The sequence below is a fragment of the Corvus cornix genome, chromosome 11 (genome assembly GCF_000738735.6).
Source record: "Corvus cornix cornix isolate S_Up_H32 chromosome 11, ASM73873v5, whole genome shotgun sequence".
In the NCBI taxonomy this organism is placed as follows: domain Eukaryota; kingdom Metazoa; phylum Chordata; class Aves; order Passeriformes; family Corvidae; genus Corvus; species Corvus cornix.
In genome coordinates this window covers 14,209,097-14,281,185 of record NC_046341.1, presented here as the reverse complement: position 1 = coordinate 14,281,185, position 72,089 = coordinate 14,209,097, and the positions used below count along the sequence as shown (strand labels likewise).

At 38.9% G+C, this 72,089-nt stretch overlaps 1 long non-coding RNA gene across 1 annotated transcript; it reads right to left on the bottom strand.

Moving 5' to 3' along the window:
• Nucleotides 1-51,707: 51,707 nt before the first annotated feature.
• On the bottom strand, nt 51,708-56,124 carry LOC109144254. Its single transcript, XR_002044900.2, has 3 exons — nt 55,982-56,124; nt 54,147-54,323; nt 51,708-51,827 (listed from the first exon to the last, which is right to left on the bottom strand). It is a non-coding gene; the product is annotated as an uncharacterized LOC109144254 (long non-coding RNA).
• Nucleotides 56,125-72,089: the final 15,965 nt, after the last annotated feature.

Below are 72,089 nucleotides of genomic sequence, written 5' to 3'. Positions count from 1 at the left end.
TAGTTCAAAGAACTAAACTTACTCCAAATTCAAGGGGGGAACTTAAGTGCATTCAACATGCAGGAGTTTTAAATGCTGTCAAGAATGATTTAGGTGTTCAGGAACCTCATTTCAGAAACCTATTTGTCTCCTGACACCTAAGCAAGCTAAGCTGCTTTTGGAAATAGAACTGTGTCAGCCTGACAGTTTTGACAATGCTACTTCTCTGACTTCCTCCAGCATCTCATTCCTCCTTGTCCTTTCAGAAACTTCACATCATTAAAACCCAAAGACAACAGAGACTCCAGGAATTTTGTGATAATATATTCACAAAATGGTACAACAGTGTGTGAAACCAACTAACTACCGCAGAATTGTCAGGCAAGTAGCCTATAAATCATGCAGACAATTTGCTGCAGCTGTTCAACAGACATGAAAAGGAATTCATTGCTTAAAGAATAGTTAGCAGAGTCTTACAGGACTGTTAAGAGTAAAGGCATTACTTTTCCTGCCAGATTCTGTTTCATGTTTTTTTTAGAATAAAAGTTAAATTATTTTAGACTGAAATAATTAATCTCAGTTCTTATCAAAATACTCAGAAAATGAAAAGGTTTGTTGGCAGGATCATAGACACATCTGAATATTCCTGCCACCTTCAGCAACCAAACACCCTCAGAACATGGAGTGTTCCTCCAAAGGAAGCTCCTCATTCTTTTCACTGCTAAATATTATTTGTAAATCACTTCTGAAGTAGCCTCCTTGTGTAAATTTACACCACACAAAGCTCTTACGTACGGGATACTGTTTGCTTCCTAAAGACAACAGGTCAAACTTTAAAATTCCACTTTTTCTGGGTAATTCCTGGAAACTTTCTCAGCCAAAACCATCCAGGAATTCCAAATAATGAGCTCAAATAAGATTCATGGGCATGAGAAGGGTGCACAGGAAAGCCTGGTTGTCCCTGCCATTGTACATCACTCTTCTGAGGATGGAGCAGGAAGGCAGTGCACACCCAAAATCCAAACAGCCATCAGGAAACATCCCTTTGCTGACAACCCAATAAACAAACTTTCACTTCTCACATTTCATTGAAATACTAAGATCAAGTTTACTCCCCAAAAACTTAATGAAAAGAAACATTTTTGTTGCTCTAAATGATAAAACTTGGTTGCTTTTCCCCCTCAAAAGATTCTTGCATTATCATCTACCATATAAAAACACTCACTGATGGAAATATAATGAACTAACTGCTGTCAGGATCCAGTTTTAGTGAAGAAAGCAAGATGGGATAGGTATAATTAAACAAAAAAACACACTACAATAGAAGTGTGTAGAAGGGACTGCATTTGGTGACCTCTAGCTTCTTTATAAGAAAACCCAGTAAGGTACTACATGAGTTAATTAAAAGTACACTGTCCAGAGCGAACAAAACCCAAGAACAATGCTACAGGCTATTAAATTAAATGATCATTCTGAACTGTAATTGCTTTATAGACCACTGAATTCCTCAGTGGGGAGAAAAGATTTACTAATGATATCAAACAGCTCCTATGATAAAAGTTTAATTTTTAAAAGATTCTATCTCTGAAGGCAAAGTCTGTTTATGTGTTTATGTTGCTTCTATTTTTTCCCTAAATTATTAAGAGCAGCCATCACCAACCCTACCCTCACTTTAACCCCCTTGAAATATTTTATGCACTCTTAAACACCTTAATGTGATGTAGCTCTCTGTGGTCTCAATTTAGGAAAGCAGGTAGCTGTATCTTAAGTGCCACAGGGACAAATCCTCAGCTGATATATATCACATTTATGGAGCTTCAGCATCCACCTCAATAGAACTTAAATGCTTTCTCAGTACATTGCTGAACCAGGTTATTAAAAAGAAATAACAAAAAAAACCCCTGTTCCTGAAACTGTCACAAAGTATTGACAACACAGAAATTAATACTTGTATGTGGAATTTCATTATCATGATTCTTATGCAATATGAACATTCTGTAGTGTATGTAAGTGTTACGGTACAGCAGCAAAATTTTTCAGTCAAGGTAATGCCGAGCTTCCTAAAAGATCATTAAAGGTCCTTGTGGTTAGGCAGTCATTTAGTCAGTGATCTCATTTTGTAGACAAAGCCATTAGGACAACATAAAACTGGTTTCAGGAAAGCACATTAGTTAATTATAAAGCAATCTAAAACAAACCAAAAGGAGAATATTTGATTTATTCTAAACGTTTATAGATGTTATAATACTGTGGTTCTATAACTTGGTATCTCATCTGGGGGAAATGACAAGATTTTATAGGAATAGTAATAGGGGGGTTTAGACTTCTTTCTTTCAAGCAATTTTCTAATAATTCACTTCCAGCTTCTCCTGACAAGAACTGGTCCGAGTTTTATGCCTGATTTTGCACATGCCGATATCAACAACCTTCATTAGGTGCAATAGGAAGGTCACAACAATTTGTGAAAAACAAGAAATAACAGTTTTACAGCAGCTTTCACCAGCTGGTCTGCACAAAGTGCTCACACGAGTCAAGGGTGCAAAGCCCAGTTCAAACCTTTCTTGAAAACACACCAACACTACCACCTTCCCAGCTGCCTGCACTGTTTCTTTCTGCTGTTTATCCACCTTGTTTGCTTTTCTTGCATTCTCACCACACCTTTTAGACAGCATTAGCACTCATTCTGTGTTTTTCAGCTGCATGTAAAAGTGGGGCTCAACCTGTTTGCAATCAGTGTAAATGTTAAATAAATCTTAAATCTGTTCATACTGCAACACAAACTGGATCTGTCTCATTCACAACACGAACATAAGGACCTTTTCAGAAGAAAATCTCTTTAGATTTTGCATTTAAATTGAACCTACCACAGTGGGGTCCCGGGATAAAATTGGGGCTCCCATGCTCAGGTTTAAAAATGGATAATCAATTCCACTGGCTTCTGTCACTGTTCTGGAATTGCTCCTTGGATCCTGCTTTAATGTGTGCAGATACCAGCTCCAGTGACACACAATTGCTGATTGCATCTTAAGCTGTTAAATCTCACCAGACTGCAATAGCTATTTATTTCTTGTCGCTGCATTTCCTGTGCAACTTGAGGCCTTCCCTTATTCACAGGCATTCATTATACTCATCAAAAAGTTTATTCCTATCTCAGACAAGACCAAGCATATCTAAAGAGATATCGTAGGCTCCACAGTAGATTCATTACAAGTGAGGTTTGACATATTCATTCCTAGTGCTTCATGTATTGCTAGTGGATAGCTTATAGCTTCTTTCTCTAATGTGCCGTTTCTGCAGGCAAACAAATTTCTGCCTGAGGCACTTGAGTAAACTAGAAGCAGCTCCAGCATGCCCCCACTCTGCAACTGCCATGAAATCTTTCATAACATCTTTCTCAAAGTCTTTTTTGTAGCAAGAATTATCAATTCTTCCTTGGCTTTATCCATTGCTTCCCAAAAATAAGTGCCCCAGATCTAGGATATATTATGCAGATTCTGCCAAAGACATCCAAGGTCAACAGAGATTTTTGTTGGTTGGTTTGGGCTTTTTTGGTTTCAGTTTTTTGGGGGGGTTGTTGGTTTTTGTCACTGTTTGGGGTTGGGGGGGTGTTTGGAGGTTTTTTTGTGGTAGTGGTGTTTTGCTGGGGGCTTTTTTAATGCTTTAAATTTTATAACTAATTGGGGAACATGGGAAACTTGAGGCTTTGAACTAAACTAAGTAATTGTGACTGTAGCTGCTCCTATTACTTGAGGCTCCCAATAGCACAGCTCTTCACTGTTGTCTACTGCAGCAATCTCAGTGGTTTTAGCGTACAGGAAACAATCTACAAACCTATTTAGCTGTGTGCTTGGTGGTCCTGCTTTTATCACAGGAAGATAATTTTCCCAAATTAATTATAGCAGAGAAGATTCCCACAGCTTGTTACTGTAGCAATGGCTGCAGAGGAGCTGATACTCTGTGGGAGCAGCGCTAACCCTCCCATGGCAGGGCTTGGCTCCCAGTTCAGGTTCTTCGTGTGGAGGTCTCTGCTCCAAGCAGCCCAATATTCCTGAGCAGTGACATCTTTCCACACTCCCTTTCTGCATTCCCCCCAGGGCTGGAAATAGTCCTTTGGCACAGAGGTCTGAGGCAAGGGGAAGCTGCATTATCTTGCTTCATCCCACAGTGCAATTCTTGGGAAACCTGCAATTAGCAGCTACCTTAGGAAACTAAGTTTGGGTCTGGGTTGGTTTTTCTTCCCTTTCTGCCCTCCACAGACGGGCACACTTGGCTTTTATTTAGACAGAAACCAAAGCAACGTGTCACAGGGAAGGTGGGCAACTGCAAAAATAGGCTGAATGAAAGGTACAGATATAAGGAAAAAAAGAGAGAGGAAGGAAGGGAAACTAAGGGCAAAGTTTTCTCCTCACTTACTAGATCAGAACATACTTATCCAAACAAAGTCTTTTCATCCAAATTACTTACAAATACATTCTGAATCCCTGTCAGTGTTCTCATATTTTGGCTCAATATTTTTATGCTGTGGATGAATAAATGTACTTAATGCCACTAGACCTGTCAAGAGGAAATGCACTCCTTGATTTCAAACAGCAGAAAAGGTGCAAAATGTGAAGCCAGTACTGTACAGCCTGGAATAGCTTGGCCACTGGAAAGTATCTTTTTAAACCCATCAGCTTTTTGTACCTGATATGCTATGGACACATTCGTACCACTGCACAATGAAGATTCTGACTTCTTCCAAGGCTTTCCACAGTCTTTACAACATTTCAGTTTAGCTTTTTGATCAAGTTTCAGAAAACAGTGACAACAAATCTAAGTTCCACATGTCCCCCACTCCTCCTGGCTCAGGAAGAGTTCCTGATTGCATGGTGTAAGCATTTTGGGCTCAGAACTAGCTTTATTGGCCACTCTGTATTTGTATGAGCAATACATACCAGCACTTCCCTACTTTTCCACAGCAGAGAACGTTCACATTCCTTCCCAGATGCTCAAAGCATATTTGAACTGACTTTCCTTCCTCTGGAATTTCTAAGAGGTGCAAATATATTATTGTGGCCAGCCACTGCCTGTCATTGATCAGCCCTGATTTTGCAGGTGTGAAGCAAACTTGGCACAAGTTAGTAACTCTGCAAGGGGCAAAAGGTCACACTTTCAATTATAATCCTCATTATTTACTACGATTAAGTGAATTTGTTAACACCAAAGCTCAAGTTGTTTAACATAACTAATTAAGCAAGTAACAGACTGTTCCATCCATTAGCATTGCACTGCTTCTGGAGGCTTCCGGAGTTTTAATTTTTTGTTAACTGTTTCTGTAGGAGACTGTCAGCAATTAAAAGCAAAGCAGGGGAACTAAAGTCTGGCACCATCCAAAACATCTGTCATAGGTGAAAACTCAGTACAGGATGTGAATGTCTAGCCCAAATCAAGGCAGTATTTTTCTTTTCCACAAACAACAAAACACAAATCAATCATGATATGATGACAGAACATAAATCATTGCTTGGACATGGTCACTATGTTCTTCTAAGAGACAGGAAGGAGAACAAAATGTTTTGTACAGAGGAAGTAAAATGCAATCCCTGCTGTCCTCTCCTGTTGTTCTTGTGGCATGTGAATACCTTGGTTCACAGCCCCAAAAGATGTTTGATTCCCTATGACTTCAAATAGACATACAGTATTGCACAAAGGAGAAAAGACCCTTTCTGTTTTGAAATTATGGATTAGTTAGAATAGGAAAGCTCAAATACCCTCAAGCTGAATGACTGTAAGGTCCAGAGAAACTGATTCCTGCTGAAACCAGGCATTGAGGTCAACCCCTGCCTTCCTCCCCACTGTGGCCTGAGGCACTCAAGGGACACGAGGCATCCCCAGGTGCTGGGAGTGCTGCTGCGGAGGGAAGCACAGCTGAGAGCAGGAGCTGGGGGCAGCTGCTCCTCGTGGCACAGCTCCAGCCGGGCAGGCAGGCACAGGCAGGCTGAGCAAGCCCACCACAGCTGCCTGCCCCCTGGACAGGAACACGGAGCTGCTGGCAGGACACGCTGCTGCCCAACACTGAGACCAAGGATTTCTTTTAAGTGTTCTGGGAATACTAGTGCAGGCTCAGAAACAGACTGTAAGCTCTTCAGGGCAGGCACCATCTGTCTCTATTTCAGATGGAGGGGTTCTACTTTTTCACTGCGTTGTTAAGGCCCTGCTGCAGTAAAGCAGGGTAAGTGCACAAACATCATCCTTTCAGGACTTGAAAACTGCAGAATAAAATAGATGACTCAACTGCAGAGTGACAGGCAGGCAAAGACTAGTTCCCAGCAAAGCAGGGCATTGCTCTACCCAGCACATTATGTTCCCCAAATACAGCAGACACTGACAAGTGTCCTTCAGGACTGCACCTCACTGTCAGGTTTAGCACATTTTTTGGTTTATATATGGAAAAGGAAAATACAAACCCAGTAAGATCCCTCCCCCCAAGAATGAAAAAGGCATTAAAAAACCCCATAAACTCTTTGCCAGAAAGTGACTCCTGTTCAGAGTATCTTCTTGAAGCTGTTTGTTTCCCAGGCGGTTTAGTTCATTTTATACAGCCACACTAAGTATTCAAATTCTACAAAAACTATTACAGTCCATGAAGATGATGCTGCAGAGGAAAATTCTAAACCTAAATGCCACAAAACACAATCACGAAAATGAGAAATTTAGTAACTCTTGAATCAAAACCTGATGATGCTTGAGATAAGCACCTTTCCTACCCTGTCTTACACCTTTTACTCTTTGGCTCAGAATTTCATTTGAGCTTCTACAGTCTCTAGTTTGGCAGTGATTTGATGATAAAACTTCTGCTGACACACAAAGGAAACTAACTGCATTCACAACATATTCATCTTCTTGTACATAGGCAGCTACACATTTATGTAGCAAACCCACCACTAGGTTGGGGGGCTTTCAGTTCTGCCTTAGACCTTGCCTATAATAAATGGTTGGACTATATAAGGAGATCAAGGAGGTTAGAAACAAGTCATTCAAATGAGAAAAATCATTAAGTCCTAATTACACCAGGGTTTTGTAGAGTACATGTTGGAGCTGGTAGTTTTTCACTAATGTGGCAATGAATGGTCCATGTACCGTAGCTATATCTTTCCCACTAATTAATTGTAATTCTAGAAACTGCCTACAAAATATGTTTGCCCTAAGTACCATTTGGTTCTCCAAATTGAGCCATAGCTTGATTGTGCTGAAACTGGGAATCTTATGGTGTTCTAAGCACTCAAAGTGCTGAGGGATAAGTACCCAACACATTACATCTGTGAAGATTATGCCTATTCCTACCTTCCCCTGACCTATAAATATATATTCTGACACTCCTGTCTTTCCCAGATTTTTTAGAGGCTCCTCCTTCCTTGAAAGTCACTGCCTTATTCTCTCCCAGGAATCTCTTCATTTCTACCAGCTCAATGACTGAAAGTTTTGGACAGACATTTCCTCTGCTCCTGGCAGAGAAGGGCACAGACGCAAAAATAGCTGAAAGAACACCAAAGCCTGCAGGAGTGATTGCATGGTCCATTTTGTCCTTGTATTTAAAAAAAAAAAAAAAAAAAAAAATCACAATTGATTTTCCAGACAGAAAGCAGCAATAAGAGGTGCTGTACCTGGCATCCTGTCCTCTGGTTCTCACCAGGACATCCATAAACAGAATTGTGACAGAACAGCACTGAGTCGAGGTGCTGCAAAGCACACTGCCTGCAGTGCCTGGTCTGAGCAGTACACCCTGACTGTTCCACAGGGGACAAGAACTGGATGCCCTAGAGTAAAACCTGATGTCCATGAACATCAATGCCATAAACCCCTCAGAGTGACAACAAAACCTTGGAACAGCACTGGAAAATACTTTGGTAAAGTTCCAGAATAAAAAGCAAGGTTACTAACACCCAGCTTTTATCACTTGTTCACATTTAATTTCACAAGCTCTTTTCAGGCTGGGGAGAATCATAAGCTTATTACTCAAAGTCACAGATACTTTGTGTTTACTCTAAAAAAAAATAAGGTAATACTGAAGAAATTACCAAAAAAGATTAATTTAAAAATTCTGTTTCAATACCACAACGTTTCCTAACTGTGGAGAATGTTGCCAATACTATATGTATGTAACAACAAGATTTAAAAAATGAAAGGAATGAAATCTGTTTTTCTATAGCAAAGCTGCAAAACCTTATCATATTTTAACTTTACGAAAACCAATTAGAAAAGTACCCTTGAGCTAGTATGAACTTCTTTGACACACAAAGAGAACTAAAGAAACATCAGAAGTATTTCATTGCATTAACTTACCTAGCTATTGCATAAAACCATATCATTAGGTGATTTTCTATGATATCTTTATCTTACTTGAAGGAACACATGGGAGATGGGATGTTATTCAGTAACTTGGCATTGTCCATCAGTAAAGAAAGATGGTGTGAGCTGACCCGACTGTCCCAGATTGATCATCTCATTTAAAAAGTGCAGAAATGTGGATCTATTTAGTACATATTTTCTGAGTTCTTTAGAAAATATTTCAAGAACCTAACAGCTACTTATTTATAATTTCTATTACCCAAAAAAATCCCTGAGTTCAGATACATCCTTCAGCAGTTTGGCCTTTTTCTATCCCATGCAATAATCTCAGGAGTGTAATGTGATTAGAAAACACAATAGCAGCTGCAACTGAAGCTTAACATTGGGGAATGCTGAGCAAAACCACAGATGATAGGTACTGCAGAAATACCTTCTTATTGATAAAGTGGAAGAGCCCACCAAAATATTAATGAGAGAGAACAGATAAGAGTTAAATGCTTTAGCTTATAGTCCTCATAGGCACAAAGATGCAATTTGAATCCTGATCTTTTCATAACCTCTGAACTTTTCTTCCTTTTCCTTAAACCAGGCAGGATGCTTTGGACATATTTCTTCCCAACAATCTAATGAGAAAGTCTTTCACTAAGGCTGAGCTGAGTTCCAGCAATTGCTAGGGTGACTCCCACCCTATAAATCACTCACAAATATGACCCACTGTATTATCCTATAAAAATTCAGCTACACAAATTTTAAACCAAAAGCTGCTTAACTCACTTGCATTATCTTCTGAATTGATGAACAATCCTATACCAAGACATTTGCATTTTCTTCTTAAATTCTGTGCCAGAATCAAAGCACCTTGACTCAGTGTCTATGCTTATTACAGTACATTAATGGCCATGTTTATACACGGCTTTTTCCTAGTGGGCAAACTGAAGCTTATAAACAACCTAGTTTGGGGTTTCCTCAGAGTTCAGCTTAGTGTGTGACAAGGTGTTCAAAAACCAGGCAACACTGACCAATTAGAAATCGTATTTCAGTGGAAGAATAGTGAAACATTAAAGTAAAAATCTGCCTCGCATTTTCTCAAAACATGTACAGCAGAATCAACATTTAATTTAATGTTTGATCCTCTGACATTCAGTGATTTGTTCACAAGTAAAGGAATCTGGACTCTTATAAATAAACATCAGTAGGGATTTATAATCATAGCAGAGCTCATAAACCAGGAATCAGATGTGTTGCATGAAAGATGACCTGGAAAGCTGCAGCAAGGTCAGCCCTTTCCAGTCAGGGAGAGCCAGAGGAGCCTTTGGTGGGTGACGGCACCAGCTCGGCTTCCACGGGTGAGCTCAGGCCAGCCTGTTTGCCTTCCAGCTCCAACAATGACTCACTTCCTCACATTCTAAGCAACTGTTTGCCCACTTATGAGAAGAGTCACATTTTGCTAAGGTAGGAGGGACTCGCTGTCACATCCTAAGGCTCCCCCAGCAATGCACACTTTCATTCTTCAACACTGAGCAGGAAAATAAAGAGCTGCTCACTCTGTGTGGGCTTTACTGCATGAAAGCCTCCTCTGCTGCTGGAAGGGAACATCACCCTCCTCACTTCAGGCTTCATTGCACAGCCCAAGCACCCTCCAGGAGTTCTCCCCCACCCTTAAACTCTCCACCCTCTCCTTTATTTTTAAAATAAAAAAGCACCACCCCTTTCTCCCAGCTGATTCAGTAACTGCATAGGGCCAATTGAAGCCAGTCATGTCTCTGCTATGTTTTATTAGTCTCTTACAAAACACAAGGAGACAACAATTTGTGCTATTAATACAGAGAACAACAGTAGAACACCCTCCTCCTTTGAAAAGCAAAGTGAAATTTTCAGCTGGAAGCTCTTACAGTTTCAATGCTCCTTATCTGCTGCTGTCCACAGCTGCTGATGACAGCTAAACTCCTGCACCCATCCCAGAAAATTGCATGAGTTTAATGAAGTGGCTGTGTGATATATTTGGTGACAGCAGATTTAGTTACCCTGCTGTGATAAAGGGTTGATCAATGTACTATTATTCTTTCCTTTATTGGCTTTTCTTTCTTCCCAGCAAGTATAATACTACAGTATCACAGACCAAATTTTCTGCACTTGAGAACATACCACCCGCTTCTAAATCCAAAGCCAATGTTTCCTGATTCAGCAACAAAGGCATTTGCTGCATCTTAAAATTTATGGTTTTCTAGAAATCCTTTCAATTTCACAGAACTGAATTGTAACTGCACTGAATTTTGCATATTGGACAAAATTATTTGAAGATTTTTTTTTTTTTTCTAATTAGTTCAAAGCAACTGTCCTTTTTCAGCAATAGGGTAGGGATTCCTGCTTTATGGTCTGTAAAAAAAAAAATATGACAACAAACCAGTAATTGAGTCTTTTGTCACGTTTGCTTTCCAGCCTTGTCCAACACAGTTCTTAGCCCAAGACCAAGGTAACAATGTGAGCTCCAGGGATACAGCCACTGTACGTACCATCCTTCCCACCAAACCTGGGGTCAGATAACCCAGTCTGGCTCCTGTTCAATGATCAGATGGTTCCAACATTTTTGGCTGCCTTCTGTAACTGTGTTTGAAAAATTCTTCCTGGAGGTTGAAGATTTCAATCTCAAAATGCCTCCTGCAAGATTTGGTGATGCTGCTGGTAAATCACTTTGCTCTATGGCTCACTGAGAACATATGCTCTGTGGCTGTATAAAGCCATCTAACACCTAACAGGACACCAAGACAGAACAACATTGCCTGGGTTCTTCCACTTTTGTGTTTTGGGGTTCAGTTTTTTTGAAGGTCTTCTATCCCAATTCACTTCAGGATATTAGAAGAATACAACTCTCTGGAGTAAAAAGGGCAGATTTCAAATGAATCTCTGCTGTCTGTAGAACTTGCCCTGCCATTCAGTGTGCTGTTATATATTAAGATGTGTATTAAATTTAACTTTATGATTAGAAAGTAATTGAAGGATCAAAAAAGCAAAACTCCCCTTCAAGCTTTTTGCTTTTACTGCCATTTTCTGTCTTACTAAGCAATGTCTTTATCATGATGTCATTTCTTCTAGGGCAGTAATTGCAAAAAATGCAGAGATCATTTGTCTCCAGTAAAAGTTTGTAACAGGCACTTAACATTGGAACTTACCTTTACATTTTGATTATAAAAGAAAATGGTCCATATGGCATAAATATCCTGAAGTGAAATGGGAGTTCATGAATTTATAGCAAATGTGATAAGGGTAAAAAGACCTCAAGAGTAAATGCTGTGATAATGGTCTTTTAATAGCCCTAAGAGGAAAACTGGCTAACTCTTACCAGAGCCGGGGAAATAAAGGCACAAATCAATGAGAAAATTGCCAGTTAAACAAAAAAGTATCCAGAGCAAAGTTCATATAATAAAATGATCTGCCTTCAAATTAAACTTACAAGACAAAATTCTTAGTGAGACAAACCTAAGAGCAATAAATTAGAGTACAAACAAAGATATCTGCACTGGTGGATGTTAAAAGCTTCTGTGTTTAGGCTTAATGACTGAAAGGGCACAAAACAGTTCACACAAAGGACTTGGAAAAATAAGGGGTAGGGATTTTTTTGTTTTAAAATCAATATAATTTTCTGCAAATACACTATGGAATTACTTCAATGTATGCAGAATTTTAATCTGTGTTCCTCAAGGTGTTAAAATATACATTTCTTAGGGAAATGCCTTGTGGCTTCAATTACTAAGTGAAAAAAATACTTCTGAACTGATGGTCTGTGTTACTGGTTCTGGAGCCACATATTTACTTCTCTGCCACAGACCTAACTCAGGGAAAGAAATGAATTTCTGTTTGGATACTACTGATAGTATTAAAACTTCATTTTTATGTTAGCTCGAGAAATCTCTGTTATTAAAAATTCTCAATTTTTTTCTCCAATCACCCTAACAGGCCAACACCTCTATGTTATCACAATTCTGAAATCTCCTACTTGTGCACCTTGAGACCTCAGCAGTTTAATCAAAACATTGTACTCCAAACGGGCAGAAGATCTTTACACACTGAGTAAGACTCCCAGTGAAGTATTCTGTACAACACAACTTATGTGTAGGGATAATACTTAATGAAAAGGTTACACATGAAATAGACCTATCAACATCTTGGATTTGAGATTAGTTTGATTTCATAACTACACTACCTGAAAAGCTTTGTGTCACACAAACAAATAGAGTGAAAACAGAATACTACAGAGAACAAGAGAACATCATCACTGCTTAGTGTAAAGTCATTAAAGGAAACACTTCTTGATGGCAGATGTCATGAGAAACAAAAGGCTCAAACACATGGCACTACACACCAAAATCCCAAAACAAGCGTCCAAACATTTAAATATATGCAATTTGAAAAGTGTAATTTTTCTGACTAATTCGGTCAATAAATATTATGATTTTTTTTCTACTTTAAAAAAAAATTAGTCTCTAGAAGACAACACATGCACTGGTACCTGCATACACCTACTACAGATATCTCCTACAAAGTCCTCCACACTACACTCATTGACCATTTTCATGTCTATGAAATACTCTACTTTGAAAGCTATTGTGGTCACAAATCAAATCCTCATTTTCTGGTAAAGTGAGGCAGGAACAAGAGCTTTTTGTTGCAGAATTTAGATCCATTTTTCTGCATAATAAAATAATGCCATTACTTTTATTATCCTCTTTTCTATATTACCTACACAATAGCTTTATAAGATATGAAAAAGAGTGGGAAAGAAGTCAAAAAAAAATCAAACAACTTTACGTGCTGGTCAGTCATAACAAGACAGGCAAAAATCCCAGCCAGGTTAGTCACTTAAATTTCTCTTGCATGCAGCAGAATGTAGGTGGCAGAGCAGATGAGATGCTGGCCAGGACTATACAAAGCCAGACAAACTGCAGAAAAGAGGGAGTATAGACTTCTCCATGCTCAAATTCTGTTTTGTTTTAGGCAGAATTACATTCAAAAAATCACATCATAAGAGAAAATGCAAGAGTTAACCACGTTTTCAAATGCTATTATGGTCAGGGTTATAACACAATGCACTCTATCAAGAAATATAAGTTCCTCCTGATGAAAATCAAATAAATACAACTCCCCCACTTCCACATACCGAAAATGTGGCTGGTTTTGTTGACTAGGCAATCATTTTAAATTATTCTCTCACATCTGACTGCTAAAGGGCATGGAATGCTTATAGTTTTGTCTTGACACGTGCTAGAAAGCTCTTGTTTTGTTTCTACTCTTTTTCTCCCCCATTTCTTCCAACAGCCATACTCTAAAACACCAAAGTAGATCTGCAAACTTTTAGAGAGAAGGGAGAGGAAAAGGGAAGTTTTCTGTTACGTGATCACTAGAGGTCCTGAAACAATAAAACCCAATGAGAGAACCTCTGCAAAGTTAAATGCAGCTGCAATATAGCGACCAAGCAAAGGATTCAGGAGTTATTGCAGAAAAATCCCTAAAAGACCTCATCATAATGAGCCACAGCACCTGTAAGGAAGCTATTAAAGCCTCTGGATTACAGTGACAGTTGCAACTGAAACAAGTAAAAGCAAAAATTCTACTTTTTAAAACAAACAAACAAACAACTAGACTTAAGCGAAAATATTGCACTGCAGATAATGAAAAGGTTTTTCAATTACCTTACTCTTTCTCAATTACCTATGAAGTAAAAGCATATGACTCAAATTCACCATCAGGCTTATAGGAGCCTCCACTGGATGGACCAGCAGCCCCCTGTGACCGTGGGCTGCAGCTCCCCGGAGCTGCCCCTGCCTTGGCTGCAGGTGCTGCCTTTTCCTGGGCACCAGGAGGGTGCAGGAAGGGGCAGAGCCCTCCTGGCAGGGCTGGGAAACCACCTGAACCAGCAGGAAAAGTTCACCAACCACGTCAACTTCTATGATTTATCTCCAAACCACATCGAGCCATTGCTGCACACGTGCTGAAAAAGAAAAGGAACTGAGCAGCATAAAAGACATTTCTGAAGGGCCTTCTGAGAGCTGGTTTTGCTCAAGGGAGTACATTCATTGCTGCTCTAGCTTCTCTCCATCCCTCCTGTACTTGGACAGGACTGGCACTCCGGTGTCTCCCGATTCTGCAGTACCACCTAGTGACAGTGACCAGGGCAGAGTCACCCCGATGTCACCTCTTGGCGGTGCAACTCATGCACCAAATCCTGCGACTCCACTTTAACCATTTCTTTCCCAGCTTATTACGAGTCTTGCAAAAGAACTGACATGATAGAAGATACAGCCTAGGAAAAATAAAATAATCCATGAGCTCAGCCACAAAGCAATTTCTGCCTGCCTGGAGAAGAGAGTATTCCAGTGAATGTTCAGGTGCAAAACACACCCTTTGTGAAACCAGCTTTAAAATGCAGCAATTAGTAAGGCACTGATGTTAATCTACTTCCACTACCTATCAGATAACTCTGCCACAGTGTCTCAGTTGTAAGATGAATACTGTTATGAAGGGGGAGTGAATCTAATAAACTGTGTCATTGATGAAGGTAGCTGGTTCCCAGAGCCTCTCTACGCCTGCCCTCAGAGGCATTCCTGGGAGATCAAGGCAGGGAATAATTACTTCTAAGCACATCCCAGTATTCTCTCGTATATTGAATATAAATGCTCTTATCAGAGTGTTAAAATAGTGACTATTACTGAGAGTTAAAGGGCTGTATTTGTTAAAAATACTTTAGATATTGTTCTTATAGAACAAAACAAATCCTTCATTTGTAGGTTGCCTTATCTCAGATTTACTGGGGAGATTGAGTGGAACAAAGATAATGAGTTTTCACAATGTCACAAAAGGTAAACAAAACCTAAAACTATAAAATTAAATCCAATACAACAAAATGTTTTAACACCATTTTACAGAGAAAAAGAACCCAACATCAATATGTATTTAATAACTGCCTTTCTTATTTTCCAAAGTCATTATTCTGAATTCAGCTCAGAAAACAAAAGCTCAAATTCTCAACCAGAATTTTGAACATCTATCCCTAATTACAACACCAAATGCTACAACTTAGGTAAAAAACACACACAAGCCTTTCAGCAGGTTTTGGATCTGCTGTATTTGTTCAGGATATAGACTGTAGAGCTTAAAGGCTTATTTTACACTATTAGAAGTTGTCATTTATGCCTAATGCAGAGAAAAAAATGATGTGCAATATGTGGCTTAAAAATCCATATGGAAAGAATATTTGAAGGATAGCTGAAGGCAGTGGGCCTGAATTAGCAGTAGTTGAACTTTTTTATTGTTATTTTTTTAATAAATATTCAAACCATCTGGGCAGATAAAAAGTTTTTGGAATGAACTGATCAGCACCAATGCTGGACAATGACATATCAGAATTTTCATCAAGAGACAGGTAAAACCATGATCTGTGCCAGTGCAACCTCTGCCTTCACCTATTTTGGGAGTTTTGGGGCAGCTGCTCTCAGTGGGACTGCAGGGAGGTTACATCAGGGCACTGCGGCATGGACAAGACTTGACACCACAGTTCTTGTCACAGAGCAATGACACATCAGTGCTCTAGACTTTCATCTCCATGCTCTTTAAAACACATCACTTTCTTCAACAATATGGTATAAAGTTCTGTCAGAAACATCTGATAAAGGTTTGGGCCCTGAATAAGAAGTTTCAGTAAATGCTTGTCCACAGCTGACGTTAAATCACGTTCAAACTACAGTACTGTCAAAAATTCTTGGTACCACTTAATTTGGTGGTCACTGCATTCAATGGAAGGCCTGTTGTTGTCTTCAAATGAATAAATGAGCAAAGTCAAATTAAGAGCTTTTGAAAACCCTACAAGCACAGGTACTGGTCGGGGTTCCTGGTTTTAAACACCTGATTGGGCTCCATGAAGTTAAGTATCAAAGCCCCAACCAAAGCTACTCTGCAGCACCATCTAGTGATGCTCTGTGGGCTCCACAATAAAACAGCGCTGCAAAGCTCATAGTGCCATTAATTGTACAATTTATGTGTATTAACTCATTGCGGGCAGCTCACACCAATCACCTGAGAAGCATTTTAACCAAAAAGTTTAGCTATAGGCAAAAAAACCCCAAAAGCCTAATACCTACTGATCATCATTAGAAAGGAATTTGGAGAAGGAGCTTACTTCATAATCCTTGGTTGTTAAACCAAATAATAGTGTTGGCAACGTTAACTCTAAGCAGAAGTAATGTATCCATCATGTGGATTGGCTAAAGCAAGAGAAAATTGTTTTGTTGCAATATTCAATTCACATTTACGTCAAATATTTGAAGAACAGTGTTAATCTAAAAACTTCCAGATTCCAGGTATGTTATCACTGTACCAGCAATCCCAGGAGCACAGAAAAAGGCATCACCCTCAAGACTTCTGCAGCTTTCTCTGGCAAGGAGGACTCAAAGCCATGTTTTAATTTGGGTGCTTGGGGGAAGCCTATTTCCACAATGAGGATTTTGCTATATAACAGTTCTTCTTACTGTTGGATTGACATCAGGCAGTCCTACCTCAGGGCAGTCTCTTAGTGACATGATTGCCCTCCTCCAGTAACAGACCTAGCAACCGAGACTAAAGAGAAGTGGCTTTCTTCATGCTGCTTATTTTTCCTATGCAATTAAAAGATGCAAAAATCAGGTGGGATGTTTTGCTATTCAGGCACAGTACAAGAGATGCTTAGCAGAAAATTCCCCAGTGTCTCTCTCCTCGTGTCTCTGATATCCCCACAAAGTTGGTCACACACTGCAGCTCCTCCAGATTCATTGAGTTCCTGATTACCCACACAAGTACAGCCTCTGCACCTGCACTCTTGCTGCCTGGGGAGTGCTAATCTCAGCTTTGCTTCTGCATCCAGATGCCAGAAGTTGAGAAGGTGTTATTTGGGAATTCCCCTTCCCCACCCATCCTCAAATCCACTTGACACGACGTTTAGAAGGCACAAGAGTGAAGCAGAACAAACAAGGAATTTCTCTGTTATAAAGATACAGAGAGAGAGCTGTGCTACAACTAAATAGGATCAACTGGTGAAGAGTCAGGAACACAAGGTTCAAAATACTTGGGTTTTGTGTAGATAAATGATCAGAATCAGACAACACTTTTCACTGTTCTGATGCTCACAAGAGCTGCTGCACTAACCAGACAAGTCAAGCATAAAGAGGTTAAATCAAGGGAGACTCACCAGAAAACCCCTCATTGTATTTCTGTTGTTCTACTTTTAGGAATGTCTTAATACATCTTATAAGCTCTAGAAAGAAAAAACACATCAGGCTTAAAACACTTTGTAGGGGAAATTAGATAAACTTAATCACATTTAAAGTCCTTATACAAGGGCTAAAATTACTGGAAATGCTGACCACACACCAATGCAGCCACACTCCTAGGCTATGTTGATTTTCACCCCAACTGCAAAGTAGCAAACACAGAAAGATGTCTATTTAGAGGGCTTTTTAATTACATACTGCCATCTTATACCCTACTGTAGATTAGAGAAATAACAGCCCAGTGCCCCTAAATCAGATGTTTTAGCATAAACACAGAGTGGGAGCAAGACAACCACTAATTAATCCTCAGAAATGATTCAGTGAAAAAGAAAGCAGAATAAATTTGCTAGAGAGAAAAGGCACTCTCCTTCCCTCATACCCTTTGCCCCCTCCCAGAACAGGCTGGCAAAACCATCAACATGAGGCCAAAGGAGATACTGGGCTCCTGCTTTGTGCCACTGAGTTTGTAAGAACCGTCACTTTTTGGGTTACAATTGGCTGAACAGGCTGAAGGGAGAGACAGGAAAGAAAAAAAAAAAAAAAATTGATTAATATTGGTTGATTGTATGAGTGAATAGTCCAGGTATTAATGAAATATAGCCCAATATTATGCCTATTCAACAAAAACTTATATATGCCAACCACACACAAAAAAGAAAAAATCAAATAAACTATGTAGATTTTACTTTATTTCATGTTGCAAGTTCTACCAACACTAAACATGAGTGTGCAGAAACATGAAACTCAGAGATCCTAACTGTGGCTCTTTCCCAAAGAATTTCCTGCCTTCTGGCTCTCAAAATAAATTGGCAACATATTAAAACACTGCAGTTTGTAGCCCTCCCAGAACAAGGTTAATTAAAACCAAGGATAGCAGGGAAGTCCGTCTTTCCCATCTGCCCAGTTGAACCACAGGCAGCTTTGAACCTCTAGAGCAGCAGACCCCAGGTGCCACTGGGGGTGCCCCTCAAACCCCATGGGGCACGGGGAGAGGCAGTGCCTCCCCCCAGCCCATGGGCAGCACAACAGGCAGGGACTCCCCACGGGACACTGCGAGGAGCGGAGAAGCACCAGCTCCAGAAACTGCGAGAGGTGGAGGAGGAGCAAATCAAGCAGCGAGACTCAGAAAGAAGCTCTACAAACTACCAAAATACCTGCACTGAGGGATCTCTTCCTCAGGCCAGAGTTAGCAACCCCCTTCTCCTGCCCTCCCCACCAAGGTCAGTGCAGCAGGGCTTTGCGTAAATACTAAGTAACAGTAATATTCAACAAAATACTAGAGTCAAAAATCAAACCAGGAAATAAAAAAAGACCACTATGAAGGCAGAGTGATAAAGTCATTTTAAGTCCTGTTTTCCCTCTCAGCATTTGCACTGGTGCAGAAGAACTGTATCACTGCAACACAACGTATTTATACAGCCAGAAGAAGCTTTGCACTATTTCCACTGCCTTCAGCCTCTGAAAGCTGGGGAAGGATACCTTCAGTCATCCAAGCTTTCATCACTGGGATCTGGCTAAGCTCTCAGCCAGTCCATCTGAAGACCCAGATCCCATGTGTACCCCAAGCCCGCAGCACCAGCTCCCTCAGTGGGATCAATGACAATCACCTCCATGAGCATCAAAACAAGTCTGACAGCCCTTTCTACCTAAAGGTCAACTGCAAGGAATATCAGCATCTTGAGGGATACAAGAAATGTGAATAAATAACTGTAATGGTCTAAAAAACCCAAATGTATAGATCATTGGCAATGCTATGGCAAAACTGTGAATAACACTGAAAAATAAGTCTCCTGAATTTTTAGAAATCTCAGCTGGTTTAGAACATGGGCTGTAAAATTGACTGAAAAAGGGGGTTTTCGCTTACTTTTATGAATGTTGTTTTATAATGCATCGGTTTTGTCTTTGGACACAAAACAAATGTACCTGTGTATATTTTTTCCTATTCCTAGTAGCATTTATTTAGTGGTGGTTTTATTTTCCCAGTAAAGCATCCATTCACTCTTCCCTAGCAGCTGTCATCCAATTTATTCATCAGAATAACAGATCTGCATTTCAACAGTCATTTGTAGACAAGTTCCAGCACCAAGTTAAAATAGTATCTTAATAAAACCAAACTGCAGGACAACTTGGAGAGAATATAAAGGGACAAAAATCATTCCTAGGAGCAGAAAAAAAACTTTTGCCCCAGTTTCCTGCTGGCTCAAAATCAGATTTCCACCTCCAACTGAGCTCTTCACCAAACCAAGCAACCAGGAGATGGACTGCTGAAAGCTGAATACTGGACTGAGAGCTTTGTAGAATGTTTCATAGGACAATTTTTCCCAGATTGTTGTCCCACGTGGGACAGCTTGAGCTTTTCTGGCCCTTTCTGCCCCAGCACTTCCAGAGCATTCCAGTCCCAGCTGCTGCTCCAGGCTGGCAGCCGGACCTGAGCCAACACACGGCACAAAGCAGCTCAAACCCCCTCTCTGCTGCCTGTCCTCCCACCCCACTGCCAGTCACAAGGACAGTGCCACTCCAGAGCTCAGCCACAGGCAGGGAGTGATTCAGAAGGGGCAGATAACACCTCATTTAAGTTATTTTTCTTTATCAGGCTCCCTGGAGTGACTGAATGGTGTAGAGAATGCTTTAAGCCTGGAGAGCATTGAAGGGGGTGAAAAGATTGAAGAAAAGCCACAAAAGTTTGTTTTCTCTAGGGAAAAATTTGTTGAATAATGAATTTAATGGGGAGATGACAACACCCAACTGTTCAGTTGAGGTCTGAACAGCATCTTTAATGAATAAAATATTAGCACTAGAAAGCATGTTTATACTCTCCTATAAGAGGGCTTATAAGCAAACCATAAACAAACTATGGCAACAAAAAGGCAACATACTTGTAAATATTCATGACATTTTCCATTCCACTTATTTTCTTACTGAGATTATTCAAGGCCCAAATCCCTTTTTGAAGACAGTTGCATTAAAATAAAAAGGAGTAAAGGTACAAAGGTCATTCTCACCACACACAATCCTCCTTAATTATGAATTTATTATGTGATGTTCTTTTTATGAAAAAGGTAATGCCAGAATTAATTAGAATCCATGCACTTTAATCCACCACAAAAAATTAATTCATTGTACAAGTTCCTTTGGGATTGCCACCATCTCTAGATTTTTCTTTTTTTTTTTTTAATTAGGCAGATATTTCCATATCATTGCAAATGATTACAGGAAATGCAAGCCACCATAATGAATGAGTTTATCAGGGAAGCAGCAGATAGCCTATGGATCACTGTAGGGGCAAGCTTCTGGTATAACTTGGTACAAGGACATTTCTACCTGCTCCAGAACAAATGATCACAACCAGTTTATGGCCATGGCTAACCCTGAACTGGACAGAATAACTACAGCGACTACCAACACCTTATATGCTCCCTAGATGATATTATAACCTCAGTAATTTTAACCGATTTACATGAATGACTACTTTATCTTGTATAATTTGCATATCAAGTATTTTTTCTTGATAGTGCCTTTGCATTTCATTGTATTAGGCATACTGATAAACTCATGCTATAAATGACTCAATTTATCTTGTCTTGCCAGCAGCTATTTGCAAGAATGCTAGTGATATTCAGTAAAGCCACTGCTGCACTTGCATTTCATATTTACGAATTAATTTCAAACTGAGGAATACAACATTGTCCTAGATCAGCCAATCACCAGGGAAGATGAGGGGTGTTTAAGGAAAAATACCATTCCACGGGTTTGCACCAATGCTGCTTTGAAAATCCTCATTTTATGAGAATGATATGTCAGAATTTTAAAGCCCTGTGCATTCTCTGAGGGATAGCAAAGTGCACTGCTTTGACCTTTCTCATGTGCTGCAGTTTGAGTCATTGGCAAATGGTTTTTACAGCCCTACCACACTGAGCAGAGCTCTGGCAAGCAGTACTGACATGCAAAACACCTCCAAAGGGGATGGTGGGTGAAGGGGATTGATAGGAATTCCCTGGCAGTTACAAACTTCCTCTTGGATACTCAGCAAGAGAGGCGGAAGAACAGCTCCAAGTACAGAAAACCAAATAATCTGCAAATAAGTATCAAAGAATTTTATCAACACTGAAGTCATACTTCAGGGGAGCTCCATTGATTACAGCAAAGCCCACAGGTTTGAACAATTTTCGGAGGCTAGAGGCTGCAGTTAAAAGAGCTTTGTCATAACTCGACAACCACCATAACCCCAGTCATTTTCCATTCTTCAGACAGCAGCTGCAGGGTGCTTTAGCTCAGGTGGAAGCACAAGAAAGGAGGTTTGTTTCACAGAGGGCTGCTTGGAGGTTTTTTTAGGGGGTGTGGTTCTTAGGTTTTGGCTATTTGGAGTTTTAAATTATTTTTTGTAGGCCTTGAAACCTGTTTTTAAAAAGCACAAACCACTCTGGCACCTGACGATTAGCAAGAAAACTTCCCATCTTGGTGGTGTCAGCTGAGGCATTTCAGGGTCACAGCTGATGTCTCAAAAACTGAGACAGTGATGAAACAGTAAGACACATCACAAAATGGACTGCGGTCATGCCAACAATTTCTGGGAGCAAACATAATTTAGAATAGTTTGTTCTTAGAACACAAACCAGAAGCCAACCGTCACAATACCACAAGAATTAATGTAACTTTTTTTAAAGTTATCAAAGCTCAACGCAGACTATTTCTGTCTATGCTTGCATGCTGGATGCCCACATCACCTCAGAAGTGCGTACTACTGCAGCCAATTTGATTCATGCATTCTCTGTTATAAACAAAAAAATAATCTGATTTTGTGGGATGCATATTCCAAATCTCCCACATTTTCAGTAATGCAAAAGGAAAAAAGGAGAGAGGGGGAAGCAGGATAAAAGGTTAAACACCACTACTTGTTGACAGGAAAAAAAAAGCATTTTCATTAAACATTTAATTTTTGTATACTGAGCTTTTGAGGAAATTATGTTGAAAGATCACGTCCTTCCCATGTTATACACCCAAGCAAGGCTTTCCCTTTCACAAGAAAACTGTTTTCCAAGAAAACTGCTTAACAGGCAGCTCAGCTGCTCCCTTCAGCAGAGACAATCCCCACGGCCATTAAGGCAGGGAAATATCAGATACTGAAATCCTATCAAAACAATGCAGCTTGGGAGAGTTAAATTGCTTAGTGTATTTCAAGCCAGCAGCATGGAAAACATAAGCATATAGGGCACATCAGGGACTGCTTTTTAGGTGTTAGTACACTATTTGATAATGCATGTTTCTGAATTATTCCATTAGAAACACACAGAGATGAAAAGTCTTGACAGTCACCAAGACATTTCAAAGCCATGTTTTCTTTCTTAAATAAGATAAACAAGCAAAGCCAAAGCTCTAATAAATTCAAAAGAGTAATGCAGATCAAGTGACAATACATCATTAAAAACAACACATTTCTAATAGAACCTTGGTATTTTATGAAGACAGAGTTGGGGTGTTGTTTCCTTTTGTTTTAAAGACTTTGCTCTTTTACAAGTGCTTGTCCCTGCTTTACACTCTCTGGTCTGTACATAGGTGAGTGTTATTCCAGATCAAACAGTGGCAGCTCCAGTTTCACTGGTTCCTAAATAAACTCCACTCCAAACCAACAATGGGCCAGTATTCACTCCTTCCCACAAACAACAACTAAGAAGGTCTTTACATGAGGAGATATATGAGTTTAATCCTTTTTAATATTCCTCATAAGCCACTAACCCCAAGTTTATTCAGCTACCTCAAGAGATTACTCGGTCCACAATACTGAAGCCCCAAGAGAGTACAATCTGACATTGTTATTTTATGGAAGACACTGTTGTTCCTTTGTGCTGGAAGAAAGGTGCAATTTAAGAGTTTCAATGTGCACAGAACTTTAAATAACGATACTGAAGATTGTCCTTTTCTGTCAGGCTTGTGTGTAGATCTCAAACTCCCAGCCATGTCTGCAGCACTAGTGCACTAATGAAGCTCACCACACAGCAGCTTCTGGAAAGGAGTCAAACTCCTCCATCTCACAGCTGCAGCGACACAGCGTTAACAGCATTCCAGGACTTTCTCCATCCAAGTCAGTGGAAGGATCTGAACTCACACTTTTGTATACATATATTTCACCACCAGCTGGTGTCACCATGCACCTTAAATTTATGCCAGGTTATTTCATACTTATCTTGATCTCCAGCAAGACATAGGTGAGAAAAGGTTAATGTTTAGAAATAAGCACTGACACTGCACTGTACATACAATCACCTGCCTGGCCGTATCTTCATGTTTTTAAGGATCTGAATAAAGAAAGTTCCTGAAATAAAAAATTAAGACTTTTTGCTGCCTTTGTACATTATTATTTTCACCTTATTTAGTACGTTGTTTGCACCAACAGCAATCTCCACAAAAAGTCTGGTGTGGAGTCTTGTGTGAAGAAAAATTCACTTTACATACAGTTGGACCTATTACTTATACTTGGAATCATAATTTTCTACTTCAGTGTGCACTGGTTACTAACTTGTTTTTTGTGCAAGAGAGGTAAATGAAACCATTAGGAAGGAAGATACATTGGTTTGTTTTCTCAAACACTCAAATCCACATGGTAAGATGAATATCCTCCTAGGATACTTAAAGAACTGTCTGATGAAATCCTTAGAGCCATCAACAGTTTGTGAGAACTCAGGAGAGATGGCTACAGTGCAAAAGGTTAAACCTAAAGAATGGACAGTGTAGCGTGTCTATGGAAGAGGAAGAGCTGGATAGTCAGAGAGAAATAGCAGAGCAAATAATGACTGGGTTTCACTGCGTTGAAGACAACAATGAAGGCCAAGAACAACAAGCAGGATTTATCACAAAGACATATCAAGTTAATCTAATCTCTTCCTGCAGACAGGTAACACACTTCAGAAAAATAAAATAGCACTAATTCTTTATCTACATCTTGACAAAAAAAAGGTACAAAAAGTATTAGAATCATGGCATCAGAACAGCTTCCAAGAAATGCAGTGTACAGCAGTCTGTGTACATGACCAGCCTGTAGTGAAGATACTGCAATTTCCTACCAAAGAGAAAGGCCACACTGAAGGGAGTCAGCAGCAATGAATCCTTTGTGTCAGTCCTATCAAGTACCATAATGGTCTGGCTGATGAACTAAGGATTTTGATTATTCAGTTTACAACCTACCAAAGCAGGAAGGGTCAGGAAATACAGTGGGAGCCTGGATAGAACTCACAGTAATTTTAAATTGGAGATGTCCTTTGGAAAACAGCATATGACCAAAAGGCCCAAGACTTCAGCACAAACAATCTGCCACCGCAATAAAACGGGCAATTTAGCATAAAGTGAAAACTGAGGCAATAAAAACCTGCTGCAGAGAACACTTTGCCTTTGTGTCCATGTTGAATCAGGACAATAGCAGCATTGCTAAATTGTGGCAAAAATCCTCAGAATAAGTAGTGAAGAGTATAAAAAGACAACATAGAAGGTTAACAGGGACTACAGGAAAAGCACAGGGAGTTCTATTTGATCCTGCTTCAGACTCAAGAGTGCTGTGTCAGAGAAGCCTGAAGGCCCCTTTCCAGCCCTGAAATACTTGGGCTTCATGTTTTGTTCCCTGCCATCCATCCAACAATCCTTTTTAATTTCTTACATCTTCTTCCCCCTCCAGTAGCCTTCTTGTTTCATCTTCAATACAAGTTTCACCACAGTTGTGAATTAGCATCTTTTTCATATTAGCATATCATTTTCAAGAAGCTCACCATTACTTTTCAAGTTAATCTACTCACTTCATTTATCTCTCATTAGAGGATCCTTAAGCATAACACCCACTGAGTTTCCAGTCTTTTGAAAACTTGAGCACAGCACAGCTACAAAGTCCAGCCTGCTGAGATCAGTCTTCCATATGATTTACCCAATATTAAGGATTTCGTTGCAGAAACCCAAAAATTTATCCTGTTGGGGTTTTATTTGGGTTTCTATTTGGCTTTGTCCCCCTCCCTTCACTACTTCTGATAGTAGCAGCTACATATAACAGAAGTTGTTCTGAGCATCTGGAGATTGAGTGCCACCCAGGCTTCTCAGCATCCAACCCCAAATCCTCATTTTGTCACAAGAGACTAAAACAGCAGCTTGTGACATGGGGAAGTTTAGCAGGGCATTAGCAGTAAAGAATATGGATATACCCCAAAGAGTAACAGGTAGGGAAATGCAGCTTTCAATTACAGCTCACTGCAAAATCCACAAGTGCCAAATTTCATGTTTTCCAAGTATTTTATTCCATTTCTTGTGCTCTGCTAGTTTCTGTTTAGAGCCACATAATCATTTTCGTGTAAGACCACTTACACAATTGTAGTAAAAAAAACCTACTAATCAGCAGTAAAATTGGTTACAGGAAAAACATACAAGAGCCATAACCATAGACACAATGTTATTACCCTTTTGTCATGTTAAGAGATCATTAGCATCAATTGTCACTTTATAATGAAGTACAAAGCATCCTAAAAATTAGAAGGCAAATAAAATGAAAGCTTGTGATCCTGGATATCAGAACTCTATTGATCATGGGTGTACTTTTAACTGCATCTCACTATTGACTAAGTCCTTGAGAACATCTACTAATTAGACTGTCACAATGCAAAATTGCTGAAGCAGTTCAGCAATTACAAAGTATTTTTCTTTGCTTTAAGAAAAGTCTTCAGCATTTCTAGCATCTCAGGAAGCTGAGATCAGATGCACTGAAAATCAGTCACCTAAAATACCAAGATGCTTCAAGACAGTTTTCCTGAAGCCTACAGAGCAGAGGAAATATTACAGCAGATGAGTAACACAGAGACAAGAGTTTAACATTAATAAAAACACCTGAGAAGACAAAGTGAAGAGCAGGGAAAGATAAAGCTTCACCAAAAGGCATTCCTGATTGCTTAGCAAGTTCTGCCCAAATCAGGCAGTCCCAGCATGGTCTGGGAATTCCAAAGGCTTGAACAATAGGGATCCCTGTTTTCACTGGCAAAAGTGGAATGGCATTACCGTTATAGGGGAGCTTAATGACCATAATCTCACGAGAATGCAAAATGCTACCCAGGCTCTCCACTACTTTGTGTTTATTTATTACCAATTCAAACACCACCATGTTCAGTTCCCCAGGTTTAAACAGCTATGCAAAGACTGCAACAAGAGAATAAAGACCATGGCATGTATTTTAGCAATCCCTATTACTGCATTCACAGCTATCTACTGTTAAGATCAAATCAATTCACCACTTTCTAGAAGTTGAGGCTTGTGAAGTATTGATCACTTTCACTGCCTACTGTATATTTAAATAATGTATCCTATGCTCAGGCCTCAGTAGAGGGCAGATCTCTTTGATACTTTATCATCTCTACAGCTATAGATTTTGCCATTATTGTATTTGCCTTGCGTTGCACTGGACTAGGATTGTGTTTTTGATTTATAGAACCAGACATGCAATTTATTCTACTGTTTGCTTCTTATAGTTGTTTAGGTGGGAGTAATATATAGAAGAAGATACTTGCCTAAGTCACTAATATCTTCTATTGAGTCATATACATATTTCTTTAGAGAAAAACGACATCTGGCAATTTGTACAAAAAGGAAACAGTGCACACTGCAGAAACCAGCAGCATCACCAGGATCTGCTAAGGGTCATTAGTTATATAGTCAAGACCCACGGAAGTCTTGACTGAAACTCAGAAATACTGACTTTCCTTAGGGCAACTGTCCTGCCTCTCAGAGTTTTATTAGTCCTGTTAAGGTAAACAGAGAGACAAAAAAAGCAGAAAGACATTCTGCTAAGTTTAAAATCAGGGCTGGTGTTTAGTTTGATGCTGTCATCATGTGACACATTTTCCCATTTTCCTGCTTCCCATCTCATGAAGATTAATTTTGTTTATACCTCCATATTAGCAGAACAAGAGCCCAGGCAGGTATGAAATTTAACTGGAAAAACAATAGATAAGCTGGCCCTGCAGTAATAGCAAGATCACACAACATGTAGTTCTGCCCAGACTATGGCAGAGAAGTGCCATGTGCTTGTAAATGAGATGCATAAAAATGCCTGTTTTCAGCTCATTTTTTAATTATGGAGGTTATCTTCAGGTGCCAGATAACAGAGCAAGATGCTTGTGATTCCCCTTACTAAACTGCCTGAGCAGCACCAAAGGACCACAGAGATCACAGCCCAGAACAAACTGCCGGATTTGTGGCAAGAAAACCTTGTCAGGCTTTTCATCTGCAGAAAACAGACACTTTTGTTATTCTATAAACATTTTTATTTCTATCCAGGACAGTGGTGTTGTCGGACAGCTATCAGCTTTCCTCCTCTTAAAGAGCTCCCACAAAGCATCCCATTCCCAACTGCAGGCATCCTACACACAATACTTCTGGATCCTTCCCACTGGTTAATCTTTGCATTACCACAGCTACCAGCTGCAGTGTTAGAGCTCCTGTCAAATGTAGCACACAACTAGGAATCCCCAAGTGTTGTCCATAAAGCACAGTCTATGATTCAAGTTTTGGGTTTTTTTTAAAGATACTTAAAAAAAAAAAAAAATCACAGGAGTATTAAGTGACTGGAGTAAAAAAAGGCAATGAAATGACTAATAAGAAAGGGCACCATTGAGTTTAGTATTTGTATTAAAAGTCAGTTAGTTTCCGTGTCCCATAAATATTCTCACCCTCACTGATGCAAATGGAAGATGTGTTTGAAAGATGTCAAGCAAAAGACTAGTGCAGCTGAAAAGACAGTATATCATTGTACAGGCAACAAACCAAATCCATGCTTAGAAATTCTTTTGTGGAGCTCCAAACATCTCTACAAACAACAGTTTGCTTCACATGCCTGCAATTGATTCCTGCAAGTCCCACAGAATAAACTTTTGAAGGAGAAAAATAACATCTGAACAAGCTCTTAAAAAACAAACAAGCCCACACCACAGAAAAGAAACCTTTTAAAAATACATGCATTCATTTCCAAATGTTGTATAGCAAGTGTCCAATAGCAAAAATCCATATGAAGTGCTCAGAGGTTCCCATGTTCTCAGCATATAGCTCATTTTCAAGGAATCACAAGTGCAGATCTTAAAAGCCTGGGGCTTCACAACTGTGTACCTTTTGTTGTTAATGTTTCCTTCAGTAAAAGTAATTCCTCTGGACACTTGCTCAAATGAGAAAAGCACACTTGGGAAAAAGCCTCTGCAGAGCTCTCCATGTTCACAGTTGAAAAGCTCTGTTAACTCCTGCTTTAGTCAGCAAAGAACTAAAAATGTCACTATTAAAAGAAAAAAAATCTCTATAGAGTTAAGAGCCCAGCTAGGGAAAGCATTCCAGTCAACCCTGCAGTGAGGACATGCTTGTTTATTTACCTATTCTGTCAAAACCAAGCACACTCTTTTCTACTATGTGAAGCTGAGGGTTACTACTTCTAAATAATCCCTCTAAGAGATATTAACAGACAAATCTCCAGGTTGCAGCCCCTTGGGGACAAACATTTTCCACTGGTACAGCTGGTTTTGTGGGCACAGGAAGGAACACACTTTTACACCACTGAACTGCTCTGGAAGAATCAACCACTACAACATTCATTTCTGCATAGTTAAGGGCATAGCCATGGAAGATCAGCATCTAATAGATTTTTTTTTTTTTTTCCTATTCATGAAGTATCTTTTAGAATCAGAATATAAAATATTTGCGGGATGCTACCACAGTAACACAGAATTGAAGAATTAATCTCCTCTTACATCATTCATCTCTATCCAGATTACCCAGATTTCCCCTTTCCCCACCCTAGGCCAGCAGCACTCAACTCAGCATCTTCAGAAGGGCCAGAAATAAAATAAAAAATGAAAAAAAAAAAAAAACACACAAAAAAAAAACCAAAAAAAAACCCACTAACCACACACTCTGTTAAGGTCTTGCTGGTAATTGGTGATCAGGGAATTGAGTCCAGCTGGTCCTCCAGACAGGAGGGAAACTGTATCTCCAAATTGTATTAGAAGGAGAGAGAAAGAATCAGTTACACCTGAAACCCGAGGCAGCAAGGCCAAAGATACACCAGATGCGTTCAACACAGCCTAAACTTACAGGCAGGGACAGGAATTTGTAAGCACAACCAAGAGCACTATTATTCAGTTTATAGAACAGGTATCTATTGAATTTGGCATTTAGAGATGCAAATCCCAGCTAAGTATAGTCATAAATACGACTGCTCACTTGCACTAACTTAGTCAGGTGCTAACATTTACTAATTAACATCACCACCTGACTTCATTCAACACGAGCCTTCACAATTGTTACCATGACATGAGGCAACACTGACCAGTGCCACCATGCAGTGTTCAGTACATAACACAGGTTCATTTTCCACAGCCCAGTTTTCTGTTGCCACCCCCCATTGAGCCGCACACCTTGCTCAGCACTCAGATTTCAGCACCCAGAGTGCCCAGCCACGCTGGGTACACACCTTCTGTCACTGGTAGTGCCTAATTAGATCACGGAAAACAGGGGCAGATGAAGTTTTAAAGTTGCAAACAGGAAGTTGCATTCCATAGCATCTCTCCTCTAGACAGCCATGCCCTGGCCTCCATGACATGAAATGCTTCTCTGTCCGTAGTTCTGCCTGTGCTGCTTTCCCACAGCACTGCTCACCTTGTGGCTCACCAGCACACAAGACATAAAAACATCTTTTACAACAGTAATATTTCTGCCCATATGACGTTGACCTTTCAGTTGCTGTCTCAAGAGGACAGCAGTTTTTTAGAACAGAAATCACCACTTACTTTCTCACGTGGGTATCCAGCACCAGACCAGCAGTGAGAGCTCTGCTCCTCTGACTGTTCACACTCCGTTTGGGGAGATTCAGCAGGTGTGTGCCATGAAGTGACACCAGATGGGACCCAGTGAGTCCCCTGCCAGGAGCCGGCAAATCAACAGCCCCAGCAGGCTCAGCCTCAGCTCCTCTTTAGGACAGAGGAGGACCACCCCACCCCAAACACATCACTCTTCTCAGAACAGTGCTCTACTTCAGCAAGACATCAAACAGCAACTGTAAAATTACTTACAGTTTCTCCTGAACAGGTCTCAGCCCAGACTGCTCACCCAGCACAGCCCCTTCCCTTTAAACCCTCTGGTCCCACAGGTGCTGCCAATCCCAATCTGGTGATTGGGGAATTGGCTCCAGCTGCTGCTTCCCTGCCCGGTGACTGGACCCCCTTCCCCCACCCTAGGGGGCACAGCAGGGTGTGGCAGCACCCTCACAATTCCCCCAGCACTTTCAAAGGCCATGACCAGAGCCAAGGAGCTCTTGTACAATATATTTAGGCACAGACAGAGCACAAACTTGGTCTGATATCAACATTTGTCACTCACAAATTCCCACTGATAGTATAGAAGATGTTTTCTCCTGTGTGGACTGGCAGGTGCCATGAGCCTCCAGGTAGTATTTAAATACTGAATTTAATATACATATATAAGATGCTTTTACTTATGAAGATCTAACAACTACCTCTGCCTATAATACGGAAATATATCTCTCAATGCCATGTATGTATTTGTTACTCTTACCTTCATTATCAAGTCTCATCTCTCAGATTCTGATCTGCTAAGACCCACACACAGAAGACAAACCAAATTCGGGACTGAAGTCCAGAAGTACATCTCCTTCGTTCACTGCTCAGGAATGCTCAAGAGGAACGTCTCTGGATTTGGGGACCAACTTAGCCTAGTTTCCTCTGAGAAGCTCTGTTTACAGCATTCAAGTTCCCAGAATTTACTAGAAAAAAAACCAAAACTTTTTTGTATGGGGAAAAAACTTTTTAGTGGAAAGCTCTTGGAGGATTGCATAATTTTGTGAACTCTAAATAAATGTTCACAATAATTTAGTGCCTCCTGACGTCGAAGTTAATTATTGCTGTATTAAAAATATGGCCTTGTGTAGTGTTGTTGAGACCTTTAATTTAAATCTAAAAATAACATTTTAATGTCAGGTAGAATAAAGATCTAAAATTGTGTCCTGTATCAACTGGTTAATACCCCAGAAAAACTAGAATGGAGACCATAGAACTACAACTCATAAAACCAAACTCACAATTCTTTTTGAATTACACTGACACAATCTCCAGTTCATCTGATATGGAATCAAGCTATCACAGAATTACTCAAAAAGCAGCTCTGGTTCATGGTGAAGCTTTTATGTTTGAATTTCTTTTCAAGACTCACTCAGCTGTGCTGTATTGGATGTCAGAAAGAAAGTATTTTTCATAAGAAAAACCTTTGCCTCCTGCTGCATGATCTTGATTTTATTTATGATCTAAGAAACTCCCAACAAAACATTCATACATAAAAATTAAATAACACAAGAGTTTACAACCCTCAAGATTGCAAGCTTAATATATCTAGCTCTGATTCAAAGAATCAATTCTTCCTGTAGAATACAAGGGATCTTTGTTACATTAACAAATCTGCCAAATTGATTTTTTTCACTCCTAGCCATAATTTATCATCTTCAAAAACACGAAGCCACACAGCACAGTTAAAAAAGAGAAGTCCTTTTTAAAAATGGCCATACATTTCAAAGAGGTATTTTAAAACGTATCTTCTTCCTATTGTAGCCAAGCACAAGATGGGAGGAGAACCATCCTACAAAATCAATCGTAAAAGCAATTAAATTGTGCTGTGGATGTAAGGCTAAAATCTCACACAAAGCCCAGAATATGAGGCTCACACGGACAGCAAAGGAAAGCCAGGAGAGAACATTTACTGTCCTGCTTTGCTGTGACACAGGAACAACTTGGCTGTCCCTGGACTCAAGGCAGGGCACGTGCTGCTGCTCCCAAAGCCATCCGTAGGGATTTTGGCATTCTGCAGCACTGTGCACAATTCTGGCTCCCCCAGAACGGGACATGCACAGCCCGAGGCTTTCACTGAGAGGACCAGACTGTCCCCAAGGCATTACTGAATTTGAGCATGCTTCTCCAACCATCAGCAGTCTGAAGACTTCAGTTAACCTTTCCAGTCATGTGTGGTCATGGTGTTGTACAATAAACCCCTGGAGTTTCCAAACACCTTTGTCTGTTACTTGGGGAGAACTGACAGATGATGCAGCAACTGCACCTGAACCTTGCACTTCCCCCTGGAGGGTATCAGATCTTTCCTCCACAAGCTGGTTTGCCCACACAGCAGATACTTTTAATTTGCTTAGACAGTCATCAGGATTTAATGACCTCTCTGTTCTCAGCCCTGTATCATACCTCACATGAATTTCTAGCATTTTTCAGATAAAAGTGATGAAAGACTGCTAAAAACTACAAGTGCAGCAAAGTTATATAGGGTTCATAATCTCACCTAGAGCTAAGAGGTAGTGCAAAGCCCTGTGACCACAAATACCTCCATCCAGACAGGTTTGCTTCTGCCCCTACAAACCAATGAGACAAGGGGAGTAACAAACCAACCACTACAGTGAGGTGTAATTAAGTCCCCTTGAAGTATTTCCAGCATGTTTCCTCTTAACTGTCATGGATTATAGAGAAACTATACAAAAATACAGCTGAGATATTGGGGAATCCAGCAGTACCCATACAGCTTTCAGTAAAAATCACCCTTTTTCTACCCCATGTATTTTGATATTACCCAGTATGATGCAGTATTAATTAGGATGATGTACCATGGTATTAGTAGCTCATTTATCAGTTGCAGTATTTAATTTGAATATAGCTACTATCTCTAGTTCTGAATAGAAATGAAATTTCCGATTCAGTATGTTTGGCCACTAGGAAAAGGAAAGCCAAGGAAAGCCAAAAAAAACCTCCTGAGCTTTTCTGAGAATTTTGCTGAGTAGAAATACAATGCTTGCTGCTCAAACCATTCATGCATACCTGATGTATCTAATGGAGAAATTCAGGAACATTTTAAAGGTTATGTATATTTTGATAATCCCAATTTTGACAAAAATGCAATCAATACAGTTGATGCATTAAGAATCACAGTGGCTAAAAATATCTGTCATGATGTGTTGGTTTTGACATTAGGAAACCATAACTATAAAATCTGTATTTATGTGCAGCCAGAATGAACTGATTTAGAGCTTCCTTTTCTCCAAGACAACCTAATTTATATTTTAATTTGCTGGAGGTAATTGATTATCATGGAGTAAATGCATTGTACTGAAAACTCTATTAAATCACTGACTTAATGGAAACAGCATTTTTTTTCCTCTCTTTTTGGATAAAATGTAACCTTTGTAAGCATTTTAAAACTAATGTATCAGGCTCTAAATATTTTATGGTCTGTATTAAGCACTGTTTGGGGTTCATGTCCCCTTAGACTCCAGCCCAGTACATTATATCATACAAAGCAATTTGCCCAGAGTAATGAGTTCTGTAGTAGTTTCATGAAGACCATTATCAAATTGCTGCTGCTGCAGGCAAGCTTTTGATCTGATATAAAGTATAGTGGGAAAGAGGCTGCTCATCCTGTTCCTACTGTAACTAGCAAAGACATGAATATCCTCTAACTAATGGGTGCTGCTGGTACATGGTCCAGAGAAACCAATCCAAATTTACAGACCAGAGTGGGTAAACTCATCTTTTTAAATACTCAATATCAATATAGCTATAAAGTGTAATCTAGTAGATAATTAGACCAAAAATCAAGGGAAATTGATGAAGTGTAAGGGAAATAGAAAAATCTATGCATTTCCAGCAACAAATACCCTCAAACTGAAGACCAGAAGTAAACGAATAAAACCTGGGAAATTAAATCAGGTAATAGCTGTTTTTTTAACTTTGTGCCTCTATATACATATAGTGTTTGCTTATACTGGTCGCATTTACCAGAGTAGTTTTTATTTTATGAGGAATATAATTTTTTCCCTGGAAGTAGTTGTCCAGGGTTTTTAGCTGCTTGGGTTTAGATATACCTAAGATACACTCAGATGAAAAAGTTCAGATTTTTCTGAGCATTGAGACATTCTAAAATTCAGGAATTCTTTTTCTAGCAGATGGCCCCTTCTCTTCTCAAAAAAATATCTGCTCAGGTAATGAATAAAAACAAAACCAACAACCACTTATGGTGATTTTTCTCCGATTTTTTAAGTCCACATCTGTAGTATATTCTATACCAACATTTTGTATAGCATATGTACACATATTCTCTGTACACAATAAATTCAAACCATCCCTGAGTAAAACATTACTGACAGTGGGGCTACCTGATAACTCATGTGCAAGCTCACTTGCGAAACTCCATAGAGATGAGGCTGAAACCCTAAAACCCTTGACCTCCATCCCTGCTGGCCATGCCTCATAGACTGGTTTTGTGGCCAGGTTCTAATGGAAGGGGCAGGAACCTTCCATAGGAGGAGAAGTGAAACTCTTGAGACAGCATCATAAAATGGATTCAAGTTAATATCAGTGGAGCTGATAGCATCATTTTACAGCCCTGGTGTAGTGCCAGCTGTAGCATGAATTAGATAAAGAGAAGCTGTACCTGATCTTTGGTCTTATGGGCCCCTTTCTTTCTCACCCTGCCTGTGATGGAAAATGCTTCGAAGCAATTGCTCCAACATGTGCCTTACCTTGTGCCCTGCTGCATCCTTTTTTCCTCATCAGAAGTAGGGTAGTTCTGGGTTCACTGACCAGCTGTACTCTAAGATGCTTCTGGAAAACATGGTCATTTTTTGAAGAAAGCAACTACAAGGCAAATAATGATGACAGCAAATTTCCAGGCAGTTTTGAGAATCCATGCTCCCTGGTTCTAACTTGCCCACATCAGCTGGAAAACTTCACTTTATTTAACTTCAGATTCAAAAACTGAACTCTCTTGAACCACATGGCAAATTTCCACTGCAAATTAAGCACACTGCTCCTGTTATTTTTTAGCAGATGTCACACGCCTAATTTCCTGTACACCATCCTGATAATTTAACCCTTCTTGTCCAAGAAGAGAATTATTTAGAAGAAGAATCTTCCTTGGAAAAGAACTGATAGCTGTAGGACTAATGCAATCTGTAAAGCAGAAAGACTTCTGCACCTCATCAACTCCTTCTCCCTACACTGTCTCAGATACCTCTGTGGCTGTATATGTATATGTATTTATTGCGAAAAAGCAGGTGTGATGCAGCCAGTTCTAGCAGAGCTCTGCATTGTGACATCAGTGCTCTGGGTGTCAGCAGTGGCTGATTCACCATAACCTGGTTTATAAACAAATCCACAAATGTGGCTGCAGCACCACAATCTGCAGGCAGGGCTGAAAGAGCCTTCTCCAAGCACAGCCTGACTTATTCAGAAAGAGATTTGTTAATGTACTGGTCAATCTAAGCTGTCCTAATAGATCTCCTCTGAAAGAACTGAACTAACTGAACCCAGAAAACTACAAAAATTGTATCTGATTATTATTTTTTTAAATCCTGGGTTTTTTAATCCAGCCTTATTTCAATGCCCGACTCTGTCAAGCATATCTGACAATAGCAGTTAAATAGGAATAAAAGCAGGCCAGCATTCAGTTCACCCTGATAAATGCAGAACATTAGGGTTTTCTGGGGCTTAGAAGTCATTAAGCCTGGAAATACATCATGTTCACATGCCCTGAAAAATCCAGTCTACAGACAGTTTTGCTAAAATTCAGAAACGGATTCGAGTTAAAAGCCATTTGTTCACTAAAATTAAAAAACAAGCACAGTAAATCTCAACACCAATGCCAGATTTGTACTCCACAGTTACCAGTGTTTGTTCTGTATTAACATCTGTCTTGATGGTTGTGTTCTTAGATACATTAGATCCCAGACAGCACTTCATACATTGAAACAAAGAGAGGATTATTGCTGCTGAATTTATGCAGTGTAATTACTTGTTATCCCATTCACAAATCTTGCTTTGCTGTCATATTTGTCAGGCCTGCCCAAGTGCTGGAACACCAAACACTACAAGGAAAAATGGCAAGATGTGCTAGTCCAAAACTACTGCTTGCTATGACTGAAGACATATTCACTACTCATTTATCTGGTTTATGTACTAACTCTGCTCTATCTTGACTGGCTATTTATTTGCATGATTCCCCCCTGTAACGCCATCATCAAGTGGACAGAAGTAATTAATACAGTAAGAATTTATGGCAATGAAGCCCTTCGGAAAGGCAAGAGGGAGAAATTCACGTGGGTATTAAACGTCTGAGAGGAGGGAAAACGGATGCATTAATTTTTATACACATTTGTCATATGTTGCTGCTGATCTTATCAGTTGTGTCTGTTCTTTGATATAAGTACTTCTCTAAAGAGCAAGCTGGGAAGCTTGTGCTGGTAGCTATATTATGTAAGAATACTGTCAGAGTAACTCTGGAAGTATCTCTTATTTTGGAAAAAAAAGAAGGAAAAAAAAGGGATAAGTTTATGGCTTGGTTCAGGAATTCTCCTCTGGAGGCATAACATAGTGCTTAAAATAGTGGGAACCCCTGCTTGGAGGTATCTCTTAGTAAGAAAGAGCTATAGTTTAAAATTGCAATGCTACAAACACTACCCTAGAGGAAGTTATAACACAGTGATGAAAGACCGAGATGCATTTCTGCAACATAAGAAAAATTCTACCATGGCTCTAAACCAGTGCCATTATAAATCTAGGAACATTTGTGCCCTAAAGACAGATGCTATTACAGCACCACATACCAACACAACTGTGGAAATCCACACATGACAGCAGAAATAGAATATCCTGAAAAATAATTCCCCCACTGAAAGCTAATGAAGATCTGTGCCATTTTGCAATTATTACTGCAACCCTCACCATCAGTGTTTTGAAGGTTGCTCTGTTCCATGCCATGCTTGTCAGTGAGGTATTTCAACACTTTCCACATCATTCTGTGGTTTAGTAAGATTTATTGTCCCTTTATTGTGGCAGTTTTAGAAACCCATTCCTCGTGAATGACAGGGGAAAGGCTAACTTGCTACTGGTTGCATTTGAGACTCCTCCACTAGGAGGAGGCTCAGGAGGAGCGATGAATCCACAGGTCATGATGACTTACGCTAGAAGTCAGCCAAGGAAGCTACCTTGATATCAGAACTAATGGCATCATTCCTTTTCTCTAGATTGAGATGGTATCTGTGGAAAGGTTTGACCACAAGCAAGAAATTCATCATTTTATCACATGACACCAATACATCTCCCTCCTTTATCGACCAACGATGGGTTCCTGGAAGTGAGAAGATTATTGTAGGACAAAAGTTAAATTCATTCATTTGAAATATGTTAAAAACCCTATCTTAATTAGAAAAGTATAGTAATCATGTAAAAGAAATAAATTTGATAGCATCCTTTTGTACCTTTGATAGCATGTCTGAAATCTTGTCTGTTCTATTGGTATCTGTTGGTCAAGAAAAAATTCTCTCTTTTCCCAACTTTATTCCATTACATCAATTCAATGAATAAAGTGGAACTATATTTTCATTTTATATTAACCCTGTGGGCATACTTGACCCAAGGTTCACAGGCTTGTGAAATGTAGTTCTCTTGACATGGGATGATTGCTTGGGATGAGTTTGTGTGTGTGACTGTGGATGACCATAATGAAAAGATGCAAGGGGTTATCTTGAAAAGAGACTGACTGTCCCAAGGCTAAGTAGGTATCCACATTCTAGCATTTTAAGAAATACAATTACTATTTGATAAGGAAAAACTCTAATTTTTTTAATCTGACATGCAATAATGGATCATTCTTGCTCAGCTATGTATTTGCAAGCGTACCTTCAAGGGCAATAATTACACCTCTAGGTGCCTACATCTTCATCAGTCTGTAAGCAGGTATTTGAACAGCACCCCCATAAGCCTAATCACTGCTTTGATTCCTCATCCTCCAGTTCATTGCTAAATATCCATGACTGATTTATGCAGCACAGAGACAGTGCCTCATCATTGTCTGAGGCTGCAGAAACACTTCTCAGACATACAATTCCCCCAGCCCAATGTCACCTGGGCAAACCCATCCAGACCAGTGTGTAGCTACACTCCCATTTTAACCTTAGTGTGTATATGACCCAAATAACTCCTCTAGGATTCACACGATTTTTTATTCTTTACCTTTCAGTTCATTCTGAGAACTTCAAGAGAAGAAGAGAATATATAGGATACTAAGAATTAGTGGCAGTGTAATTAATGAGAAACTATCAAATAGATGTGGTAATTACAATGCTCTCTGGGAGAAGGTGTTTAATGGGACAATCCAAAGTACATCCAGGGTGTTTAGTCCCTTGGAATTCATTTTACATCTGCTTTATTACAATTGAAATGTGAAGACTTAAGCATTTGTCTTGCTTTCATTGTTCAAGAAATAGAGCTTATAATTATCTCTATAAAGTAGGAAAGTATTTAAATACTTTGCATTGTATGTATGGCAATAGGGTACAGTTCACAATGCAAATCCTGCAGGAGCATAAAATGGAGGCAGATCAAAAGGAAAATTGTGAAGTAATTTCACAACTGAGGTGTGGTAAAGTACTATATATAAAAACTTGTGCTCTTAAAAATAATTATTGCTTTCCTGTCTAGAGGAAAAAAAAAAAAAAAAAAAAACAAAAACCCTGCCTCCTCAGTTTCAGGAAAAGCAGAAGTCCTTGCCAGCAGAATAAATCAGACAGTAGGAGACAAAAACTATTATAGTTTCACTGTGTGAAAAAGTGACCTCATTGAAATTGGCTTTAGCATTGTGGATAAATGCCCGATGGCTCAAGACAGATCCAGTTTAGTCAACCTTATCTTCTTCAGTGGGAGAGGTTATGAAACACTCTACTGATAGGGTCAGCACTGCAAGGTCAAAAGCATGTGTTGTCATGTCCCAGGCACTGCAATTTTTAATGCAAACAAAATAAGAGGAATAAAGGTATTATGTCAGCTATTGAGCAGATAGGGACAGTTATATAAGAGAAGGATGGGGGGAAAAACACAAAGGAAAGGAAAATTATTGATTCAGCTTTTTTTCAGCTACTGAAATCAAGAGAGCATGGATTCATGCCCCAAATGTTTCATGTAGTATTTTGGCTCCTGAAGTTTTTTTAGCCTGGTCAACCTCTTAGAGCCTTTTCAGAAGCCATCACAGATGACTGTGTTCAATATAGTCCATTCGCCCACACTGCTTCAGCTCCTCTCCTCTGTTATTTGCTGGACTGGCACTGTAAATCAGGCATGACCAAAGTAGCTAAAGACTAATGGACTGGCTGCCAAGATACACCTGTGTGCCTTCAGATGCTAAAGTCTGCAGAGGAAATACTTTTCACTGGTACCATCTGCATCCTTATGGAAAGTGATATGACAACCCAGCTAACCTAGTGCCTTTCTCATTTTTAGCACTCTCCCTGCCCAGTGCCTACTGAATCACAGCCCAGTACATTAGTATGGAGTATTAGTAATTGCATTAAGAAAAAGGTAATGTGAAAGAATTGTCATGAATGGTATTCCTAATCCTCTAATAAAACACTGAAAAACAAAATCTATGCCATCATAATGATAAGAGAAATTAAGTTACTTCAATCACATAACCTAAAGTTTAATGAAGACACCAAAATGTGATGTAACAGCAAAACACATATATTCTTTGGTAGAAAACTTTGTTCTGTCCTTATTGACAGAATTCTGCACCAACTTTGGCATAACGGAATTCTCTTTGGCAGCTACAATGTCCTCCCACCATTTGGAGGGGCTTGGTGCACCTAAAAGCAAGGGCCCCTTTTTTCAGAACCCTCACAATCCTAAAGCACTCTCTGCTCAAATCATCTACATGGCCTCAGACTTCCCAAGAATGAAGCTTATGCACTGAATTTGCTCAGAGCAGGTTGCTCTGCCTTGTCTTTCTTGACAGTTTACAAGGAGAAATGGGTATTTGAAATTTGAGAGCAGCACACGTGGAAACATAACTGTAGAGAAAAGTTGAACATGCTTCAGTGAATTCTTATGTGCCATGTTATCTACGTGACTTTCCTGGAATTCTTAGCTAAGGCCACCCCAAGGACTTGTCACTGCCTGTTATGAAGGAAAAGACAATCTGAATCTCAACACAGGAGAACAGAACATCTCTAAAAAGAAACCAGTCTAGCAGGAATTCAGTCAGCCATCCTCCTCTAAAAAATACCAATTTTGAATTCAGTGCAGCCAGACATGCACACTAGCCTCAGGCTTGACAATCTGTCAGAAAACAATGCTAGTCTCCCATGCCATTTTGCATTTGGAATATGAAATAAATCTTGAAATGGTTTTTCAGGCCTGAAAAAGCTATTTGTGTTCTAAAGCTTCTAAAAAGATAGGCAGATTGCATTACTGATAACATTTGTATGGAAGAAAGCAACTGGATAGGTACTGGGCTCCAGGGAAGAACTGCACTCCAGAAATGCTTAAGAGCACTGGGAATCCTCCTGCACTGGCCTCCTGGGGTATAACCTAAAGCCTGACTTCTCAGCTCTCATGGCATTTCGTATCTCCAAAACTACCTAATCCTTACAGCATCACAGGGAAGTTCTGTTATCTCCACATCCCAAAGAAATTGAGTTGCCTCACTCAGAGGTATGACTCGATTATGAGACTGTAATCCCTGGCTCTCAGTATCTCCTTCCCTCTGGCAAGGGTTTGCTTCTCCCCTGCTTGAGCCTGGCTGCTTGAAAAGACTTAGATCTTTGGAAAATGTTGCTCAGTGATAACATGAGCAGGTTACACTGAGGCATAAGTAAGGTAAGAGGAGAAAGACATTTATTATGCAGCAGAGTCATAAACAACTTATTCAGTAACTAATCCTACCTCCTTTTTGATAGAGCATATGAAAGGGTCCTCAAAATAAATCATCCTAATGCTAAAACCTTGCTTTCTTGTTTGGAGGCCTTATTTCCCTGGACTATGTCCAGCAATCTGTGCCAGCAGGCAGAATATCAGCAGTGCACAGGAGCAGTGAATGTAGGCTGGAAAGCAAACTGCAAAGTGAAATGTGACTTCAGATTAATATTGGGTCTGTTCCTTCAGGGTCTAAATACTTTATGTTCTCTCAAGCACCACAGCCAATATGTACTGTCTACCACCACTCACAGATTTCAAGAAAACAAATTCACGAATGTAAACATGGCAAGAGCAGAGCTGTGAAAATATTTTGCAATTACTATGAACAACAAAAAATATTTTGGAAACATTGTACCAATAGACAAGCAACAAAGAAAGCTGCTGCTCCTAAGCAGAGGATATAAATCTCTGCACAAATTGTGGAAGGCAATGTTTGGATGTAAGCACAGTGCCATTTCCCAAACTGAATTTCTACAGATTGCCATACAGACAAAACAGAGGCTCTTAATCCAGAATTGTCTGTACATGATCCCTGTGTGCACAAAAACATTTACTTAAACAAAACCCCCGTTTTTTATGTTCTTTATCCTTATCATGTCATCTGCTGTTACAAAACAAGGCCTTCACAAATGACATTTGCAGTATTACCCTTAGAATGATCTATACATGAACAGAAAATAACCTACCAAAAATATCTTCAAATTACTTATTTTTCTTTCACTTTTACTGTAACATCTCTAAAGTTATCAAAAAACATGTTAACAAAACTTCACATATTGTCAACCATAAATTATTGCTTCTTGTTTGCTAGTTTGTTTTAAATTAACAAACATTTTAAAAGACAGATAAATGATACTTTCTGTATTTTCTAGATGCCTTTTTCAGTCTATATTTTTTGCAGTAACTTCTAAGTTAATTCTTACTTCCTCAGTCAGTAAAAAATTAAATATTAAAAGGACAGTCAGAAGATATCTGGGCATCAAATCCAAAAGGACCCAGGTTGCATCAGAAGAATTTTGTGGTTTAAAACCCCATAGCTGCACCCAAGGAAATGCTAGGAATGTCACAACCTATTTCTTTGTGTCCCTTTCTCCTCCCTGTTCCTATGGCCTGGCTCCTGTCCATACCCTGCACTGCTCCGACCAGCCCTGCAGTCCAGCCCATGCCCTCTCCTTTGCAGCACAATTTCTGTTCTTCCTTCCTTCACATCCTGCTAATATTTCCTTCCACAGGATCCTTAGGTTTCCTATTCAGCACTGTTATCTGTCTTGTCACCCATCATATACTTTAGTTTTCCGTTCTTATCTGCCCTTTCCTTCACCAGCAGGTGACTCTCTGTTTATCTCCTCTTGCCATTCCTTCACATTCAGCTCAGGCAGGTGTCTCCTGTTGCCTCCAGACTGTCAGCCCAGCACAGACACTGTCTACCCTCAGGTGCTGTGCCAGCCAACAAATTTGGATAAAGCAGCACAGAGTTGCCTTCCTGATAGCTTTCTCCTGCACACTGGAGCATGTTTATTGTCTCTCAATCCTGGGATGCTGTAGTGCAAACCCATCAGCAGGACTGGTGCTAACCACATTCAGTAAAGACAAAATATTCCAAGAGTCTAGGTAGCAGTTGTTAACAAACTTGTATGGATCGTGTATGGAATGTCTCAGAAGTTTAAAGCTTGTCTAAATTCTCCAGAGAGGTTTCCCAGGACGTATCCCTCCTTTCTGACTTTGCTAATCTAAGATCTAAAATTGCTCTTCAGGAAAAATGGTTCGTTGTCTTTGGGAGTCTTTTTTGGGGATGTATAACTTACAAACATTTCTGTGTATCACAGGGAATGCTGGGAAAGCTACACTCTCCCCACTCCTGTTGCTTTCAGCTGGATGCATCTTTGCCCATCCACTACTTGCTTCACTTCCCAGGATTTGACAGTTCAGTGCTTTTTTCAAAAGGACCACATCAGACAGGCTTTCAGAATCATAGAACCAGAGTAAGCTGAGTTGGAAGAGACCCATCAGGATCATGGAGCCCACCTCCTGGCCCTGCACAGGACACCCCAGCAATCCCCCATGTGCCTGAGAGCATTGTCCAAACACTTCGTGGGCTCAGCCAAGCTTGGAGCTGTGCCCACTGCCCTGGGGAGCCTGTTCAGTGCCCAACTACCCTGTGGGTGAAAAACTTTTCCCTGATGTAGAACCTATTTAATTGTTACTGCAATGCCTTATCAGCCCTTGGAAAATTAAGATCTTATTCACCCAGAGCTAAACCGCTACAAAAGAATCTAAGAGCAGGAAAATCTCACTTTGAGAAACAAAAAAACTAGAGAAAGGAATAAGTAACACCTCCTGCATCCACCAGGTCAAGCACATAATTTCTAATCATTCAAATGCAAACCGTAAAATGCCACATTAGAAGTCAGAACAGTATCAGCACACCTTCCTTACACCTAACACCATGCAAACCCACAGGCAAGGCAGACATGCCTGTCATTTGTACACAGTCTCTAGAGGCTCCAGGAGTCTGGATCTGCACATCAGAAGCAGATTTATTGGACTGTGACTATGTGCTCTGCACAGTAAGAACCAATGAATCTTGTGTTGGATTGATTAAAATTGTAATTGTACAATCTCTGTGATCCAAAGAACAAGGAGTCATTTTTCACAGAGAAACACTTAGCAATTGGACAGACTCAAACTCTCTGCCTCAAGGCATTTGTAGCTGTTCTTTACATTGTCACATAAATCAAAGGCATTTATTTTGACCCTTCTACACATAATGCAGCCAAATAGGAAGCAATACAACACAAAAAACATTGCTAGTTGAATTCAGAACTGCTTTTCAGAAAGAAAAACAATGGAGAATATAAACTTCTTACCATTGCAGAAAATCTGATACTATCTTCATAATAAAAAGTACAAATAGACAATTAACAATTAAGTTGGTTAAATTGGACCAATATTCCATTTTTACTACTACATATAAAGAGGACGAGAGAAAAGAAAATGCAGACAGAAATAGAACTATGAGGTTAATTTCAAAGTTAGAAGTGATGCCTTTTCCTGGTCTTAAAATCAAGAGGCATACACGGTTAGAAGGAGAAAAGGGATTTTACCTTGGTATTTATTTTTAAGGATCGTTAGGTGCACACATCCAGGTCATATGCATCGAGATGCACCCCGCCGAGTCTATCTCTGTGTCTCTGTGTCTCTTAGCTTGACAAACAAGTCCAAGAATGTAGGCAAAAAGCACTGGGGAATACAGAAGTTGTAAAAAAGTATAACAGGGGTATAAAAGAAAAGACAAAAAATCTTCATGGCATCAAAGGAGGGGAGAAAGAAACCTGAATAACCCTCTCTCTACTTGTTTCTGTAAAAGCTGTTCACAAGGCCAAGAACTGAAAACCCTTGATCTCCATACCCAGTAACGTTTTTAGGCAATCAAAATCAAAACAGTTTTGAAAGACAATTTAGAGTCTGCTTTGTCATCCATTATTGTTATGGAGAAACATAAACCATGTAAACACATAACCTGTGAAATACCAAAACTTCTGCTAGACCTTTCAGGAATTCTATAGCTCCTGTGCTAAGAATTAGGTGCCAAAGAACTTGTGTTGCGGCCTTCAGCAGGTGCAGCTGCTGCTGAGTGGCACCTGCCCAGGTTTTCCTCTCCCCAGCTCATTCATTCTCTGTGGAATCGCTTGCACAGGCATCACAGTCCTCCATTTTGAGTCATCCTCCACAAAGTCACTTGCACAGCTCCTCACACGTCTTGTCAGAAGTGATGAGAGCAGATAAAAATTGTATCTTGCTTACCAGAATTTATATGTTTACAGCAGGTGATGCCACAGTTCTGCCCAATTAGTGATAGTACCTATTTTCCATTGAAAACCAGAATGGCTGTATTTAATCACTTCCTCTTATTTCACATAATTTGTTTAGATTTAGACACAAATGAATGTAAATCAGGCATGTTTTTCATAGCACAATAAGTTAAAAGCATGTGCACAGAGATCTGACCATTCAGAAGCACAAAACTCAAATCCAACAAAGCAAAATATTTTAGCTAATCTACAATCTAAGATCGAAAATTTAATTTCAATCCACTCTTAATGACTTCAGGATGCACGTGATCAGTACTTGATGCAGAAGGGAGAGCCAGTATTAGAGAGAGAAACCCATGCACAGCCTCTGCCCAGGAGCTCAGTGTCAGACTTCAGTCTCTAAGACTTCAGTTGTCAAGATCAATGTATTTTAAACTCTGTAGAAATGGTAAGGGAAGGGATCATCGTGGCCCATGGCATCCTTTTTGTTTGAAAGTCTGCTGAACCGCTTCTACTTAGATAAGTCAAACCTCAGAGCAAAATCAAGACTTCAAACTTGACCTTGACAGATTCTGAAGTATTAAAAACCTGTGTTCAAAATCCTCTCCTACAAGGTTTACTATTTTTGTACCTCAACCAAAGTGAGTTGAAGATACAGTTCAATTTTTCATTTCTCTTGAGAGCCCTTCCATGTAAGTAGAAGAAAAGAGCTACTGCATTCCTAAATCACTGAAACAATGTCAAGGTCGTGTGCTTATTTGATAATCTTTGATAACCTGTAAAAAGCATTTCTTGAGATAAATGTATCAACAGGACTGGGGTTCTGTACCTTTTTATCAGATACAGCTACTCCAGAAGAAATAGAAACAAAGGCATCCTTAGCTTATTAAACATTTGTATTAGCGATGTGTTTTCTTCATTTGAAGCCTTCTCCTCCTAGGTCACTGAGAATTGGGATCAGACTTGTCCTGCCTGGGGTTTGAACAAGGTTTGCTCTAGAATGTGTTGGTCTGGCTGCTGGCATTGGCTGGTAACTTTCTTTGCCAAAGTGACACAAGGTAGCCCCTGTTCCAGGAGTCCATTCCTAAGACAGTCAGGAGGGTTGCAGGGACAATCAAGGGCTGGCTGTCCTATAGTTATCAGAAGATAAGGACAGGCTGTAATTATAAAATAAAGCAACAGGCTGTGAAAGACTATAGCCAGCCAAACAGGCGTTTGTTTTTCCTCATAAATATGTATGAGCTGTTTCCTTTTACTCTTTCAGCTAATGGCCATAGGAATTCTGCCAGTTTGCTGTGTCAGGTATGTCGGTGCTCATTTGACTTTCCTAACCAGGCTTTTCCTAGTAACATTTACCAGAAATATACTAAAAAACAATTAAACCCTGGATCCTTCATCATCTGTTGCAACTACAAAAGTTTTCAGACTGCTATGACAAAATGTTCATTAACATGTTAACTGCTTTAAAGGTGAATGGTCAGTATTTCAACACACACAGACGGACCAGTAGAAAAAGCTAGGATGAGTTTGTACCTGCCTTCAGTGCTGACATTCACTGCTCTCCTTACAGATGTCACTGCAGTTGACTGCTGGCTATACTTTCACCTCTGCTTCCTGAGAACGACTTCATAACAGAAAGGTCACTGCTGGCTTTCTTTCACATCAATAAAAGCAAAACCTAATTTAACAGCAGAGGGGAAATATGATAATAACAATCACCATCTCACAGTCTCCTCCCTGTGCCCCCTGGGAGGCCGCAGGAGGAACAGAGCCCCAGGAAGAGACTGCTTCATCTTTGCAGAACACTGGTTTTGTTAACAAATCACCACCAGCATCCCCTTCTAGAGAAAAGTTTTCCATGCAACATTTGGGAAAGTCAGTGATATATAGGGCATTGTGGAGTTCCAGAGGCTTTTCCCAGAATGACTCCACAAAAATCCCATCTGTGCAGGTCCAGCCATCTATATCCCATTCTCAGGAACTACATGTACAGATAAGAAATGTGACTTTTCATGTAGGACTTTTCATGTAAGACTTTTCTTTCTCCTTTTTTTTTTTGTTTTTCTGCTTTTTTTACCACTCAAGAGAAATGCAAGTGAGTCCTAAACTACTGTCAAGAATCTATGAGAGGAGATAAAGTGCAAAGCAATTTAAAGTGAGCATCAATCATTTGGTTGAATGCCCAGAGTCAATCTGTGCTCAATCTTCCCTGAGGTACATTTAAATACGATATGAGGAAGAGGGACGGTGGGAATGTGTGTGAGAAAGGGCAAAACTGCCTGCAGTGAGGGGAAAACAGGAGGGAAAGTGTAAAGAGCAGCATTAGGAGCAGTGTGAAGAGCAGCAGGACAAACTGTGTGAGGAACTGGGCAACTTTGAGCACCGAGGTTGGACAAGGAGGTGGACAAGGAGGTGGACAAGGAGGTCCAGGGGCCAGAGCAGGGATTGCCCTGCAGCCTGTGGGGAGACCACAGTGGAACAGACACCCCACTTCAGCCCATGGACAGCCCCACAGCAGCCACAGGAGGTGGATAGTTCCCAAAGGAGCTGTGCTGTTTGGACAGGACTTCCACTAAAGCAGGGGAAAAGTGTGAGGAGAGGGGGGCAGTGAGGAACTGCTACAGACCAACCACAGCCCCACAGCCCCTGCCTGGTTTGGGGGCAGAGCATCACCCTGAGTATGGTCTCTACATCCAATTGTCGTTCCCATTGCTATCAGAGAAAGAATTGGACAATTCTCACAGGAAAAATCCTGCCCACAAACAAGTCTAGATAACAGTAATAAAAATCACCAGTTCCTGTGAAACCAAATCTGCCTTTACAGGCAAATACAGTGAAGGAAATTGTGATAAGTATCATCTTCGATCTAACTTACATTTAATTAATTTTAAAAGGCCTAATAACTTTGAAGAAGGATTAGATCTAAAATACACTTCTTTCAAGCAGTTTCTACACCACTAAAAGAAAGTATTGGTTTTTCTGCTCAATATAAGCATGTGCAGGTACACATACTCCAGGCCTCAATAAAATGAAGCATAAATTATACTCTGAAGTTGTAGAGAATATGCAAAAGATACATCCTATCTGTACCTGCTCATTACATTTTACTGCCAAAATAGAATTTTGGCAAAAATAAGGTTTTTACAATAGCCTTCAAGTTTTAACACAAGACACTAGTCCTAGATTTTTCTACATCCTCTGACTCACACACTAATTAAAGTGACTGCCCTTGCTCAATGTGTACAAGCCAAAACAGATCTGGTCATGCTGAAGTCTCCAAGTCATAGGGCAGCCCTTTCAGACCACTGTATTTCAAGGATCCATTTTGACAATTCTGGATTGGTGCTGGCAGCATTTCTTTGAAATCCATGTTTGCCACTTCCCACTCAGGGTGAAAGAAACATCTTTAAGCTTCTGGACTGCATTCCAGTACATGATCTTTTCCTTGGAATTATTGGTTAGCACAAAGCAATGCCTGTTCTGCTGTTTTTGCAATACTGTCTTCTGAGTCAAAGATGGCCATATTTCCAGAGATGCACCATGTAAATTATGGAATTATGTGCATTCTAAACTACTTTGGCATAGAATCATACATTTAAATTCATTAAGCAGAAGGGTGGATAAATTCACTGAATTTCAGTATAAGCATTTTTTCAAATAATTTTTAACACCAGATGGAAATTCAATCTTTAATGGCCATAAGATAGGCAGCCCAAGAAATGTGCTCCAAAAATTAGAGACTTTTGGAATGGTACTGGAGATAGAGCACTGGTAGGAGGAGGCAGGTGAGTGTTGTGAGGGGGTGCTGGGCACTCAGCATCCATTCTGACACACAGCCAGTGGCACCACCCTGGTGGACAAGACATAAACATCAGTTTGGAGCCACCAAGACATAATTCTATATCCCACAGGCATGGCTCACCGTACCTTTGGGAGTAATTACATCTTATCCACTGAAAATACCTACTACTAGTTGAAATTGGATAGAATATGCCCCTCATTCCACCCCATTAGTGGGTAATGTGGCCTTGCCTGACTAGCCAATGTTTTGTTCTGGCCAGAAGTAGCTCATTACTGTACAAAAGCAATTTTGTAGCTTAAGTCATGTGTATATTCCTATCCTATGACAATAAACTACAAGAGGCGAGAAGAAAGGAGAGTGGGATTATGAACTATTTCACACATAATAAAACCACTTACTTAAAAAAATATTTGTGATGTGCAAAACCAGGAAAGAGTTTATATACACAGAATATCATTATTATTGCCTGTAAGTACTCAAATTTGACTGTTTCACCTCTAGATGTCAAGGACAATAGTTAATTTGTACAAAGTAGATAAATGAGGTGGAAACTAATCAGAAGAGGTTTGTTTATCTGTTCTTTGATGATATATTACACTACAATAATAAGACAGTAAGTGTGTGTTCTATCTGATTGAGAATAACTTCCAACATCATTTCTCATTTTTACATATCAGATCTGAAAGCACCTCCCAGTCTTTGAAGTTCAGCAATATTCAAAACCATTAATTAAGCCCAGCCATGTGGTAGCAGGGGATTTTAACAAGAAAAGTAACAACATTAAAATCCACCAAGCCTGTAACACGTTACTTCCCTCAAGTGACTCCTGCAGATGTCATCTCCTGTCTCCTCTGAATTTGATGGCCACATTGCATTAAAATGGTAATTTTTCTTTGTACTGGGCAACTGAAAATGCATGTGTGGTTTTAATTGCATTTTACTTCTTCAAAAAATGTGAAAATACTAATTGTCTTTTGTTAGTAGATTGTATTTATAATGTAAGAAAACAATTATTCCAGAACACATTAATATCATACTTTGATTTTAAGCTCTGTATGGCTAAACACACCCATAACAAACCTGCTTGCTTTCTGGGGAATGGGAAGACAGAGAAGGTATTTAAAAGACAATTTTCTCTCTTATGCTGAAGATCCAGGGACTTACCAAAGAGCTGATGTGGCTCAGCAGAAAACAAATCTTCCAGATGAAAGACAAATGAGAAAATGGAGTGGCTCACAATTTAAATTTACTAGTCCAAAGGCAAGGGCTTCTCCTTCTCTCCCTTCTGACAAGCACTGACATGAAGTGTGTTATGTGTTATGGTTTTCCTACAACTCAAAACAGTAGAGTTGTCATTGCCCTCCAAAGGCCAAGATCTCCATAGCTGGAGCAGTGTGACAGAACACACAGCGACTGCTTCAGGTTTTTTTCCCCAATTATAAAACATTGCTATTTGGTTTCCATTAAAGATGATCATTAAAAGCTGCTTATTAAAAAAATAATTTATAGGATGGAGAAAGTTGATGAGAAGCTACTATTTCTGCCAGCAGATTTATCAATAGAGAAAATTATAAAATAAACGAAGAGGGAGAAGAAGTCCCTTTAGAAAAGTCAATGAGACTAGATATAAAAAATAAATTTATGTTGTGATAAGTGGTAGGAATTTGATTTAACAGAATTTATAAACCATGCATATGGTATTTCACAAATGCATAAATGCAAGTAGAGGTCTAATACAATCCCATTTCCTCCCCTGCCATCTCACTTTTATAAATATAAAAAGCCCTGACAGCCAAGTAAAAATAATGTATTGCTTCAAGAGTCTTTAAAAGAAAAGAAACTGAATTATTGTTATGCAGTAAAATTTATATTGTCTGTGAGGTGAGTGTGCTCTACCTTCTTGTTATAAAACATACATAAATTTTCAAAGGAGTGTATTAGAGCCTTGCCTGCAACACTGAGAGCTGCTTCTGGAGTAAGTCACATGAGGAGACATGGATTCACCTTGGGCTTTTAGGAAGGCACAGAAAAACACCAAAATATCTCATTACAGAAAGAAAGATTTTCATTCTCATAGGTCACAGTCCAATTTTGTAGATTGCTGCAAAATCAGAATTGCTGATAATTTTAGATAACCTGTAAATGTTTTCCTTTCTAATACAATGTGGTAAATGTGTGGGATTTGAACCCCATGGAGAATCACCTACCCTGTGTGAACTGAGTTTTTTCACACATGGGAATAGCCAGGGGCAGCCCTAAATTGAATACAGATTAACTGCACTCACATCTTAGGCTGAGCAAAGGGCATATGTGCATTTTGGAAAATCAGATTTTAAAAAGCAGATATATAACATGCTGCCAGCAGATCATGTGCCAAAATTGAGGAACGCAGGGTCCAGCAATTGACAAAACTCTCAGGGTTTAAAAATTCCTTTCAAGGCAAAACCAGATTATTTCTATATATTTATGAAGAAGATACACAAGGCTGAACTTCTAAAAATGGGGAATCTATTTCTTATTTTGTTGGGTTTTTTAATTTATGTGCAGCACAGATTTGTTTCCTACTTTGAAAAATACCCCCCACACAAATTCCAAATATGGAGGGTCTGGTCCTGATTTTTCAATTTCTTCTGTTTTTTCCAGGAGAGACAAGTGAAAGGCTGTGCTTACCTCACAGCAGTGATGGCTGGAATGGTTCATGGGAATGCTGTTTTCAGTCCATTTTAGCCTAAGTGGCAAGTCCTTCAGAGTGCCAGAGTCATTCACAAATAATCCAAAGTGTCAGATGGGGAGGGATTCTCTGCTGCAAGACGAGTTACATAATGAAAATGCTGACAGTCTTTTAATTATCAGTGGCACAAGCGGGTGCTACTATAATAAATCTCTCTTTCCTAAACACAGATGAATCAAAAAACTAATTAGTAGCTTCATCAAAGCTCTCTAGGATCAAATCTGGTCAAAAAGATTATATGGAAAATGCTGCTCCGACAGAGTTTAAAATGAAGTCAGTCACTTGGGTATACTTAAGGAGCCCACAGTGGGAACCAAATAAGAATGGGCTACAATATTCCCCATGAAGAGATCCCAGGATTCTTCTTTATTTTTGAAGGAAAACATGAAGCACATTAACAGGGTGAGCGAATACCATGGAACCCTGTAACAATTTACAGTGGTGATTATACAGAATTAAAAGATCTTTTCAGTCTACACTTTATAGCAAAATCATGGGAATGGGCATTGAGCACTGGTAATTTGGATACCTATTTCTATCTCTCACATGAACAGCCATGATGCACTGTAAGGTCATAAACCAAGGCAGGCAGCTCAGACAGCAATTACAAGCTCTCATAAAGAACAGCAAATCAGCAGTCCAGAAAAAGCCCTAAGACAGAAATATATCCAAGTAAAATATTTAAATCATTCTGAGCGTTAATTATAAAACGTTATAATTAACATGTTTGTTGATATGCTATAAACGTGAAAAATACATTACTCTTAGAAATTAACCTTTGTATCTTCCCTGGAGAAAGGATGTTTTTTCCAACAGAAACACAGTGTTATCAGTGGAATTCTGTAACGCACACTTCGAGGAGCTCTAAAGCCCTGACACTTATGCTATTAAATGGCCACATACGTTTCCAGAGTTGCGTAAAACATTCTAAAATACTGCCAAAAATACTATGTCACATTTAGTTCACCAACTGTTGTTCACTTCCAATGACTGAAAACAATTGCAAGTTATCTTCCAGTCTTTCATTAATATCATGAAGATAAAACAAATGCATACTCCTTGCACACACAAAACAGAAGAAATTACTCTTCTGAAAGAAGAATTACACAAAGAGTCATAAGCCCCATACATTTAGAGAAACAAAATATTCCAAGAGGGCTTCTGTGGAGATAAAATGTTAATGAGGAGATTTCAGAAACATGAATGACATTATGTTAGATGGAGTTGAGTGCCAGCTTACCCCGTCATGACTTCGAAAGCTTTGCCATAAAGCACAGGATAACTGCTGCAATGAGGAAACCTTTAGTATTGTCTAAGTAACTCTAGGGAATTTTGTGGAAAATGCACGTAGAAAACAATGGTGATCTGATAGAGAACCACAAAAAAAGGTTTCATTTTAAATATAAAATATGCCAGACTGAGAACTGAAATATCTTGAAAGTCCTATTAAACCATAAATTGCAAAATCAGTACATACTGTGATTTACACAAGAAATTGCCAAGGATTCAGTTCCTACAGATTGCTTTTGAAAGCATTTGTGTAGCGTTTTATAATTACAGCTTTCAAAATGAGGCAAGTTTTCATAGAATCATAGAATAGCTTGGGCTGGAAGGGACCTTGAAGATCATCTCATTCCAACCCTCCTTGGGCAGGGACACCTTCCACTAGAACAGGCTGCTCAGAGCCCCATCCAGCCTGGCCTTGAAGATGTTCTCCTAACTGCAGAGAAAGAATAGGCAAAGTTTAGCTCAGCTGAAACCCTGACTGGGTTATAGTGTTTGGTGGCACTTTTATTCCTTGATGGCTGCAAAAGCTATCCCATAATATAAACACAACAAAGCCTGGGAAGAGCAACACCAACACATTGTTTGGACCCGGTTCAGTGAAATGTCCCCATTTCTTTCTCTGGTAATTCAATCTCGTTTCTTTTCTTTTGTAAGAGCTGCTGTACTGCCAAACTTTCTTACTTGAATTACATTTCTAAGTGCAGATATTGTAAAAAGTTACTTTTCACTTTTGGAGTAAGATATTGAATTTTCACTCATCAAAAAAAAAAAAAAAAAGGCAAGCAGTAGAAAAAGTGAAACCTGGACACCTATGGATTTTCATCAAGTGAACGTTTTTTGGAGGCTGAAAAGGTACAATGTCATCAGAAATCAGAACATCTGTTATGTTCTCCAGTGAAACTTGATAAGAAGAATGATGAAGCAGGGTACAGAATTTCTATGAAAGTTACTTCTGGTTCAGCATCTACATGCCATATTTACATGAAAGCAGAATATCACCAGAGTTCAGTTTTGTGAAATCAAATCACAAAAGAAGATACTTCAGGTCCATGTTTATGAGTTCAGATACAACATCTGGGCATTGGTCAAGCAAAAAGTACTCACCTTCAGTAAGAGATTCCTGTTCTATCTTCTTCTCAAGGTACATTTCCTGGGAGCAGCATCTGAGAACAGCTGAAGTAATTAAGGTGCTTAAGGTTGTTTAACACCTGGCACTAAGTGATATACTTAGAACATTTGTTATACTGCAAAATAACTGGATTCCATTTTATCTTGAATGATCTGTAGGGGAAGGAAGATAATTCCTTATAATGATGAATGAAAATTTGTTAAAAACAGTTTCATATCACAAGAGTAATTAAGGTCAGTACTGATACCATCAAAATCCGGCCTCCTAAGAGAACAGTAACATTCCAAGCAAATACAACCTACTAGATGTTTCTATACTTTTCCAGGCCAGAAACTTTTTTTCTGATCCTCTGAGGTAAACATTTGACTTAAACTTTAAAATAAAACTATATTCCCATGCACAAACCCATTTGTCCATACTGTAGTGACAAAGTTTTTAGATTTATATTAGACAAATAATTAATGGTGTTTTTAAAAAAATAGATTTGGTATTACAAAAACATTCCCTGTGTGCTTCCATCTCTATCAAAGATCTAGAGAATATATGCAAGCTGACCTAGCTAAGAACCTGTTTAATGCCCTTGCAGCCCTTAGTACGCTGCAAGCACTAACAGTGGTCAGGCATGATTAAGCCACCATTACTAATGATTGAATGGGATTTTCTCTGCATGATGTTTATGCCTCATCTGTTTTGCTGTATATATATTTGTCAGCCAGGATCATCACCTAAGTCTAAAATACAGATATGTTGAAAATTGCCCTAATCTGGGGTTGCATAGCTTTCTGGAACTCTAGGCTGGGTGTCCAGCAGTACCCAGGACAAACAGCTGAGATGAAAAGAAGTTGAACTGACATGTTTATTCCATTTTACTTTCTACTTTTCCTTTTTTTGGACTCAGAGTATTTTTAAAACATCAAATAGCATAACTTAACAGGATGAGGGAAGCTGTGAAAGGTGATATCAACAAATGGCAGCACAGGTAAAAAAAGGAATCTCAAGGAGAACATAGATAAAGCTCAGAAAAATAAAATTAAACTGCTGTTCCAAAACAAACCATGGGCTTTCCTGGGTCTCACAGCATATTTAGCTGGGTTATGGGGAAGTCACATCCTAAACTCCTGTTTTCTCAGTCCCCACAGAATCCAAACCTAGAGTGGGACACAGCTTCCCTGGTTATGCAAGAACACCAGCTGAAACTTATCTCCATGGATGGGAAATTCAACTTATCTTTTACTAATGTGCATTTTCTGAAGTTATGCAGGAATTACCTGCTGCTAATCATACTTGTAAGCTGCCAGGCTTGGCAAAATTCACATCCATCACCTTTAGGTTGCTGCCATATCAAGGAAATACTTTCTAGCACCCCATGGTGCTGCTGGGACGTAAATGTGCTGCTTCATATTTTTGAGACTTTCATATTTTGTCAAACACAGCTGAAACTGTTTTGCAAGCAGAGCTATACATGGAGGGGAAAAGGAATGACACAGGCAGCATTGTTTAATAGTGGTCAGGCAGAAATATTTCTAGGTGTACTGTAAAAATTATAAGGACTGGACATCCTCAGAAAGCTTGAGCTGCAGAGTTTTAAACAATTTAGTGTATATATGCACAGAGTGAGCAAAGATGCAGCCATCTGATCATGTACATGTTTTTAAAACTAATTGAAATGTATACATTAACACTTTCAGTGGGGTATTGCTAACTCAAAACCCACCTGTGATATTCAAAATACTTCCAGGTTTTCTGGAACTCTTCATTAACCATCTCCTTAGCAGTACTGAAATGAGGATGAGAATGAAATTTTTCTTACCATGATACCGCGAAGTTCTCGGGACAGGAAACACTTTGATGCCTCTAGTGAGAGAAGAGGGCCCCTGAAGCCAAGCCATAAAGATTGCTCAAGAAAAATGCACACTCTGGACTCCAGCTTAGACATTCCTTTGCTGTCTGTGAATTCACAAAATATTAACATATTCTAATAACCTACTTCTTTTAAAAGAACATGATAATGATGAGCAGTATAACCACTGAGACTTCAAAGTTTAGGGAAAGGGCTAATATCCACCCACTGGCAGAGGACTTTAAGCTTGCTGTAAGTGCAAATTGTGATTCTTTTCCCCACATAGCTCCTATGTCTCAGTACTGGAGAAGATTTTTAAAAGAAAAATGTGCAGAAAATTGTAAGTAAATACTTCAGACCCATATTCTGTTATATATCCTTGAAAAAAGGAAAGGGAAAAAGAAGATATTATTCTTTTTGTGCTTAAATCTTTGAAGAGTATGGTTAACTAAATAAAATACTAAAAATAAACACTTGGATCATCTAACCCAAGCCTACGTAAGAGATTAAATAATGTTTCATTATATGTAAAGATTCCTATGGGAACACCAGAGAACTGAATACCCACATGTTGTTGATCGTGGAATTTTAAGCAATGTTTTTCATAAGAGAGTCAAACTTAAAAGGTAGAGACATTTAAGAGGCTATGAAGGGTGAGTGCATAAGCATGTCTGAAAGAAAGTCATTAATAGCATAAAATATTCGTCATAATAGCCTGATAAATGAGCTTTCATACATCCTCCTCAAGATTCACAGCATTTCAATATGCCTTTTTTTAATTACCAAATGTAAATGAATTGACCTTGGACTTAACTTGAATGCTGGCTCATGATTCTTTACACGAAGTCTCAGTTCATTCAACGATGTCAGTGGAGTAAATTTACAGTCATTTTCTCTCTAAAGCACAAGTCAGCAGAGGAAGTTTTTGCACAGCAGTGTTCCTGCCAGTCAGCTGAGGGTACCTTCTACTTTCTGCTTGTAGTCTGTGGAGGACTGTTCTAGATACATGTGATCATCAGATACGCAAATTAAAATTAATTTTTTAGGGAAAATAAAGAGGAAAATGTACAAAGAACCTTCAAAAACAGCTGCATTTTGCTTTTTGAGATACACCTTCCTCTTTTGCCACAGTAAATTTGTAATTAGGTAGAATTTATTTACCTTGGTACCTGCTGCATGTTCTGTAAGTAGCATAGCCCTGAGACAGAAACCGGTTAGATGTCCTTAAAGACATAGACCATCAGAAGCTGTAACATTACACTCACACCAATAACTGAGAATTCAATTCTGAATCAGTTTGAAAAAGCAACTTCTGTCTCCAGTGTACCTTTTGTATTTCTACTTAAGATATTTTCCAGTCATTGCATTACTGATGCCTGGACTTAGAACTATTTGCAATGGTTTCCCTCACTTCAGAGTAATTTCATCAAGTTCACTATGCCTGGTAAATTAATTTCTTTAGATGCAGACACAGTTCATCTCCATACCACCCACACAATGCTTCAGACACAGAAAGGCCCACGCCTTCCTAAAAAATTACCTTCACCAGGTCAGAATTTGCTTGTCTTGACCAGAGATCCATCTTTGGTGGCCCTTGTGGCTCAGCATCCTCTGTTTCCACAAAAAGACTTTTCACTATATAATAAATAAAAATCGTCCAACATAGAAAGAAAAAACTGCAAACTTTTAGGAAAAAAGAAAACATTAGAAAAGTTTAGAAGTATAGATGTTTACAGAAAAGTGTGTATGTTATCAAATTAGAATAAATAGAAAAATAATGAGATCGCTGCAAACATGTCACTTTGCATTCAATAACTCTGGCCTATTGAAAATGCTCTTGAAATACCCTCTTCTAATTTGCTGGTGGTGTGAATCTGGGTTTGGAACAAGGCCATAAATCCTTTCATTATGAAGCAATTTTCTGATCCTGTGCATTTATTACACTGTAGTCCTGACAGTCTATACCTGACCTTGATTACCATTTGGTATTTATACAATACTAACTGGAATCTTCTGCGTGAAGCTGCCACAACAATCACACCTAACGATGCTTAATTCTGCAACGGGATTCTTCCTTGTTATCTCCATTTACCTTAAGTTTTGAAATTTACTGGAAGAAGAGAGACAGATAGGGAGACACAAAGGAGAGCCATCCAGGAAGTAAATGAGAAAAGGGACCTGTCAGCTGTAATTACTGTGTAAATGAAATATAGAGCCTGTCTCAGTAATTCACACCCACACATCGTTTGTGTTTGGGGTTTTTTAGGAAAACTGCAGGCTTATGTTTATATTTCTTATGACAAATGTAACTTCTTATTCAAGTTAACTTCTTATTCAAGTTTTCTCCTCTTCCAATGAATGGTCAGGAAACTAACCTAAACTCTTGTCTTACAGATTTTTTTTTTTAGAGCTTCAGCTCGAAGCTTCTCATTTTTCAGCAGTTTTTTGACACATATGACATTTGAGCATCATTGTATTGTTTCTCAAGCGTCAATATTTTTTTCTTCTAGAATTCATTGAATCATAGTTCATTCATTATTCTCTATTACTTAATTTCAAGGTATTGCTAGCCACCACAATTTCCTGACATGTTGGACTGAAATATTTCAATAAATCTGATACTTGCATTATGCAGCCTTCTTGGGTTACTTTTTTCCTTAGAAATGGGCAGAGTAAATTGCTGCTACATGAACAAAAGAAAATGCTGGTAATCAGTACAGGTAAAAAGGGAAAAATACATTTAGAAAATCAGACACAGTAAGTAATATGGAGAAGATGGAAAGAAAAAGCGAGTTCTCTAATGACAGTGGACTCTGTGAAAATAAAACTGAATGCTCCTTTTGTGGGAGTCTTGCAGGTCAGAGACAGAACTGGCTTCCAAAGTCCATTTGCCATAGATTCAACCACCATTTTTGGATATAATTTGATTTCTGTGGAAGGCAGAACATTTTTAAGAGCTTTCCCATTACAAGTCCACACTAGTATCATCCTTTCCAACATATCACTCTTTTCTGTTGCATACTGCCAGGATTGTCTGTTCTAGTTCTGTTCTCCATTCCTCATTCACCTCTTGCCTCGCAGTTACAGTCTGCTCCTTCATCCATGGAGAATGAAATCATGTCTATCCTGGTGGTTTATTAACAGAACAGACAGCCTAGAAATGAACTGACTGTATTTTGAGTCAGAAAAAGCAAAGGTTTTATCACTCTTGGGTCCAGATGCCCAGAGAGAAAAGGTTTCAGTTGATCAGATGATAAGGAGCTCCATGGAAGGTCAAGTGTGCATTTGCAATTAATGTCTAGTCGAGTCTATAATGCTGGAAAAGGTAAAAATAAAAACCTTTTGGTTGTTATTTGACACTGGGTCTATAATTGCAAGAAGAGTATTCTCAGGAATACCTGGAATAGCATTAGTTTATAAGCATCTATTTCAAAGCTAAAGTGCTGCCACTCCTTAAGACATACTCCTCTGTCATATCTATTCAAATAGATTACAAATCCACATTCACATCATCTGGCAGTTCATGGGACCAAGCATCAGGAAATACTCCACTCTCAGTTTTGAGGCTGACATGGCAGCACGTGCATTTTTGCGCACACAGTCACAGCTCTGAGTGTTTCTTTCTCTGTCTTATTGCATATTTATTGACAGTTAAAATACAAATATATGAATATATTGTAAAAATGTTTGTGCCAAAATAATCATATTTTCCTCATACACGTGTATTAGATATTAAATGCATGATAAACTGGCTCTTTGAAAGAAGTGATCGCTATTTGCTCTATATTAAATACCCTATAAATACTGGAAGAAAACCTACTGCTTTTCTTCACCAGTAATAAGATGATCTGTCTCCTGGCATGCTGAATAGCCTGAGAAATGGCTATATAAGAATTTTTTTGGAATTGGGAAGCAGTGGATGGAATACAAAATTAAAGTTGTTTTTACATGACAGGGTACTCAAAAATCATTTTGAACATAAAGGCATAATTTCCCAGTTCATTAGCTTTTCAAACATACCAAAATTGCCAGTACCAAACAAATGTTCACTCCAAATGTGACCAATTTTTAGTATTTCAGTATGCTGCATAATAAAACAACAGTTTCAAATTAACAGTTGATTTGAAATGTGAAAGCTAAGCAATTCATACTTTAAAAACTGATGGGTTTATTGGAGGATTCTTACATTTTTATTTTTATTTTTTTAAGGACAGTTTGTCAAAATCTACAAAGATCTAGATCAGTAAACCTGCCTGCTTCACCAGAAATATTGATTATTTACATATACTTCACTGAGTGCAATTCATGAGGAACTCAGAGGAGTCATCCTAAAATTACTGGCAAAGGTTTGTAAATCTATCTCATTCTGCTTTATTGATAAGTGTTATCCTTTTGTTTCATCCATTTATGGCAAACCGGCACAAGCTGAAATATTTCTTTATAAAAATGTGAATCAAGATACACTGCTGCTAGCAAGTCCTGGTATAGTTTTTCAGGGTTCTGCAGATTATTTTAGGTGAGCATCAAAACATGCTTACAAAATATATTGGTTTGTGTCTTAAATAGCAGTAAGTACAAGGCAAGTCAAAGCTCTGTGATGCTTCTTTGGCCTCTCACAACATATCCTTAAATTGATGGGATGAGTTTAGTCCTTTTGGATCTGAACTCCAGCATGCAGCTGAAAATCTCCCAGGCCATGAGCACCATCACTGCTGATCTAGACTATTTTAATCTCTGCCTGTGTTAGTCTGAAGTAATGAGCTCCATCACCAAAGGAAAACACACTGATCTTTCTTAAGTTGCCTGCTTGAAGTTCCAGACCTTATGCAGAGGACTCACAAATACCAGTGGCCACCCTGCTCATGCCTTGTTGGATTGTATTAAAGCTCAGATGCCAAAAATGTAGAACAGTACTGTAGTATGTGATCCACAAGTGTGAACCAAAGAAAACTCTCTTTAATCTAGAAAAGAATTTACATTATCTTACTGGACTGAAAATAAACCAAGCAGGGTGACAGCACCCTGCATAGTATGACAAGGAATGAAACCCTGGATGCAACAGCCACTAAATTACTCAAGTCCATCACAACTTTTGGAACTGAAGTCATGGATGTGAAACTCCAATGGTAACTAGATTCCATAGTACCTTAACAGAAATATTGGAACTTTATGTACGCACCTAAGGTGTTTATTTTTGTACTTTGTTTTTCTGTACTTAGCATGGAGGGGTTTTGCTGAATCACGAGACTTCACCTCAACCCCTGATGCCAGGATTGGGGTGTTTGTTAACGAATGGGTTTGAGTTTTGTGCAGCTGTTCCGTGCCCTCCTCTGTGCTTACTTGCGCAAACCCTGAAAAGGGAGCAGAGCCATTCGTGACAGTCAGCACCAAACCTGCACCACCAACACTGACCCCAGCTGGGCTCATACCAAAACAATTGTGGGATTTTCTGAATGAAAGCACAATTACATATTCATTTATAAACTATAGAGATACCAAGAAGAATTAATCTTGGAGCAAATATAAAAAGCTCTATTTATGTGTGAAATACCAAAGAACTATTAGATTTGGCCTTCAGATTTTCTTGTTTTGTGCTGTAGTTATGCACTAAAATATTTGACCTGTGCAGGTATCTATGACTCTGGGTGAAATACCATCTGTATTTCATGATCTTTTAGTAAATAACTTCTGGCAGTGCACTAAAAAGACTCATAAACTGTGTGATTTATTTGATAATGGAATAATGTTCTCCTTTGCAAACCTGATTTATCTGCACAGAATTTTTACCAGCATATACAGATGAGATTGATCATATTTCAAACATACTCTGAAGGAAAACTGGGGTGGGGCACTTAAGAAACTTAAATTAGAAACTCAGATTTTAAAGAAAAAAACTTAGGCAAATGTACAATAAATGGAAGAGCAGAAACAGAATTTAAACTCCTCACAGAAGAAAATTATTCAGCTCATCGTATATGGAATGACTTATTGATTGAGCACTGCAATGGTTCTATATGTTGAGAAGTATCTTCCATAACTCACATAATATTACAGATAATTAAAAATCGGATTACTTATTTAGTGACAGGGATAATACTGAGCATAGAAAATGGTACAGATGAATCAATCTCATGTTACAGATCAGAATATAGAATGCAATTGAATAGCTTTTATTACTACATGAAGATAACTTTCCCTGACACAGTTAAATATATATATTTACACTTGTATATCTGTACTGCAATTTACAAGCAATTTAATAAAAAAAAATAAGTCCCTAAAAAATTAATACATGAGTACTGAACATCTAAAACTAAAGAGACCTAAATGTGTAAACTATCTATATAATTCAGGATATGTGTGATGAAAGAGAACATTAAATTATTATCAAAGAGAAGAAAGCCGCCCACTCCTAAAGCCTACCTCTCAATGTTTTCACAAAGAAAAAAAAAATAGTCTGACAATATAGAATTCCCTGGGAATAAAAATCATTAGAGTATTTGCTAATTAAAGATAACTGCAGACCAGTAAGTACACTGAGGTGTGGTCTAATTCTGATCTGTTTATGAGGAAAATTCAAGGTAATTAAATTTCTATTACTTAAGTGTTTCTCATTCCCTCTGCTCCCAGCACGGCTGGTTTCCATTTCAGGTCTGTGAGTTCTCTGAGAAGAGACTTGTGTACTTTGGCATGATTTCTTTTCCCCAGATTTCATGGTGCTGGATCATTGAAAGGATGCAATGTGCAGACTCCCCTCGGTGCTTAAACTACTCAACTACCCACCAAAGCAAGAAGGTCAATTCCACCATGGCAAAATTCATCAAACCTTTTCTTAATCTGCTATTTTAGCAAACTCTCAGAAGGATTTCCTGCATTTGACACCTTACTCTCAATTCATATTCAAATTCCCAAACCAAACTGAAATTCTCTAAGGATAAATACCCTGCCACAGCCTGTGGAACAGCTGTGCTTATACAACTCTCTATTTCCAGTAGCAAGTGAGTATCCTAATCGTGACGTCAAGTTCTTAGTGTCCTGTGAGTCCAAATGAAGAAAGAGATTTAAACTAAAGTAAATATTCATGCAGTTATTAAAAAGCCACCACACAGGCCACTCTTCTTTCCAAATCACATCCTGCAGGCTTTCTGTGGTCTCTCACCTTGAAACTCCTGCGAGGTTTGTACCTCTCCAGGGTACAGCTATGCACTCTGTGTGAACATAAAGCTCAATCAGGCACTTCACATTTCACTGTCATTCGACGTGGAAGCAATTTTAACTGATCGTTACTCTTATATTAGACTCAGCTCATACTTCTGCTTATGCTATCAAGTTTTATTAAATTCTCTATAATATCTGATTCATCTAGAAAAGATACACTTACTGTTTTGTGACTTCATGGAGGTAGATGTACACTTCAGTCTCAGTTTTGTCATCGTGCCAGAAATTTTCCGCCTTCATCCCTCCTCTTATCTCCAATTTAGAGCTCAGCAGGACAGACAGCAGCAGCCCTGGACGCTTGGCTTCCATCCAGTGTCCTGCATTCCACCCCAGGGCCAGCCACAGCCACCTCACCTGGTTTACATTAACAGACCCACACCACACTCATGTGCCACTGACAAAATCTGCAGATCTTGCTCACAGTCCAAAGTATGTTTTCACAGAAAAAATTCTTTGCACAAAACCCTGAACTGCCATTAATACAGTATTTGCCTTCATTTATCTTCACCTTTAATACAGAGCAAGTTTCTGTCAGTCAACTTAAAAACAGCAAAGTCTAATTGCAATTTTCCAACAAGGCTTTTATATCTAAAATATGTTATGTAGATAAGGAACACTTGAAAGCTTAATGACTTCTTACTAGATCAATCATAACACATAAAGGTGTTTGCCTTTTTAAGGGGAAAACCAAAGGTTTTTATGCACCAGTCTCATTTTCTTTGGATAATTTTTGAACATTTTCAAAAACTGTAGAAACGCTTTATTTAGTTTTAACAAGGTCAACAGACCAAAAGAAAAATGAAATTGAAAAGAATCAGCTGGTACCAGACTGGGGGAGGAAGCAAACCAAATAGCAATGTATCCTTGAGAGTTATAGGATTTTTACTGTTTGAAACCTCAATATTATTAAACACTTTGCTCAAAGATCATCCCTGGTTTAAAGTTCCATATTCCCTTCCCCTCAGTGGAGTCTGAATTCAGCCTAAGTTCAGACACTGTTTATGTTGACCCTGCAGTCACTACCACCACCTGCAGCTGTTGCCAGGGACTGGCTGAGCTGGACTCTTGTACTTCCAATTTTGCCACCATTTCAGGACATGAGTGATTAACAATATGACACTTCTCAAACAAGTGACAAATTCTGAAACAAGAAGGTCAGATGATCTCAGAACCATCTCAGTAACAAAACAAAAATCTCTTTCCATGCAGATTTTTATGATAGCTGTCTTTATTCCCTAAGGGATTTGTGCCAGCTTACTAAAATGACATTCTCTGAGATATTCAGCAAAAAGTGAATGTGACCAGTTCTTGTACTGATGGGTCACCCCTGTCAGACTGTCTTGATAAATAGAAAAGTCTGTCAGCACAGAGCAGAGAAGATTTCTTTCAAATTGAGCACACCCCAGAGAATTGTCTGAAAGATACTCTTGTGTAAGTTATCTTCTTCATTAACAATACAGGCAAGTTTACTGGGAATTGCAGGAGGAAAGGAATGAAGAACATTAAATTTTATGTGGCTATAGAGTCTGGAACATACCCTCAGAATTATACCAAAATATCGCATGAATTAAACACCTGAGTGTTTCCTTCAGCTGTAGCCATTATTCTAACTCCTTGGGCAAGCTCAGGAAAATGTTTCTCATAAGGGTTTGTTGCATTTTCAGAAGTGTGCAATCAACAACAATGCACAGATGGACAACATTCAAATTTTAAATAGTTGCAGGTAAAATCTTTTTTTAAAGGACTGAAAATACAGCTGAGTGAAAAACTTACATATTCTTCTGTACATTTTTCCCCAAAAATATTACAATACTCAAAACAAGAATTCTATTAAATTCAACACATTATGGAATTTTAAAAGTCTAAGTTCAGAATTAGCACTGACTCCTACTTTTAGTGGTTTACCCCTACACGTTTTAGTTCAGAAATGGAGAGAGGATGTAAAAAAATACCATAATCAAAGATTGAAAGAAGTAAAATTCTACTGAATTTCAATGGGTTGTGTTGAGGTTTTTATCCAAAAAAACAAAACACTGTCTTGTGGTAACTTTTTCCCTCAAGTTTGGACCTTGAAATGCTGGCAATTTTTTTCAATATAGTTATAGGATGAAAAAGAGAGTGAGAACTGGAAGTTATTCCAATCTTTTTATTCTTAGAGTTCACCAGTGGTCAAAAAGTCAGACAGACTGGAGTGAAAAACAGGATTTTGAGTCTTTACCACTACTTTGCTTATGTCTGTGAATAAAGGTCACTGCATTATAACAGCCAATATTAAGAGATTATTGCAGTAGTATCAACAGGCTGCACTTTTAGCACTTTGACTCTAGTACATATATTGTATTGTGTGTTGGCAAACCAGGAAGAAACCAATGAAGTTGACTTTTCCCTGTGAGCCTGAATGCCAGACTGCCAATTCACAACTTGGATTATAAAGCCATCTCTTAGGTCCAGAGGGAAAATACTGGATTAGCTACTTTGGGCTCTTAAAAAGGCACAGTCAGGCACGTACCAAGGGCAGTACTTGGCCTCGGGGCTTATTTCATACAGTTTTTGGTGCCTTATCAGGGGATCACAGCTTTGTGACTCCATAGATTACGTCAGGTCACAATCTCCAACTGTCAGAACTTCCCATGGAAAGAGGAATAATAAGATACAACAATCAAACCTACGGACAATTTGGCAGAATGCTTGGAGGAAAATACATCTTTGTGATCATTGCTCCTCCTTCAGATGCCACTGGATTAACTCTGCAATTCATAAGGCTTGAGTTCAACAACTGGCAAGTGTGGTGTGTTACTGCTGGTTTATCACTTGCTGAAATTGTTTTAATAACAGCCTCTATAAATTTACCGTAGAAGTCATCTAGGAAGGTTTTAATTTTCACTAGACATGTTAGCTCTAAAACCATGAGACTATCAGACTTTTTGTTCAGAAAGTCTGCACAGAAACAAGACTACAAATATCAAAGTAATTGAATTTACTCGGGTTAGTGTAATAATAAAGTTTTCTGCTTTATGTAAATTCCTATGAAAGCCAGACAGACCAAGTAATCACTGATGATATTGCCAAACACTAGCACAGAAGCAGTGTCACATTAATAAAGCGTTTCTGAGTTGCTTCATCCCGCAAAAACAAAAGTGGAGCATAAATGAAATAGATATCAGCATTCACCAAACTGGAATACCTAATCCCATTTTAAAAAAATCACACTGCTAATTCACTTTTCCATCTAAATAAGCAGAGAAGCTAAATAAAAGCAGGAGTCACTTTACATTAAAAAATTCATTTTATACCACTAATTCATATCAATCCATTTCAGCCAAGGATAAGAGGTTTTGAAAATCTATATGATTTTATCTAAGAACAGACCTGGTGATTCAGTGGCAATTGTTCTCAGGATTATCTTTGATTATATGGATGCAGCAAAAAACCACATGGACCAGAACTCAAAGAAATGAATTAATATGACTGAAACTGAACTAGCAGTTGCAAAATGAAATTCTGCCAAAATATCCTCCCAGGGAATGACTTTATAAAGTATTAATAGAGTGTGCCCACTGTGGCAATACAATATGAATTTATCCCAGTGGAATATGAAAAGGGGCATCTTCCCGTAATAGGGCAAAGACAGCCTTTTTTCTGTCTTTTTAACTCCAATGAAATTGCATCCAGTGGTGAGATCCCAGTCATCAGATTGTTACTGCAGCAATATTGGTGGCAGCCATTGTCTGCAAGAAATCTTTAAATATAATGAAGCAATAATATAAACAGGGAGGAAGGGAGAGTTTCAGAGCAGCCTTGTGTGTGTACTTGTTATTCTTGCCACTTGCTGTGAATATCACTGGGAAAGGTCACTTGGATTTAGCAGTTCACAGCATCATGAACTGCCGGCTCAGATAAAGGCATTAGACTGTGGAAGATGATAATATGTTCTTCCTTCTCTAAGATATTAATCTAAGATACACCTCTTGATCTCTAGACAAGAATTTTAATTTGTCCAGCAAGGAGAGCACTGAACACCATCAAAATATATTCTTTTGATAGCAGAGCACTATCAGAGAAATGCCTTTTAATGACCCATTTAAATCCTACTGTTTACAGCAGATTAGTGCAGCCATGCAGTGCAGCCAGGTCTAAAGACACTCACAACCTCATAATAGTGGATGCTACCAAAAATCACCTCCACAGAATATGGCTGGCAGAGACCTGAAATCTGCTCATTAGCATCACCATACTTCTCATGACTCACATCACTTGACAAATTGATGTGATAAATAAATTGCTGGATTTCAGCTTTTTTTCCATTTATCCTGTACTGCTGTTCTGGAAACAACTCATTTTAATACTGTCTGCAAGGAGATGATGACAACACACCCAAAGGAGTGGGGAAATACAGCACTGGCCAAAGTCTGTGGGCATGACTTTGGGAAAGACGTTTCACTTCTCCCACAGCTCCTCTATACAGACACAGTAATTCATGATTTATCAATACACAAGTTTCCTAGATTTCTGAAAATGAGGCTCAGGTCACTCCTAGATCCTTTAGGAATTTAATTAAGTTGAACCATATATTAAAATTACTATTTGTTTCCCATATATTTAGCTGCAATGTGAAATATTTTAATGCAAGATCTTTTACATGTGTATCAACATTCAAAATTTGTGAAAGAGGGATTGAGGGTTTGATATGTCCTTGACAAGACTAAGCCGAGCTTTGCACAGTGCGCATTAACCACCCAAGTTAGCACTTTTTCTACCAGCTGCAATATTTCCCAAGCTCTCAAAAAACCATACTTCAGGAACAGCAAAATTACATGGGGTTGTGTGGAAGCATGATCCTTAAATATTGAAAAAAACCCACCAAAACCACAAAACAAAGAAACAAAAACCAAAACACAAAAACAAAAAATAAAGACAACACATAAAGAAAATGTATTAGGATATTATTGCCTTACTGCTTTTAGATTTAGATGATTATTCCATCAATATTTCTCAAGTGAAGATACAAGAAAGAAATAAAATTGCAGAGCTACCTTCTGTTCCCCATTTGTGAAATTTTCAACATTTTAAGAACTATCAGAATGTGTTTTAACTATTCTTTCCTTTTTTCCCAAATCAAGAATAAATAATGAGAAACATTTTGAATGTTTCCCTTTAATCACTGAAAAATCAGTCAAAAGCTCTAACACTATTTAGTATCTGGCTGTAACAGTAATTAGTATCTCAAGCAATATCAGATGCAATTAAAATGTGCTTCTAAGCATTCACATCATGTAAAGTAATTTCTTCTGTATCTTTATGTTCTAATAGGAAAGAAGAAAAATATTTCTGTGCCAAAAACTACCAGAGGAAAAGCAAATCGTTACAGAGCTGTATAAATAAGAAACTTTGAATGTTCTAGATTGACTTCTTTGAGCAAGGTCAAATTGGTTTTAGTTTAGCAACCTATCATGTTAGATAAGTACCACTTCAGTGAAATGTGAACCAGCTAGAACTAGTTTAAGGAATGGCTATCATGATTTTCAAGAACCTTATAGAAACTCTTCCCTGTTTTTTTTTTTTAATATCAGAGAGATGGCTGAAATGGAAGTATTACATGGCCTTTTTTGAACAGGTATTTGCACCAGGAGCCCTGATCATGGTTAATATAAAAGCATTTGCTGGGCCTAAAATCCATATAATAGGAAAAAGTAACACTAGAAGCTTTCCAGGATTCCCAGGCACACAATAGCAGCGGTGTTCAGAGCAGTAGTTGTGGAGGAACTGCATAAATAAGACACTGCCTGAATTATGTTTGCTTGAGATTTATCTGTTTAAACTGGGCAAATTTGAGAATTGGATTGTTACAAGTTAAAATATTTGAATTACCCAGAGTAAAAAGTCAAATTTGACAACTGCATCCCTGCTCCTACCAATATTTAAGTATTTACAGACATTTGGGAAATCTTTTTGAAGCAGAGTTATTTCTCACTGCATTTCCATGGCTTACGTGCACATCCCAGCCAAATTTCATCATCAACAACCTTGAAGAAAATGAAAGAACTAATTTGATGGCATTATTAAATAATTTAGGACCATATTTCTAGAATTACTACAGTGCCTTAAAAATTTGATTCCCTGTGGGGGAAAAAAAAAAACACCCCGAAGGCAGCTGACAGGCCATTACAAAAAAAGCTTTGGAGATGATTAGCATCCAAATTAGAAATTTGGATACCCAAATATCATGTGGCTCTGAACAGCAGAAGTAGCTTTCAGGAACACTTGTGTGAATCCTTGATTTGGATAAGAACAGTGTGTGATTTCACAGAACTCATGACACTTAAGGTAAAAACTTATTGAATCACCCACGACATTTAATAAAAGTTGCTGAGAGGCATATTTTCAAATCAGTAGTGAATTTGACACTTACCATATGATCACACATGGCTTTCTTCACTGTTTGAACAGCATAAAAACTTCCCATAAAGCTTCACTAATTAAATTAAAATAAAAAATGACAAACAGGATGAAGAGCTGACAGTTTTCATAAGCCAAAACCAGGCTAAGTATTTATCTTAAATCCTAATAGCACCATCTGATGGAGGATCACCACAACACTACAGAAGAGATTCAAAGTGTGCTGGACATTAATTTAAAAATGCATTAACATATTTCCTTATTTCATGTATTAAACTGTAAACATAAGTATACAGAATAGTGGTGATCTGCTAAATAAACCTAAAGCAGATTTTGACATTTTAAGTCAATAAAAGTTCTGATTTAGTAGGAAGGAAATCCAGTCTGAGATTAAGATGAACAGAATAAAAGCAATTTCTTTCCAGACACCTCTTTTATAAGCCTGGACAATAAATTTAAACATATCTGGTATCCAAGTCAAGACTTTCTTGCCCTTAAGCACACAGGTTCCCCACACAGGATGAAATATAAGTGAAGAATAAACATTTGTGCTCCCTTAAAGGATACCAAGGAGAGCAATATTTTTAATATATGGTTCACTATCTGTTGGGGAAGATGAAACAGGAAAGCCTTGGAAATATGATTGCCTGACAAAAGATTTTGGGAATATGAAAACTACAGGCAACATCGAAATGAAAGCCACTTTTGAAATACCAGGTCTTAGTTACTAAACAACTAGAAAACAATGGTATGGCCGACTGAAGTAATCCCCCTTGATAGAACAATACCCTCTGCTTGCAAGCAGGTCCAAGGGTCAGAGCAGACCCTACTAGCTCAGCAGAAGGGGTCCAAAGAGTAGTTTTTAGAAGTTAAGATGTAACACTCTATGGTAATATAAGAACTCTTATAGGCTGTATGTAAATGCTATAGGATTTGTATCTTGTATTAGATTGGTTAGTGACAATTAGAATATTCAGTACAGAAGATGATTTATTGTATTGTAACCAGGACTTCAGACACTTCTCATTCTCTCTTCACTTCTACTTCTCTTCTCATACTTCTCTCTTCCACTTCTACTCTTGCTCTTACACCCTCTCTCTCTCTCTCACCCGTTCACTCTCTTGCTCTCTTGGGCCTGCTCAGAGCTGAGTCTAGCAGCTCTGAGCAGTGCCCCAATACCCACGCCCTTTACAATAAACCGACTGTGTCCCAAGACCTGCCTATAGAGATCTCTCGTCTCCATCCGTCACCGTCTACGTCCGGTCGTCCCGACTGGACCCCAGAACCCCCAGAAACCTACAACTATCAGAATAGTGTAAGAGAAGAACACAGGGATCACAAGGGCAACTGGTAGAGAAAGCTGAGGATCAGAGAGCTGCATACCAGACGTACCAAGTATCTAATCAGGAAGATTTTATACAACAACTAAATTATATTCATGTAAGTAGTTACACTTTTAAATCAGTTGGGATTACAGTTCCAGTTAAAGAGAATTTCCTCTGCTTTGCTGTATCAGATGGCACTCCAACTCAAAGGCTCCTCATCCCAGCTCATCCAGGAAAAGTAAATCCCCAAAGAACAGGCCTTCCCTTTAGCAACCCTAAGTCCTGCCGTTTGGACATTTCTCTATTGCCAGATTAGTCACTTAATCCTTAAATACCTCCATACATATGGAGAAATTGGCCCAAATCCTTCAGTTTTTCTACTTTCTCTCATGCCTGGGCAGTCTCCTTCAATCCATTGCTTCTACCAGATCTGAGGAGATTCCAGATATGATCCCTTGTTATTTTAATTTAATTTTTCCCACTCCCATTGTCTAAATGGTCAAGAATCTAAAAAGTTACTTTAACTCTGAAGATGCCCAGCTTCAATACACTTTTCCCCTTTACTGTACTGCAATCCCAAGAGTCAAACTGTGAGTCCAAGACATCTGCTCCTCTATCAACAGTGAAAAACGATGATCTGGTGCAGGGCCTCATTAGCATAATGCTGTTAATCATCAGAGCAGTGCTAAATAACAGCAGAAGAGGGGGAGCCAAAAAACAGTGACAGGTGCTGTAGACAAACCAGACCGTGGAAAATGTAGAGGAACCTAGAAGAAAGTCAGTTAATTAACTGTTCCTACAAAGTCAGATAAAACCAGGTGGATCACCATGCGAGAGTTGTATTACTGCTTTTTACAGCTAAAATTTACAGAATTTTAGCTGTCCTTGTAATCAGACTAGTATGAACAAAGAAGCATTTTGATCTGTTGACTTCTGAGATTACAAGTACCTTTAGTTCCTGGCATATACCCTGAAGATAAGAAACCTACATCATCCAAGGAAATCCTGCTATTGTTATTGATCCGCTTTAAATCAAACAAACACAAGAAGCGTCCACAGAGATTGTAGGGCAGCTCACAGGACCGGATGAATACAGGCTATTTAGGAAGGACAGGCCAGGAAGGCAAGGAAGGAAACTG